General features: G+C 36.2%; 3 protein-coding genes across 3 annotated transcripts; 2 read left to right on the top strand and 1 right to left on the bottom strand.

Moving 5' to 3' along the window:
- Nucleotides 1-44,888: 44,888 nt before the first annotated feature.
- Nucleotides 44,889-45,632, bottom strand: LOC120076129 (uncharacterized). Its single transcript, XM_039029905.1, has 2 exons — nucleotides 45,171-45,632; nucleotides 44,889-45,035 (listed from the first exon to the last, which is right to left on the bottom strand). Exons 1-2 carry the CDS (start codon nucleotides 45,630-45,632, stop codon nucleotides 44,889-44,891), a joined length of 609 nt encoding a protein of 202 aa, XP_038885833.1.
- A 10,562-nt stretch (nucleotides 45,633-56,194) lies between these two features.
- LOC120075335 (protein ZW2-like) lies at nucleotides 56,195-57,456 on the top strand. Its single transcript, XM_039028633.2, has one exon. The coding sequence runs from the start codon at nucleotides 56,570-56,572 to the stop codon at nucleotides 57,281-57,283; it is 714 nt and encodes a 237-aa protein (XP_038884561.1). The 5' UTR covers nucleotides 56,195-56,569; the 3' UTR covers nucleotides 57,284-57,456.
- A 2,306-nt stretch (nucleotides 57,457-59,762) lies between these two features.
- On the top strand, nucleotides 59,763-63,625 carry LOC120075334 (receptor protein-tyrosine kinase CEPR1-like). The gene is made up of 2 exons (XM_039028632.2): nucleotides 59,763-62,828; nucleotides 62,920-63,625. Exons 1-2 carry the CDS (start codon nucleotides 60,380-60,382, stop codon nucleotides 63,297-63,299), a joined length of 2,829 nt encoding a protein of 942 aa, XP_038884560.1. The 5' UTR covers nucleotides 59,763-60,379; the 3' UTR covers nucleotides 63,300-63,625.
- The last annotated feature ends 8,464 nt before the right edge of the window (nucleotides 63,626-72,089 follow it).

Below are 72,089 nucleotides of genomic sequence, written 5' to 3'. Positions count from 1 at the left end.
ATTGATTAATGTTGTTAACAAGTTTAGCCAATTAAGCTCATATTGTTGGATCTTTTGATCTATAGGTTCATGAGGACCGTTCCTAGCTTGTAAAGGGTATTGAGGTAATTATGTCTTGAATAGAGTTGGAAATGTTCAAATTCACATAAAAAAGTTTAATTTTGGATATGATTCAAAATTGATTTATGAGAGAGCTAAATATTTGAAAGTGTTCAAATATTAATTTAATATGAACTGGATCCATATTAAGACTATAGGTTAATATTCATGCGTACTAGATGCACATTAAAACTATAGGTTATGAGAGAAATATAACTGAATATGATTCAAATGTAGGTTAAATTGAATATTTGATATTTAATTTGGTAATTAATTAATTGGAGAATTAATTATTAATTTAATTAAATTAATTCCATATTTTTTGTGAGAGATATTCATTTAAATATGATTTAAATAGATTTATTAATTAAATTGGAGTTAATAAATTAAAAGGAACATGAGAGATGAAGAAGTTTTTTTTAATAGAAAAGTAATGGGTGAAAGAAGAAAAACTTTCGCTAAAATTCTCTCAAGAAAATCACAGTATCCTGGTGTTTTTCTTTTTCCAAATTTGAGATTAGTTCTCACAAACTAATAATCCCAATTTCTCAAAGAATATGGAGGCTTCCAAGTGGTGGTGTTCTTGAATTCCCTCCCATGAAGATTTGTTTTTTTTTTTTTTTCATCTAGTCGTCGACGAGAATAAGTAAAGTTTTTTCTTTCTTTGTAAGATTAAATTCCCAAATAGATAAAACATGATTAATCTAATTTATATAGTAGGTCTAACCCACTTAGTTGAAGTGACATCACCAAACCATAATTTTACCTGTTGATGCAGGCACATTACCCTTTTCTCCATTTTTTCTTATTTGAACACTTAAGTAAAAAATTTAGAAAGCTCATCCAATTAAATAAACTCCCAAGTAGGTTTCCAGGCCGAGGTTTTCCCTACGTTCATCTTAAATACCTCATCCTCAAACAAAACTAGCCTAGACAGAGTTTATTTATTGACGTAGATAAAACTCAAAAAATTTTTTTGACAAAATAAAAAGAACGTACCTGTACATTGAAGCCCATACTCATTCCAATTCAATAAGGGAAACTTAAGCTTTCCTTTTGTTTACTGATAATGTGTAGAAATACAAGTTATTTGTGCCTCTTTCTTAGAACATGTGATAACGAGAAGGAAGAAAGTAAGAAAGTGAGCCAATCATGAGTGAACTTATATGTAAAAATAAAAGTTGCATTAAGGTACTTAAAACACACCTGCTTCCGCATTTCATGGGCAAAGTACGCCAAAGATTGTATTTTATAGGAAAACTCAAGAACATCGCATGCGCTGATCCTTTAAGAAGTATACAGAGGACATATGGCTCAGGGTTTCTGAAGTCGTATCAGCTGAGACTTCGACAAATTTCCTATCCCTTGACCATGATGCAGCGCTGATGTTCTTACCTAACTTGACGAATGATAACAATCAATCAGTGGGGGATCCCAACGCAAAGAATAGCAAGGTTCTATAGATAGAGCCTCAGTGTTAAAAGAAAGGGTAAAGCCAAAAAACCGAGAGTTGCAGAGAATATTCGACTATCACTTTCCATCCTATTTCATCGGCGAAGGAGAAAGATTCCGATAGGGCATCCACCACTTCATCCACTACATCAAAGCTAGCAGACTTTACCATTATCTATTGCTATTGAGAGATTAATATCAACCACGAATCCATTTCATTCTTCTGTTTTAACGTGTTGTAGTACTTGCCAGCTCCTAAATCAGACAAGTCCCCAAAAAGGTAGGCTTGTTCAGTTGGCAATCTAACCACTCTCACCCATACTAATCAAAGGACCACCCTCAAAGGCAAGAGTTTCCAAAACATTCAGGGATGAGGTCATGTCACCTAATGTCATTTAGGTGAGATGTAAATCTCCTGTATCAACGGCGTTATATACAGATACTAATTATCTCGTGGTCCGGTCTTATACAAACTCTTTGTATAGGACACCCCCGCTCACATGTCTCCACATGAATGGTCAGGATCTACCGTCTGTAGTAGTTCACAACATAGTGTCACAAGGATCAGGTATCCCACCTTAATCCTTATACTACAGATCTATTTAGGTTATCACATAAGGCACCACTTGTATATCTCATATACATGCTTAAGTTTACATACGATAACTATGGAGCTTTGTTTATTGGATATGAGTAAATGTCAGATAAAATAACTCTTATTTTATTCATAACAATATGCATAAATTACAAACTACGAGACTCCGGGTGAATTAGGACTCCAATCTCAATAATCTCCTACTTGTCATAATGCCTCGGGAGACTAATGTACAATACAAGATAAATGCATGTACAATATACAATAAACTAGGGAATACTCCAGTATCTTCTCCCATTTTCCCTAGACAAGATGTCGCATGTCCCACAGATCCACTCTCTAGATGACCCTCGAACACTTTAGTCGTGAGAGCCTTTGTAAATAGATCAGCAACATTGCACTCCGATGCGATCTTCGTGACTATCACATCACCGCGATGCACATCTCTCTAATCAAGTGGTATTTTCGCTCTATATGCTTGCCTCGACGATGACTCCGAGGCTCCTTCGAATTTGCCATAGCCCCACTGTTATCACAATAAAGAGTGATTGGCAAATCCATATTTGGAACAACTTCCAAATCTGTAAGGAATTTCCTCAGCCAAACATCCTTCTTAGCTACTTCACAAGTGGCTACGTATTCGGCTTCCATAGTAAAGTCCACGATGCATCCTTGCTTGATGCATCGCCACACTACAGCCCCTCCATTCAGAGTGAACATTAACCCCGATGTCGACTTTCGAGAATCTCTATCGGTCTGAAAGTCAAAGTCCGTGTATCCTGTAAGGATCAGATCCTTATCTACATACACAAGCATGTAGTCCTTCGTTCTCCGAAGATACTTGAGGATCGTCTTGACCGCTGTCTAGTGATCAAATCCTGGATTGAACTGATACCGACTGAAAATATCTACTGCATAGCAAATGTTGAGTCTGGTACATAACATTACATATATTAAGCTTCCAACAGCTGAAGCATAAGGAATCTATCTCATTTCCTCGACTTCTTGAGGTGTCTTAGGACATTGATTCTTAGACAATACAATTTCATGCCTGAAGGGTAACAAACCCCTCTTGGAATCCTGCATCATGTACCTGATCAACATTTGATCGATATACAATGCCTGAAACAGGGCTAACCTCTTGTTCTTTTGATTCCGAATGATTTGGATCCCTAGAACATACTGTGCCTCACCCAAATCTTTCATTTAGAACTGGACAACTAGCCATTTCTTAATGTCAGTCAGATACCCTACATCATTCCCAATGAGTAAGATATCATCCACATACAATACCAGCAAATCTACTGAGTTATTGATGATCTTCTTGTAGACACAAGGCTCATCAACATTTTGATCAAAGCCAAACGACTTGACCACAGTGTCAAATCTAATGTTCCGCGATCTAGACACTTGTTTCAGCCCATAAATGGACCGATTAAACTTGCAAACTTTTTGCTCTTGATCTGGAACTACGAACCTCTCTGGTTGAGCCATATAGATGGACTCCTCAAGATTACCATTAAGAAAGGCATTCTTGACGCCCATTTACCATATCTCATAATCATAAAATGTGGCTATGGACAACAGTATTCTGATAGACTTAAGCATGACAACAGGTGAGAAAGTTTTCTTATTGTCAACTCTCTCAACCTGGGTATAACCCTTTGCCATGAGTCTAACCTTAAAGGTTTGCACCTTTACGTCTACACCTTGCTTTCTCTTATAGATCCACTTACACCCTATAGGTCTTACCTCATCAGGTGAATCCACAAGCTCCTAGATGTTATTGAAGTACACAGACTCAATTTTCCGATTCATGGCTTTAATCCATTCATCCTTGTCAACATCCTCCATTGCTTTTTTAAAAGACAATGGATCGTCGACCCCATCATTATAAATGACGTTCTAGGCTTCAGTCAAACCCATGTAGCGATCTAGTAGGTTCATAACCGTCCCATTACGTCGAGGCAGTCTCAACTCTTGAGCTAGTTAACTAGATGCACTGACCTCAACAACTCTTGTTGATTTGTCAGCTTCTTCGGGCATTCCTCCATCGGGTGAGCATCATCGCAAATGACACAACTTGCGGTCGTTTGAGTGATTGCGCTGACCTGCCTTTTCTTTGCTCCCGTATTATTAATTGCGATGCCTTGTATTAAACTCATCATCGCAATCATTTGATTTTGCAGGGATGTGATGGCCCCATTGTTTGCGTCATTTTCTTTGATTCTTAATCTCTAATCAATTTCCCTCCAATCCTCGTGATTTTTGAAAATGCAATCAAGTATACTCTTAGCCTCCTCATATGTTTTGTCGAGCAAACCACCAGCGGCTGCCGCATTGGCAGCGGTCTGTGAAGAGGGGTTCAATCCTTGGTAGAAAATTTCCATTTGCAAGCAATTTGGTAAGCCATTGTGTGGACAATCTCTTACCAGCCGCTTAAACCTTGCCCAGGCATTGCTGAGCGATTCATCATCTTCTTGTTCAAAATTTGTTATTAATTTCCTTCTCCTAGCGTTCTCAGTTGGTCGGAAATACTTCTTCATAAACTTTTCCACCACCTGTTTCCACGAAGTTATCTCTCCCGGTTCGAGAGAATATGCCCAATTCCTCACCTGATCACACAAAGAAAAGGGAAATAGAGTTAGTCGAACTTCCTTGGTTGAGATATTCGGGAATACAAAAATGTTGCAAATTTCTATGAAGCTCCGGAGGTGGGCGTGCGGGTCTTCGCCACGCCTTCTTCCAAACTTCCTAGTGAATCATCTGCAACATTACTGGCTTCATTTCAAACCTCGATCCATCTAGCGCCGGCCTCATGATTCCTAGAGAGAAATCATAGAGGTTAGGTGATGCATAGTCCCGGATGGGTCTTTGCGGTCATTCGCCAAAAGGATAGGGTTGGCCATTATATTATTCGCGTTAGCGGCCCTTGCGTCCGGTTGCTCCACCATTCTTGGTGTTCCTTCTTGTTGTTGTTGACGGTCTCTTAATCTTCTTCTAAATGTCCTCTCAATCTCCGGGTCGTAATTCGCTAGAGATTGAGAGTTCTGCAAAGAAACCAAAAAAAATTACCATTAGCAAACTATCTTGTCGAAGTCCCCAGAAACGACACCAAAAACATGATGCTCATATTTATGAAGTGGAAATATGGATACTATGCATTGATGGAATTGCACTCAAGTTTCCCCAGCGGAATTCAAGTGTAAATTCCTCTGAGTTTCCTGGTAAGTCCAGGATCAAACACAGGGACTTGTGAAAACAGATTGCGTTGGTAATTTTTTATAAAGACTTTGCGGTAACCGGTTGAATAAATAAGGTGTTAGGTTTGTTGTTTGCATTGATGAAAAAGAAATAAATAAAGGCGACGGATTTGAGAAAATAAAGTTGCGTTGATAGATGCAATGAGTATGCGATAAACTGGTTGAAAAGATCTTTAGCTAGTGTTATTCGGGAATGTGTCAGACTATGCGATCATGTTACAACCATGCACAGCAAGTCATTTTCTAATGTAAATACGACGCTCCTAATTCTAGAATGCATGTGTTGAATGCAAAATGTCCATAGAGCTCATCCCTAAGTCTCTACTCTTGTCCTATGCGATGATGCAAAATGCATGAAAGCAAGGTGACCGCATACAATCATATCCTATCTCTAGGATGCATGTCATGCGTTGATAACAAGTAGTGCTCATTCCTAAGCGCCTATCTCTTGTTTATGCGTTCTAATCTGGCTCTTCCAAGTCTAGATTCTAACCTGACCTTCCCAAGTCTAGATCCTGTCCTTAGATTACCCTCCCAAGTATCTTGGACGAATGAAGCATACATAAACAAGATAATCGCAAAGAATGAGGATTCCCTAGTTGTGCTAGCTAAATGCTTCTCAACCCATTCAACTGATTTAGCTACTCATGCGTGAATAAAAGAGAGTGAACAAATATAGAGAAGAAAATTCCATATTCATAAATGAGTTGAGTACAAAATGACAATGGAAAGTAAAGGTAGAGAGCCTGGTAGCAATTCCTTGCTGATCGAGGCTTTTTACACTGAAATCTTTATTCTGATCTAAAGATATTCCCACTTCCGCAGGTGTTGGGCCTCTCTCAGTCCTTGGAGCTTCCAGCGTTCTCCCAAGCTTACCGGAATGATCTACTGGCACAACTTTCTCCCTCGCGTCCACCTTAAAGTGAAAGAAAACTAAGAACAAAGACGTGCGAACTGATCAACTCGTTAACCCCTTCTCTAAAGAATGCCCTTGGTATTTATAGAACATCCATGGTGAAAAGCGGCTTCTCTCTCCTAGTTGTACAGATGGAAACCTTTAATTCCTGATTGAAGTGCCGAATGATTATCACCGATAAAGCTGAATGTACTTTGTGACCATTATCGGCTGTCAACTTAATTTGGATTCGACTGTCATCAGCTTTCTGTCTCATCGCTTTTAATTGGCCTTTCACCCAGATGTGCCCACCATATTGCACTGACCAAGTTGCGGCGATCCTTCTTGGGCGATCTTTTGCGAGCATGATCAACGCAAAGTCTTGCGGTGAAGTTGTGCTCAACCAATGAATTCTTATGATTGCAATCTTTGCATTGCGTTAATGCATATTCTGCACAAAAATACAAAAATCAACTGTTCCATTGCGTTGAACGCATGTGACTGCAATATCATGAAAACGATGCTTAATGGATGCAAGTTAGCATATTTCATCAACACAATCCAACAATGTTTAAGAACTTAGCACTATGATAACGTGTATTTTTGCCCATTATCAATGAGCTATGCATTGGCCAAGGTTGGGCGATGCACTGTCTGAAAGAGGCTTGTGGCCAAGTGATTGCAAACGTTGGCTTAGAAGTTGAGCCTTGCGTTGATGAACAAGAGGAAAGGGTCAGCTTAAACCACCGACTAGCTAAGTCAATTGTCATGCTTAGGATTGTCGTTATCTCTTTAAGGATGAGGTGGCAGCTTGACAAATAAGGGATAACATGCAACTGCTAGTATAAAAGGGAATTACTTTAAAGAGAAGGTTTTGATCATTTCACTAGTGCAAATGGAGTGATTCCAAAGCCATTCAAACCCTGAGTATGTCTAGTAGTTGAAGTTAGGCTGTCGAAAGGAAATTTTAGAGGAGTCGGGCTGGTGGTTGAAGAAAAGACAGAAAGGTCGAGCTCTCGATTAAGCTCGGGCCAGTCTTGTTGATTTGAGGATTCTGGCCACGAGGAGTTCTGAGCTGAAATTTTAAGGTAAGCTTGCCAAGACATTTTAGAGCAAGTTTGTAGAAGAAAATTTCTTGAGAAAAGGCTTGGAAAATTAATTATTCAAATTGTAAGTTGAATCTAGAACTTTTGAACAAGCAGGCAGCTGTTTGGGTTGAACAAGCAAGCAGCTTGAAGAGCCAGACAGTGATATTGGTGAACACATGCATTGAAGGCTAAGTTGCGTGCAACGGATGAGTTGGTGCAAGGATGCGCTGAGAAGCATTGAACCGTGCAAGCAGGTCTGCGAGGCATTAGGCATCAGGTTGCGCTAGAGCATGCAAACATGTGACTGGACAAGTGCACGACGCATGCATTGATGTCAAAATGGGCATATAAGCTGAACGATTGGTGCAAGGGCTAGCTAGGCGATTGGGACATGCAATGGGTTGTGTGGGCGTGATCTAAAAGCTTGGACGCATAAGAGGCAGGCCGTACGTTGGTGTGTGGCGAAAGGAATGCCTAAGCCATACAATGGACGCATGGTATGCATTGATGGTGTGTGTGACTGTCGCATAGCAAGCTCAGCACCTAGAGGAGAATTCTAAGTGTTCAATGCATAGTGAGCTTGCCGTTGGAAGGTAAGGCTACATACTAAGACAAAGTAAACTAGTTATGGAACGTTAGTCCCAAAAAGAGGACCAATGCTAATGGATAAAATGTGTTGTGATGTCCAAAGGTTTGACATCAAAAGAGGGGTACTTTAGGAGGATTGCCAAAGACAGTGAGTGACTTTAAATGCTTTAAATGATTTGCAAATGCTTTATGAATGATTTAGAAATTCATATTTATTGAAAGCTATTTATGACAACTATTTTCAAATAGTTTTCAAAGTAACGCATCGCTCTTTAATGTTATGTTATGTACTTCAATGATCATGAGTATGTGTTAGTGTTGAATGCCTTAGGGCAACTAAAACTTAGAAGAGATGAGAATGTGTCTTAGAATATATGAATAGCTCAATACTGAAGGACTAAATGTGAAGGTACTGGAGCTAAGTCCTAGATATGAGTTCTACTGATGGGATCCAATCTACGTGCACGTAGGGTAGTAAGACTAGGAAAAAGGTGATGGAAAAAGGTGACACACCTTATCCTAGGGAACTAGAGGTAAGGTGATAGACAAAAGGACACACCTTACCCTGGTATAGTATGAGGAAAACTAGGTGGAAGGTAGTGGACAAAGGCGACATACCTTAAACTAGAATAGTATGAAAAGTTGGACAAAAGGGTTTCTTCTCTCAGCTAAGTAGTAATACAGTTAAGTAAGGTAGAGAGTGAGAAGAAGGTTCACTCTCATATAAGAGGCTAAGTATAAGTATTGGAAGTTAAGCAAGAAGGCCACCTCAACTAAGGAATAGTCCAGGAAAGCATAAATGTGATATGTTATGTTAATGTTTAATGCGAATGTTGTTTATCTAAGTTTATGTTTCCAGTTACAACTTTCAATTTTACTATCACTTTTATGTCTAATGCTTATGTTTTAAAAGTTAGTCACTCACATCTTCTTCCAAGTTAAGACGGTAATCTAGGAGAGGGTGTGACATTAAGCACATTTTTCTTAAAATATCCAAAATAACCCAAAAATCAATTTAGAATCCAAAATTATTTATTTAGGATTAAAATATCAAGGTAATTAGGGTTGAAAAATGCTCACCAACACCAAAAATGGGCATGGAAAGGCCAATGGGGAAAAAAATGGGTGTGGGTGAACTAGGCTGGGCGTGGGATGCGTGTTGGGGGCGCTAGACATAGCAAAATGCGTGTGCGCACTTAGTTGGCTTAATCTTTTGATTATGCTACCTATTCATTTTTCTCTTTACTCAACTTAGCATTCTCGTAAGCCTGATACCAAAGTGTTTCCAGCTCATTCAACTGCAGCATTCTCCTATCCTTTGCTTGTCCTAGATTCAAATTCAACTTCTTAATTGACCAGTGTGCCTTGTGCTATAACTCTAATGGTAAGTGACATTCTTTATCAAATATGATCTGGTACGATGACATTCCTAGTAGAGCCTTGAAAGTTGTTCGGTGAGCCCAAAGGGCTTCATCAAGTCTCAATGACTAGCCTTTTCTAGATGGATACACCATCTTTTCGAGTACTCTTCATTTCTCTATTTGAGAGCTCAACCAAGCCACGAGTCTGGGGGCTTCATCAAGTCTTAATGTTTAACGTGAATGTTGTTTATCTAAGTTTATGTTTCCAGTTACAACATTCAATTTTACTATCACTTTTATGTATAATGCTTATGTTTTGTTAGTCAACTTTTATGCCTCACTCAGTGGGCTTCTAACTCATGTTTTCAAAATATCCCCCCCCCCCTCCCCAGGTAGCGGTCACTCCCCAAAAGAAAACTCTGTTGCTGCTCTTCCACTCAAAGACACAAGTTGAAGGAATTGATGACTCTTCAATTATTAGTACACATGTGTCTGTCGTACGGGGACCAGTGTTGTATGGTGGGCTCACTAAGTTGTAATGTACATAAGTGTATATATAAACAATGTTATGAAACCATGTAATGTAAATGTGTTAAGTTTCGAGTAATCTATGCAGTATGTATGTGAAAATGTATGCATACCAGGGTTCGGAACAGGTTAAACAGGTTAGTTACGCAATAAGTGCCAGCAAAAGGGTTGGTAACTACTGCCATCACATCTTCTTCCAAGTTAAGACGGTAATCTAGGAAAGGGTGTGACATTAAGCACATTTTTCTTAAAATATCCAAAATAACCCAAAAATCAATTTAGAATCCAAAATTATTTATTTAGGATTAAAATATCAAGGTAATTAGGGTTGAAAAATGCTCACCAACACCAAAAATGGGCATGGAAAGGCCAATGGGGAAAAAAATGGGTGTAGGTGAACTAGGCTGGGCGTGGGACGCGTGTTGGGGGCGCTAGACATAGCAAAATGCGTGTGCGCACTTAGTTGGCTTAATCTTTTGATTATGCTACCTATTCATTTTTCTCTTTACTCAACTTAGCATTCTCGTAAGCCTGATACCAAAGTGTTTCCAGCTCATTCAACTGCAGCATTCTCCTATCCTTTGCTTGTCCTAGATTCAAATTCAACTTCTTAATTGACCAGTGTGCCTTGTGCTATAACTCTAATGGTAAGTGACATTCTTTATCAAATATGATCTGGTACGATGACATTCCTAGTGGAGCCTTGAAAGTTGTTCGGTGAGCCCAAAGGGCTTCATCAAGTCTCAATGACTAGCCTTTTCTAGATGGATACACCATCTTTTCGAGTACTCTTCATTTCTCTATTTGAGAGCTCAACCAAACCACGAGTCTGGGGGCTTCATCAAGTCTTAATGTTTAATGTGAATGTTGTTTATCTAAGTTTATGTTTCCAGTTACAACTTTCAATTTTACTATCACTTTTATGTCTAATGCTTATGTTTTAAAAGTTAGTCACTCAGTGGGCTTCTAACTCATGTTTTCAAAATATCCCCCCCCCCCTCCCCAGGTAGCGGTCACTCCCCAAAAGAAAACTCTGTTGCTGCTCTTCCACTCAAAGACACAAGTTGAAGGAATTGATGACTCTTCAATTATTAGTACACATGTGTCTGTCGTACGGGGACCAGTGTTGTATGGTGGGCTCACTAAGTTGTAATGTACATAAATGTATATATAAACAATGTTATGAAACCCTGTAATGTAAATGTGTTAAGTTTCGAGTAATCTATGCAGTATGTATGTGAAAATGTATGCATACCAGGGTTCGGAACAGGTTAAACAGGTTAGTTAGGCAATAAGTGCCAGCAAAAGGGTTGGTAACTACTGCTATCACATCTTCTTCCAAGTTAAGACGGTAATCTAGGAGAGGGTGTGACATTAAGCACATTTTTCTTAAAATATCCAAAATAACCCAAAAATCAATTTAGAATCCAAAATTATTTATTTAGGATTAAAATATCAAGGTAATTAGGGTTGAAAAATGCTCACCAACACCAAAAATGGGCATGGAAAGGCCAATGGGGAAAAAAATGGGTGTGGGTGAACTAGGCTGGGCGTGGGACGCGTGTTGGGGGCGCTAGACATAGCAAAATGCGTGTGCGCACTTAGTTGGCTTAATCTTTTGATTATGCTACCTATTCATTTTTCTCTTTACTCAACTTAGCATTCTCGTAAGCCTGATACCAAAGTGTTTCCAGCTCATTCAACTGCAGCATTCTCCTATCCTTTGCTTGTCCTAGATTCGAATTCAACTTCTTAATTGACCAGTGTGCCTTGTGCTATAACTCTAATGTTAGTGACATGCTTTATCAAATATGATCTGGTACGATGACATTCCTAGTGGAGCCTTGAAAGCTGTTCGGTGAGCCCAAAGGGCTTCATCAAGTCTCAATGACTAGCCTTTTCTAGATGGATACACCATCTTTTCGAGTACTCTTCATTTCTCTATTTGAGAGCTCAACCAAGCCACGAGTCTGGGGGTGATATGTTGTAGCTATCAAATTCTTTGCATTGTATTTCTGCAATAGGCTCACCATAGGTCTGTTGATGAAGTGGGTACGTTCATCGTTAATCATTGCTCTTTACGTTCCATATCTATAGAAAATATTCTTCAAGAGCAACTTTTTTCACAACTTTGGCGTCATTTGAAGCAGCTGCTACAATTTCAATCCAGTTTGATACGTAATCCACTGCCAATAGGATGTAAGAATTCCCAAAATATGGTGGAAATGGCCTTATAAAGTCTATTCACAAAACATAAAAATTTTCCACTTCAAGAATATAATTCATCGGCATCTCATTTTGAGCTGTCAGATTCCCTGTTCTTTGGCATTTGTTACACTGTTGAATGAACTGATGAGCATCCTTAAACAGTATCGGTCAGAAATACCCGCAATGCAACTTTTTGACAGTTGTTTTTGTACCCATAAAAAGACCTCATAAAGGAGCTTTATGACATGCGACTAGAATAGCAGATATTTCTTCTTCTGTAGTGCAGTGTCTCCAGATCTAGTCTAGTCTCACTTTGATCATATAGGGACCATCCCAATAGTACTACTTAAGATCGTCAAAGAATTTTTTCAACCTTTGGCTCATGGCTTTCGGTGGGACAATTTCAACTGCTAGGTAGTTAGCATAGTTCGCATATCATGGAACACTGTCAACCGCTAACAATGGCTCATCAATGAAAGCATCTCGAACTTCACCTGATTCATCTGCCTTTCTCCTCAGTCTTGACAAGTGATCAGCGACTTGATCCTCCATTCTCTTTCTATCCACTATTTCCATGTCAAACTTCTAAAAGAACAGTATCCATCTGATTAATCTTGGCTTTGTGTCCTTTTTTGTGAGTAAATACTTTAACGCTGAATGGTCTGTGTGGGCAATGACTTTGGTCCCTAGCAAATAGGAACTAAAATTTTCAAAACAAAATACCACTGCTAACAGCTCCTTCTCTGTGGTAATGTAATTTTCATTGGCTTTATTCATTGGTTCATTTGCATAATAAACTGGATGAATGACTTTGTCCCTTTTCTGCACTAACATTGCCCTAATTACGTAGTCACTTACATCACACATCAACTCGAACAGTAATGACTAATCAGGTTTTTCCGTGATAGGTGTTGTTGACAATGCTTCTTTCAACTTCTTAAATGCTTCTTCACACTCTTGATCAAACACAAATGGCCCATCAACTTCCAACAATCTACTTAAAGTTCTCAAGATCTACGGGAAGTGTTTTATGAATCTTCTATAAAAGCCAGCATGTCACATGAAGTTTCTCACATCTTTCACTGACATGGGAGCAGGGAGATTAGAGATAAGTTCAACCTTAGCTTTATCCACTTCTAATCCTTGTTTGGATATCTCGTGCCCTAAGACGATTCCTTCTATCACCATAAAGTGACATTTTTTCCAGTTAAGTACCAGATTCGTTTCCTCACAACATTCCAACAATTACTCCAAATTTTTTAGACATATTTGAAATAATTCTCGATGCACAGAGAAATCGTCCAAGAATACTTCAACAGTTCGTTCCACGAGGTCTGAAAATATTGCCATCATGCACCATTGAAATATAACTGGAGCATTATATAGGCCAAATGGCATTTGCCTGAAGGCGAAGGTGCCATAGGGGCATGTGAACGTTGTTTTGCTTTGATCTTCCGGTACTATTGTAATCTGGTTATAACATAAGTATCCATCAAGGAAACAGTAATACTTCTTTCCTGCCAACCAATCCAGCATCTGATCAATGAATGATAACAGGAAGTGATCCTTCTTTGTGGCTTTCTTTAATTTGCAATAATTCATGCAAAAACACCATCCAGTCACTGTTCTTGTTAGAATCGGGTCATTTTTCTCATTGGTTACCACTGTCATGCCCCCTTTCTTGGGCACACATTGAACAGGATTGACCCATGAGCTGTCAGTAATACGATAGATTACTCCGGCATTTAACCATTTGATGATCTCTTTGCACACAACTTCTTTCATATTCAAATTCAATTGTATTTTCTTCTTATCAAAGTTCTTTGCTTCTTCTTCCAGATTGATAGGGTGCATGCACTACTCGCATCGAGAATCGATGCCGTTAATTCGATTCCAAACCGAAATAAAAGAAAAGTTGTAAAATCACCAAACTACTCCTATTACAAATAAAACGTAGCAACAGTGGTAAGTGTGGGATTGAACCACAGAGAAGCGAAGAATTAATTTCTTTTGGGTTAGATTTGATCATGAAAAAACAGTAAAAACTGGGTTTTGGTTTTGTTTTGAAATTGAAAACATGCAAGAAAAGGAAATTGCAAGGGATATACGTACAACAATGGATTCATCTAGTTCTCGAATCAAGTAGTCATTCAATGCAAATTAAATCATTGTTTTCTGTCAAAATATCATGTATTCGAATTATACATGCATAGCTACCCAATCGATGCGAATTAATTAATCTCTACAAAGGCCGATAATTAATTAATCCAAACCAATCGAGCATCCTAATTCATAATTAAGACTGGAAAGACCATGACCTAACTAACTTACATGCTCCTAGATACAATTGGGTACTTAGAGGCCATAAAGAACTAGAAACACATGCATTAAGAATAAGGATTAAACTATGTTGATTAAGTATCAGGAAAGCCATGTTCAAATAATCAATTTATTCTTTAATCTGGATTAAACGTGCGATGCAAAGATTCAAGGTTAGCCTATACACCTAAGCATGCTCATCTAATTAGTGCTACAAGGATACATGCGAGCTTGAATTTAACTAGCTAAGACATGCAATCATGATAGGGGTGTCAATCAAACATACGAAAGCAAATCTAAATCATGCAAGATTCAAAGAGAAACACAATTCTAATCTAAACCACAAATTGAACAAAAAAAACTCATCGAAATACAAGAACGCTTGATTCAAGAACAAAACGAAAGATTACCTCATCGATTCATAGATAAACCGATGGGATACAATCCATAACACGTCCATAATCCAAAAATAAAATAAAAACTAACCTAAAGATACTAAATTCTGAAGGGAAAAGAAGAAGAATGAAGGTTAACTTTAGCCTCCATCAATTCGGCCTCTAAATTTCAGCATGTTTTGACCTAAAACCAAAGAGGAGTATTTATAGAAATCATCGCAGCGTTGCAACGCTACAAACAGTGTTGCAACGTGAAGGAATGATATATCATGCAATAGAAGACTACAGAATCAATAAGCACTTAAACTACATTTAGTTTGAGTTTTAAGCATGTTGTTCATTTGATATTCATAAGAAGGTTTGAAATACATATTACTTTTGAAGATTTCCTTCACGAATTCAGCTGAAATCCACCAAGATAGAGCTTGAAACTTCAAGAGGATTACCACCGAGATCTTCTCTACTATACTCATATTGGAACGTGTGGTGGAAACACTTAAATCAAGTTGAATTGATGAAGAACAAGTGAGGGGTATGTAGGGTTTTCAAGTTATCACTTCAGAAAGTATAGCTCATAATGCTTAATCGTTCTTCATACATGGAGCTTCTATATATAGGTAGAATTCATGTAAATATACAGGGTTGCACGGTGAGCAGCTCTAGCTTGAAGATCACCAAAATGAAATTGGAATTTGATGATATTCCATCAAACATGTTAGTGGATTTTTCCCAAAAATAGAAAAACCCATTAACCTAAAATGATTTCAAAAATCATTTTATTTAAATTAATTTAAATAAAACTAATTTTAATTTTTTTTTAATTAAACTTTTTAATTAAAAAATATTAATTTAATATCTAAATATTAAATTAATAAAATATCATTATCACCAATAAATCAATTTTATATTTAAATCATAATTTAAATATTAATTGATTTTTCAATTTCATTTTGTTTCATTTAAATTAAAGGTTCATAATTGTATCAATACAATCAATCGAAAACCCCTTTGAATTTGAACATTTCAAATTCATAACCCTAATTTCATACATCAATACTTAATTTGTTATTCCAATTTAATGAGCTCGTAGAGGGACCTAATGGACCTACAGATCATGAGCTTCAACGATCTGTAATTAATTCATTAAAACTCTATAATCGAATTAATTACTATTCATTAACTATCAAGACACACTACTATAGCTCGATAGTTACACTCTCCTCACTGTAGATATATTTCTGTCCATATAAACCATAATCAGTAAATTGATCCTTTACAAGTTGTTCGTAAGTATAGTTAGGTCAAAGTTACCGTTTTACCCCTGTAAATACATCATGTTCCTTAAGTTTCCACTGACCCTCCAATGAACAATTTGATTCATAATACTACTTGTGATTCACGTTCTTCTCTACCATGAAAAGGCGGGGTCCCGATTGTTCAAGTCCTGGAATCAACACTTAAGAAACAACCTATTTGCTAACCTTAAAATGGGTAGGAGTAAATTCCATCTTGCAGGGATATGTCCCCAACTATCCATCCGGTCTTATCCCCAAAATGGAAGGTTTATTGAGTAATGCCGTTGGACTACTCTCACTCATGAAGATCAAAGGATAATCCCGAATAAACAGGAGTTCATAGCTAGCTCAGGATTAAGATCGAGTTATCCTATGTTACATAAGTATGAAATAATCAGTTTTAACAGTAAACGGTCGTTAGAAAGAAAAAATGACTATTTCGTGGCCCAGTCTATATGCAAACTCATTGCATAGGATGCCTCCACTCACATGTCTCTACATGAATGATCTGTGGATCACATCATTTGTATTACCTATACAAAATGAGCCGCATCCAATAGTGTTACTAGGATGAGATACCCAATTTCATCCATATACTTATAGGCCATTTAGGCTATATACTATTAACTTGATCTTGTTTATGTCACCACAAAGAGTTAAAGTATTCATATTATAGTCATGGATATGCTTATTGGATTTTCATAATAGAATGCAAAATCAACAACTTTATTGAATAAGACACTCAATAATATTTTATTGATAAATAGAATGTTTAATACAAAATTTACGAACTGCGAGTTCTAGGACATTCCCAACAATCTCCCACTTGGACTAAAACTCCAGTGAGAACAAATATATACAATGCAATGTTGAGAAACATAAAGGAAAAATACAATAAACTAGGACATCTCTAATACCATAGATATTCTCCCACTTGCCCTAGATTACGTTGCTCGGAGTCCTAGTCCAACCAGGTGGCCCTCAAACACTTTAGCCGAGAGGGCCTTCGTAAATAGATCAGTAAGGTTGTCTTCAGAGGCTATCTTCATGACGATCACGTCTTCTTCGTGTACTATCTCTCTGATGAGATGGTACTTTCTCTCATTATATTTTCCACATTTGTGACTCTTTGGTTCTTTGGTGTTAGCAACAGCACCATTACTGTCACAATACAGTGTGATAGGTAGGTACATATCTGGAACTACTTCCAAGTCAGCCAAGAATTTGCATAGCCATACTACTTCACATGCGACTACGTATTCTGCTTCCATTGTGGAGTCAATGATATAACTTTGCTTAATACTTCTTTAAATTGTAGCTCCTCCATTGAGAGTGAAAACTGATCCTGAAGTAGATTTCCTTGAATCTACGTCAGTCTGGAAATCAGAATCAATGTATCCGGTAAGGATCAAATCCTTAGGTCCATACATAAGCATATAGTCCCTCGTTCTCCTTAGATACTTGAGGATGTTTTTTACAGCAGTCCAATGATTATATCCTGGATTGGACTGGAACCTACTGACGATTCCAACTGCAAAGTATATTTCAGGGCGTGTACATGACATTGCTAACATCAAACTCCCAACTGCAGATGCGTATGGAATTCTTGTCATTTCCTCAACATCTTAAGGTGTCTTAGGACACTGTTCCTTTGACAAATGAATTCCATGTCTAAAAGGTAACATACCTCTTTTGGAATTATGCATATTATATCTTGATAACATCTTTTCAATATAAGATGCATGAGATAGTGCTAGGGTTCTATACTTTCAATTCCGAAATATCTGTATTCCCATAACATATTGAACAGCACCCAAATCTTTCATTTGGAATTGTGTTGTTAACAATCTCTTTATGTCAGCAAGGAAGCTTGTCTCATTCCCAATAAGCAAGATATCATCAACATAAAGAACTAAGAATGCTACAGTCTTGTTGAGTATCATCTTGTATACAGAAGCTTCGTCAACATTCTGTTCAAAGCCATAAGATTTGATCACAGTATCAAAACTTATATTCCAGGATCTTGAACCTTGTTTTAAACCATAAATGGATTGTTTAAGCTTACAGACTTTCTACTCTATCCTTGTTTGATGAACCTTCTGGTTGAGACACAAATACTTTCATCAAGATGGTCGTTCAGAAAAGTTGTCTTGACATCCATTTGTCATATTTCATAGTCATAATATATGACAATGGATAGAAGTGTTCTAATCGATTATATCATGGCAACAGGAGAAAATGTTTCTTCATAATCAACCCCTTCTCTTTGGATAAAACCTTTTGCCATGAGTTTAGCTTTATAGGTTTGCACCTTGCCAGTTTGGTCTCATTTTCTTTTGTAGATCTATTTGCAACCTATAGGTTTAACCCCATATGGTTGATCTACAAGTTCCCAGACAGAGTTGAAGTACATAGACTCCATTTCAACGTCCATGGCTTTTATCTACTATTCCCTGTCAACATCATCCATTGCCTTTTTAAAGGTTAATGGATCCTCTAAGTCATCATCATGTATGATGTTTTGAGTTTCTGTTAAACCCATATAGCGTTCAGGTTCTTGAATAACCCTCCCACTACGTCGAGGTATACTCAACTCTTGAGATGGACTTGATGGGACAACAACAGTTATTGATGAACCAGTTTGATCAACAACTATTGTTGATGTTTCAATAGCATCTTTGGTCATTTCTTGCAATATTAGTTTATTGTGAGGTAGAAGATTTTTAATATGACCTTCTTCCAAGAATGAAGTATTTGTCGACACAAATACTTTGTCTTCTTGGGGATCATAGACATTCTTTTGTTTCTTTAGGGTATCCTACAAAGAGGCATAACTGAACGAACTCTTATACAATAATACCTATGAGCGGAGCGGATCTTTCCGATTTCATTGTGATAAAATTTTCACGCATACATTCTAACATACAAATATGCATTGTAAACACTACTTGTTGGAGTTGAAGACTTTCTTCAATAAACTCGGTCCAACGTGAGCGAATTCCTCTCACTCTTTCTCATCCAGCAAGCAATCGCCTAGCACCACCACGATCGTTTACATGATCAGCAGCGCACGAACAACAAGCAACCGGGGACGACACCACCACTAGAAGCCCTCAGTATTCTCAGAGTGATAATCCAAAGGGTGGACTTTGATGGAATTGGTAGAGGCCAGAAGGAAAAGTGATCGTGTACTACGAACAAGCAAGTGGGAGATAAAGGAAGACTATCGTATAGTCGGGTGTGCTTGATCGTTTAGAACAGGGTACACGATCTTGTAGGTATAGCTAAGTGATTGTCTATCAAAAGGTAAGAAATCGTTTAGTTACGCTCGACGCGCTAAGCAATCGTCTAGCAAAGGTAAGTGATCATTTAAAAAATCGCGGGCGATCGTTTAGGTACGTGGGTGTGCAATCATTTAGGAAGGTGGGCACTATCGTATAAGCTCTCAACACTAAGCGATCGAAGAATTTCACACCGCGAGAAAATTAGCCGTCTTTTTTGCAAAATGAAAACTATTTTCATTTTATTCTTCAGTTGCTAGAACTGAATTCAACTTCCCACTTTCACATGAATCCAAAGAAAACTTCGGCCAATTATCTCCTAACCCCTTATTAATTAAATAATGAATATAATCATATTATATTCTTAACCTATACTTTGATATCATATATCAAATATAGTGTTTTCTTCTATACTTGATATAAATCATATTTATATCCAATTTTCTCCAAAATAATGTATCCCATATATTTAGTCAATCATATCATATATATAATTAACGAGTTATATAATTGAACTCCCTCTTGTTAATTTGAACATTTCAAACTGACCCAAAAACTGATTCTCAACTTTTATCCAAGCTACCAAGGGGACCTTATGGACCTATGGCTCGAAGCTCCAACGGTATGTGAATAGCTGACTAAACTCTTTAGCCACGAGATCCACCATCCGTTAAATGCCAGGCATTCCACTAAAAACCGACAGCTGAACTCTTCTTACCACAAATATATTTCTATGTCCATTGGATATAACCAGTCATGAGTACGATAACCCTTCAGAGATGCTCGTAATTATAGTTGGGCCAATTTATCATTTTGCCCCTATATTTACATCTCACTCCTTAAGTACCACTGATCCCTCTAATGAACAATACAACATAGTCCAACTATGTATGAACACCTCTCGGGCTATGAGAAGGTGTGTGGTGCCATATCATTCAAGCCCTGAAATCAGCCCTTATGGGAGCTATCTATCTACTTGTCCCTGCTTCAGAGAAGGAGTGAATTTCATCTTGTGTAGCTGAGTTCCCAACTCCCAAATCAGTAAATCACCAAAGTGGTAGGTTTGAGTCGGCGGCTTGGCCACTCGCACCCATGCAAATCAAAGGACCGCCCTCAATGGCAGGAGTTTCCCACTCACTCAGAATTTAGTTCATGTTACCTATGGTCATCCTAGTGAAGTGAAGTCTCTGTCATGAACAGTGTTATATAATGAGACGTTAACACTTCATGATCAGATCTTATACAAACTCTTTGTGTAGGACGCCCCCGCTCACATGTCCACTACACGAATGATCAGGATCAGACCATCTATACCAAGTTCTAACACTTGTAACTATTTCACAAAGTGGGTTGCATCCATAGCGTTACCATGATAAGGTTTTTCTCATATATCCATATACTACAGACCATTTTGGTTATCATTTAAGACATGATCCACTTGTATGTCACCACATACATGCTTAAGTTACATAAAGATAACCAGGGATTTTAGTTTATTGGTTTGTGGTAAAGCAAATAAAATATTCAGATGAGCAAAATCAAGAAGTGAAGTAAATATCATATATTATACGTCACAGGAGTTCATACAAACTGTTTACAAATTATAGGACATGAGACTTTAGGGCATCAACCCCAACAATCTCCCACTTATTCTAAAGCGAAGTGAGGTGTACAAAAACAAGTACAAAACAATAAACTAGGGCATATAAAAGCCCAGTACAAGAAAATCTCCAACTTGCCCTAGTCCAGCCGTGGGCGATCCTGTAGACCCATGCTCTAAAGGCGACCCTCAAACACTATAGTTGTGAGAGCCTTCGTAAACGGGTAAGCAACATTGTGCTCTGAAGTGACCTTTGTGACAATCACGTCCCATCGATGCACTATCTCACAGATCAAGTGATACTTCCGCTCTATGTGTTTGCCACACATGTGACTCCTAGGCTCCTTGGAGTTTGCCACTACCCCACTATTATCACAATAAAGGGTGATTCGCCTAAACATATCTGGAACAACTTCTAGTTCTGTTAAGAACTTCCTGAGCCAGACGACCTTCTTAGTAGCTTCGTAAGCTGCTATGTACTCTACCTCCATAGTGGAGTTGACGATGCACCCCTGTTTAGTGCTTCGCCACATTGCATCTCCTCCGCTAAGAGTAAAGACTGACCCTGACGTGGACTTGCGAGAGTTCTTATCAGTCTGAAAGTCAGAATCCATATATCTAGTAAGGATCAAATCCGTAGATCCATACACGAGCATATAGTCCCTCGTTCTTCGAAGATACTTGAAAATATTCTTCACTACTGTCCAGTGACCCTGGCCTGGGTTAGACTGATACTTACTGACTATGCCCACAGCATAGCAGATGTCTGGTCTAGTACAGAGCATCGTATACATTAAACTGCCAACAGCAGACGCATATACGACCCGTCTCATCTCCTCAACCTCTTGAGGCATCTTAGGACACATGTCCTTAGACAAAGTGACTCTATGCCTGAATAGTAGTAGGCCCCTCTTGGAGTCCTGCATCGAGCACTTGAGCAATATCTTGTCAATGTATGATGCCTGAGACAGTGCTAACACTTTGTTTTTACGATCCCAAAAGATTTGTATACCCTGAACAAACTGAGCCTCTCCCAAATATTTCATTTGGAATTGGGTCGCTAGCCAATTCTTAACTGCAGTCAGTAGACCTACATCATTCCCAATGAATAGGATATCCTCTACATACAACACAAAGAAAACTACTGAAGCGTTGACGATCTTCTTGTAGACACAAGGTTCATCAATGTTCTGATCAATGCCATATGATTTGATTGCAGTATCAAATGGTATGTTCCAAGATCTAGACGCTTATTTCAGCCCATCAATGGATCGATTCAGCTTGCAAATATTTTGCTCTTGACCTTGAGCTATAATCCCTCGGGTTACACCATGTAAATGATCTCCTCAAGTTTGCCATTCAGAAAGGTCGTTTTGACGTCCATTTATCAGATCTCACAATTATAATAAGCTGCAATGGACAGGAGGATGCGGATCGACTTTAACATGGAAACAGGCAAGAAAGTCTCCTCATAGTCGACTCCCTCTACCTGGGTATAACCCTTTGCCAGAAGTCGAGCCTTGAAGGTTTAGACCTTCCCATCAGCACCCCGTTTGCACTTGTAGATCCATTTACAACCTATAGTTCTTAACCCATTAGGCTAATCTACAAGCTCCCATACTGAGTTGAAGTACATAGACTCCATCTCGAGATCAATGGCTTTGACCATTCATCCCGGTCAACATCCTCCATTTCCTTCTGATAAGACAACGAATCCTCAACGTCGCCATCTGCTACTATAGCAAGGATTTTCATGAAACTCAGATAGCGGATAGGCGGGTTTGCAACCCTCCTACTTCATTGAGGTTCCCTCAACTCTTGAGGCGGAACCAATCTACTAGATGAACTACCATCAACAATACTTGCTGATGAAGCAGGTCCTTCAACAACTCTTGTTGAAGTTTCAGTATTTCCATTGGAAAGCTCACGCTGAAGGATCTCATACCGAGAGTTCCATAAGCAGGTTAAGATCGCTCCGATTTCACAGTGACCGAAACACAAAAGATATACATTCAACACAAACAGGGAAAGGGTTCATACAGTTGAAGACTCTCTTCGAACGTCTGAACCCTAAGTAGGAAAACCCTCCAACGGATCTACCAACATCTGGCTATATGTCGACTGCAACAGCACGATCAGTACGAACACGAACACTGCAGCGGGGACGACACCACCACAAGTGAAACCAAGGTATCCTCAGAGTGAAAACTCAAAAAGTGGGATTTGGTGAGTTTGGTAGAGGACGGAGGATAATGCGTCGTGTAGATGATAAGCAAGTGGGACATTAAACTATGCTATTGTATAGTGGAAGTGCTTATCGTGTAGCTCTACACGATCGTGTATGAAAGGCTAAATGGTCATTTAGAAAAATGTATACGATCGTTTAGAGAAATCGTGAGGCAGACGATCGTTTAGACGGCAGAGCTTTTATCTATAGGCTCTCGCAATCGCTTTCACGAATTCTTTTGGGCGGACGATAAATCTAAATGCACGATTGTGAAAAATGAAAATGATTTTCATTTTTAACCCATCGGTTACCATAACCAATGCAGCCCACTTTCCACGTCCGAACGTGGACAAATTAGTTAATTATCATATAATTAATTAATTAGTTAACTAATTAATATAATCATATTATATTTATATCCTATATTTGATATCATATATCTACTATAGTATTTTCTCCTCTACTTGATATAAATCATATTTATATATAATTTCCTCCAAATTAATGTATCTTATATATTTAGCCACATATATAATTAATCAATCCAATTATATCATATATAATTGAACTTCCTCTTGTCAATTTTTATATTTTAAATTAACCCAAACACTGGTTCTCGACTTTATCCAAGCTACCCAGGTGACCTAATGGACCTGTGGCTCGAAGCTCCAACGGTATGTGAATAGCTAACTAAACTCTTTAGCCACGAGATTCACCATCTGTTAACTGGCAGTGATTCCACTAAAGACCAACAGCTGAACTCTTCGTATCACAGATATATTTCTATGTCCATCATGAGTACGATGACCCTTCACAGATGCTCGTAAGTACAGCTGGGCCAATTTACCGTTTTACCTCTGTAGTTACATCTCACTCCTTAAGTACCACTGATTCCTCTAACGAACAATACAACATAGTCCAACTATGTGTGAACACCTCTCGGGCCAAGAGAAGCTGTGTGTGGCGCCACATTGTTCAAGCCCCGGAATCAGCCCTTAAAGAAGCCATCTATCTACTTACCCCTGACTCGGGGAAGGAGTGAATTCCATCTTTGTAGCTGAGTTCCCAACTGCCAAATTAGAGGAATACCCAAAATATTAGGTTTGAATCGGTGACCTGGCCACTTGCACCCATACAAATCAAAGGACTGCCCTCAATGGCAGGATTTCCCAACTCACTCAGGATTGAGGTCATGTTACCTATGGTCATTCTAGTAAAGTGAAGTCTTTGTCATGAACAGTGTTATATAACGAGATGTTAACACTTCGTGGTCAAGTCTTATACAAACTCTTTGTATAGGATGCCCTCGCTAGCATGTCCCCAACACGAATGATCAGGATCAGACTATCTGTGACAAGTCACAACACTTGTGACCATTCCATAAAGCGGGCCGCATCCGTAGTGTTACCAGGATAAGGTTTCCCTCCTATATCCATATACTACAGACCATTTTGGTTATCACTCAAGACATGATCCACTTGTATGTCACCACATACATGATTGAGTCACATACAGATAACCAAGGATTTTATGTTTATTGGTTTATGGTAAAGCAAATAAAACAAATAATCGAGCAAAATACTAGATGTGAAGTAAATATCATATATTAACAACACAAGAGTTCGTACATACTATTTACAAAATATAGGATACGACTTTAGGGCATCAACCCCAACACATGCAACACGACTTTACTACGTAGACTATGCTCCCTGATATGATCCTCCTCCAGGAAAGTAGCATTTGTGGAAAAACAAAACACCCTATTTTCCAATGGATCATAAAAATAACCCCCTACAAAGAGACATAACCTCGATCGTGGTTCCAACTTCTTGGGATTCGCCTCAAGCACATGTGCAGGCAACCCCAAATGCAGAAGTGACGTAAACTAGCTGTACGATCGTTCCATAACTCCAGAGGTGTTCTCGCAACACTCTTGGAAGAAACACAGTTGAGTATGTATAATGCAGTCTCCACTGCGAAACCCCAAAACGAGTCTGATAAAGAAGCGTAACTCATCATCGAACGAACCATGTCCAACAAAGTTTTATTTTTCCTCTCCGCTACACCATTCTGCAGAGGTGTACCCAGCGCTGAGAGTTGGGAAACAATTTTGTGTTCTATCAAATAGTCCTGGAATGTCGAGTCCAAAAACTCTCCACCCCGATCCAATCAAAGTGTTTTAATCCATCTATCCAATGCGTTTTCAACTTCAGCCTTGAAATCTTTGAACTTTTCAAAGGATTCAAACTTCTGTTGCATCAGATAAATATACCCACACTTAGAGTAATCATCAGTAAAACTAATAAAATACTCATAGCCACCTCGGGCTTGCACATTCATAGAACCACAAAGGTTAGAATGTATTAACTCAAGAGGCTCTTTGGCTCGATAACCTTTTCAAGTAAAAGGTCTTCTATTCAACTTACCTTCAAGGCAAGATTCGCACACCGGTAAAGAATTTTCTTCTAACTCACTTAAAAAGCCATTCTTCACCAATCTCTCAATCCTATTGAGATTGATGCGCCCTAATCGAAGGTTCCGAATTTGGGCATTTTCTTTTGGAGAAATTCATTGACGTTTAGATTGAGTTACGACAGTTTTTAACAACTCTGTGTTATGGAGGGAACTTAAGGCTAACGGTTTTAGAATATACAAGTTACTTTCCAGATAAGCTGTAGACATTTGAACACCATATTTAAGATTAAACACTTTATCCACATTAAAAGAAAGCGTATATTTACATTGTAACAGACACTTTACAAAAATAAGGTTCCTCTTAAGTTTAGGAACAATATATACATCTTTTAAAACTAGAAACCTATTTCGTAAAGATGACTGGATCCCTCCCACTGCCACAGCTAAGACGACGTGCTCGGTACCTATTTGCATCGTCATCTCACCAGCCTCCAGCTATCACTAGGATCTAAACCCCTGACAAGAAGAACAAACGTGATTAGTGGCGCCTGAATCAATTATCCAGGCAGAATTATCATTCTCCACTAAACATGTTTCTAGTACAAGTAAATCATATTTATCTTTAACTTCATTGGCCTTAGCCTTGGTGGCCTTCCTTTCCTTCAGCCAGCGAGCACAGTTCCTCTTCCAGTGTCCATCTAGTTGCAATGGAAACATTTTCCCTTTTCAACCAGCGGTAGACGCCTTCTTGGGGCGACAGGTGGCGGGTTAGCAGGTGCTTTCCCTTTTCCTTTACCATCCTTCTTCTTTTACCCCTTTACAGAGTTAGAAGTAGAAGGTGCAAACTTCGTTCCTGAGGTCGAACCTCGATGGAACGTCCTAGAGGATGAAGCAACATTTGCCTCAGCCTTTTTCCTCTCCTTACTTTCCAGTAAAGATTGGTATATCTACAACATGTTGAGGAGAGTTGTAAAGATGTATTTCACTTTGTTAAGAATCACATTGCTAACAAAGTGCAGGAAGCTCTCCGGCAAAAAATGCAGGATTATGCTAACTTGACTGCCCTTATTGATAGTAGACCTATTCAACTCCGCCACATTGAAGTGGACCATCATGTTAAGCACATGTTCACGAACAGAGGTGCCTTCTTCCATTTTGGAGTTGCATATGTATTTAAGAGCCCCGTGCTTGAGCTATTCAGACGGTTGTCCAAACATCCCCTGCAAGGACTCCATGATCTTACGCGCTAAAACCATGGGCTCATGCTTCTTGGCCAACACGTCAATAAAACTTGCCAAGATATAGCCTCGGGCCTTCTCATTTTCCTGTGTCCATCGCTCATATGCCTCTCGAACACTTCGAGTGATGTTGGGAGCTAAAATAGGACAGACCTCCATAAAAGCAAACATGATATCCTTGATGATTAGAATAGTCGTGATCATATGTTTCCATGTTGAAAATTTGTCGTCAGTAAGTTTCTCGGCGCTAAGCAAAGCTAAAGTGGCTGTAGCCATTTTAGAAAACTTATTGCTAAAAAACAAACAAACTTTTATAAGATTTTTCTAAACCACATTTTAACCAATTAATTTTAGCAAAACAATTTCCAAGTACCCTAAGTGTTAAGAGAATTCTATTTTGCAATGATGTCCTAGCGAGGCAGGATAAATGTCACCGGTGGGGTGATTAGATGCCTCTTCACTAGGATGAGACAGTCTCAACCATCAGGCATAACCAACTCTTGGAACTAAACCTAACAGCCACCATTTATTTGGTCCAGAACTGTTAACGCTTAACAATTCTGCATAAGTGTGACCCCTCGTTTTCGGCGCCAGAGTCCCGCTCTAATAAGCCCATCCTAGGGAAGAAGCAGATTAGAACAAGAGACTAAGTAATCTTATCCTCTTATAAGAGATTAAATAAAGAAACTCGCAAAACTGCCATCTTATAGGGGGACACTCCTAGGGTGCCTCGAGGCGATACACAGAAACTTTATTCAATCCAACGAGGGAGACCGTGGGATATGTTGTCGCACTTCCCGCTCCCACGTACTATGAATATTCTCTCCATCCATCTTGATATTGAGCTACCCAAGGGGAACACTCTCAGGGTGCCACGAGGCCGAAGGTAGATCTCATGGTATGGACTATATAGGAGAAACGTGAAAGATTTAAATGAAGCATCATATGCCCCAAATACCTCCCATTGAATGTTCTACCTAGGGGTTCATTAACCTAGACAATCCACTACTGATTTTAGTCTAAGTCATCTTTTTAGGTCCGCTCATAAACAACTTTTGTCTATGAAATAAACAAGTTCAAATAGTCACATTTAAACACTTTAATGATCTATCCTTAACTTGCATGCATGCATCAAATCTATCTAATTCACCTTTCCAGGTAGGTTCCCAGGTATGGGTGTTACGTTTCTATCAACTTAAATACCCCAGCCTAGTCAGAACTCGCCTTAAACAAAAGGTCCCTTATAGATAGATTTGCTACACTTTAACCTTTTATTAGTCAATTTAATCCTATTACTTATTAAAAGATTAAAGCCTAAGGGTTGTTAATCATATTAGAACTACGGTCTTAGGTCTATGTCATCCAAGTTTTAAACATTTTAAAACCATGAATTAAACCTAAGTGAGTATGCATGTCCTTCTTATTGCTTTTAGTTCTAATTTCTCTTTAACCTTTAAAAGGAAACAACTAAAACACATTGCACATAACAAGTTATTTTAACGCTTATAAAGTAACCTATGTGTCATGCTTCATGCAATGACTGGACATTACTATACATAACTTTTATATACCTGTAATAACCAAGCAAACATGCTTTCCATATACCCTTATACTATAACAACTATAATTTAAAGATGATGCATGTCAATGATTTTTATGCATGCATAAATAAAACTCTTATATTATATGATGTATGAGCATGCTCTTACATAATTTAAATCATGCTTCTCTAAATTATAACATTTATAATAAAGAGATGATGCATGACCAATGCATAACCTAATGTCGGATTTTCTATATGTGCATATCATATGACATATAAATAAACATACATCTCATGTATAAACCAAAGAATAATGGACCAGGATGAACCTTTACAAAATCAGAATGAAAAAAATTCTATCTATTACATTTTTCTCATGGGCAAACTGGTTCACAGGCGAACCGGGTCTTGAACTGTCGGGCGAAGCTCCATCGTTTAGTAAACGCCTCCAAGTAAATGATCGCTTAGTGCACACTAGACGATAGCACGAAAAGCTAAACGATCGCTTAGACAACAATGAGGTTGCGAAGCCTAATCGTCTAGGTGATCGCTTAACACGCAAAGAGGTAAATGATCTACCGTGCAATTACTCCACAATTGTATAGTCAGTAACTAAGCGATGAGGCTTGCTGAGCTATACGATCGTCTAGTGCCCATGTGCGTTAAATGACACCCGAGCATCCGATACTCAGCGATCGCCTACCCCATCATCTACACGACCTGGCCAACTCTTGATCGTCTTCTTCCTCGAAGAATAGCAACCCTTGCTCTAAACTTCTTCATGGAGGACTCAAAACTCAAACTAACTTTGAATTACAAACTCGATAACAATTAATAATGCCCAAAAACGCAGGGGCCTTTACAATTAATTGAAAATGTAAAAGAATTAATCAAACTGAGGTTTCATCCTAAAAAACTCCATTAATCCACACATCCAGATTTACTATTAAACAGAGAGTAGATATGCTGCACCCACCGAGAATGTATATGTTATTCTTTGCATCAATGAAATTGAAATAACAAAAATCTGTCTTTAATACCAATTGAAGGAACTCTTAAGAGTACCTATGAGCGGAAGTGGATCTTTCTGATTTCATTGTGACAGAATTTCCACACATACATTCTAACATACAGATATGCATTGTAAAAACTAATTACTGACATGCTTTAAATGATAAATACAAAAGATCGAGAAAACGTACCAATTGAAGACTTTCTTCAATAAACTCGATCCAACGTGAGTGAACTCCTCTCACTCTTTCTCGTCCAACAAGCAATCGCCAAGCACCACCACAGTCATCTACACGATCAGTAGCGCACGAACAATAAGAAATCGGGGATGACACCACCACTCGAAGCCCTCCGTATTCTCGGAGTGAGAATCCAAAAGGTGGACTTTGATGGAATTGGTAGAGGGGAGGAGGAAAAGTGATCGTGTACTACGAACATGTAAGTGGGAGATAAGGGAAGACTATCGTATAGTCAGGTGTGCTTGATCGTTTAAAGAGGGATACACGATTGTGTAGGTATAGCTAAGCAATCGTCTACCAAAAGGCAAGCGATCGTTTAGTAATGCTCGGCACGCTAAGTGTCACGGTCATGCTTGTCCAGGGCCTGTTGCCCATGGTCGCATGCCCGATCCAACCCCCTTCTAGCATACTTCAATATCTTGTATTGTATTAGCTTAGTTAGCTTGCTTTCTTTACATTTTCATTGTAAGTGACCACTCGCCCTTTTGCATATGCAAGGGTGCCAGTTGGCTTTTTGTTCAGAATGCATTATATGGGGATAAGACTAACCATCACTTCCTCATACCCGGAGTAGTACTCTATAAAGCTGTTGTTGTTGCTTATTGCTTTCTAGTCTACTACAATCTTTCTTTCTTTATTCACACTCACAAAAACTTCTTACGAAAACCTTTTCTCCAAACCCGTTTTCTAAAACCTTTTTTCCTAAAACGGGGGTGGAGGTTGCGAGAGGCACTCGGTGTGCCACTGGCAGTCCGTATTCGAGTTGGCTGACTTGTTCGTGAGCAGGAACAAGTGCTGCACAATTGCTAAGAGAAGCTTCCGGAAGAGCGATTGTGACAGTTGGTATCAGAGCCAAGTCAGCTCACAGAGGGAAGATCGGTGATCATGTCGGCGATGAAAAACCTGAACAAGTCCCATGTGGATAGGTTGGTAGAGATGGAAGAGCAAATGCTCTAACTAAGAGAGGTCCCGGATAGTGTCCGTTTCCTAGAGACTCGGCTACAAAAAGTTGCTGAGAAAGCCGATGGAATTGATGCGGTAGTGGGCCGCCTAGACGGATTACCTGTCAAAGAATTGATGATGAGGGTAGACACCCTCGAGACTAAAACAGCACGGTCTGGCAGCTTTGAACGTGGCGATAGCTCATCGGGCTCTGTTGCCCACATAGAGGAGCGCGTCGAAGAGCTGGATGGCTCCCAAAAAGCAATACTTCAGATGGTAACCGATTTTTCTGAAGACTTTCAGTCTGCCCTTGACGTCGTCAGAGCCGAGATAGTGGATGTGAATGCTAGGGTGAATCTCACCATCCGAGCAGTAGGGAACCAAACCCCATCTGGGGGAGCAATGGCAGTAAGCCGAATAAAAATCCCAGAACCGAAACCCTTCTGTGGGTGCGAGAAGCAAAAGCCCTAAAAAATTTTATCTTCGACCTTGAGCAATACTTCAAGGCGACGAAACCAGTGACTGAAGAGTCGAAAGTCACACTAGCAACGATGCATCTGGCTGAAGATGCAAAACTGTGGTGGAGATCACGATTTATAGACATACAGGAAGAATGATGCACTATTAATACATGGGACAGATTGAAACAAGAACTTCGCTCGCAGTTCTTCCCTGAAAATGTCAAGATCTTGGCTCAACAAAAACTCCGAGAGCTGAAGCAAACGGGTAACATCAGGGACTACATAAAACAGTTTGCAGGACTCATGTTGGACATATGAGATATGTCTGAAAAAGACAAGGTCTTTTGCTTTGTTGAAGGTCTGAAACCGTGGGCAAAATCAAAACTATATGAACAGAGAGTACAGGATCTCCCCTCTGCCTATGTGGCAGCTGAATGGCTATACGACCTTAGCACTGACTCGCAAGATGTGAGGAAGCAGTCAACTTCCTCAAATGGGGGAAACAGAAACAGCCGTTCCAGTCCTCCCAGACTTGGGGGAGGAGAAAAGAACACGGGGGGGACCGTAAATCATCCCAACCGAGATCAGGAAACAACTGGCGGGGGCCGCCGCAACAGCATAACAATTACAATCGCCCTTTGTCTTGTTTCATATGTAGAGGGCCACACAGGGCGGGCAAATGTCCAAATCGAACCGCGTTCAATGCTTTCCAAGCCACATTAGCCTCTACCTACGAAGACAAGGCTGAACTAGAGGAGACGATAATTGAGCCAGCTACAAAAATTGAGAATCCCAGGATTGGGGCATCGAAATTCTTATCTGCGCTTCAGAAGAAAATGGGAAAGGCGACAGAGCCAGTAGAGAAAGGACTCATGTATGTGGACGCTTGGGTCAACCAAAGATCAGCCAAGAACACTATGGTCGACTCTAGGGCCACCCATAACTTCATGGCTGAAACAGAAGCCTGCCGCCTGAACTTGACCTGGGAAAGAGATGCAGGGAAGATGAAAGCTGTGAATTCTGCAGCCCTACCGATTACGGGGATAGTGAAGAGAACTCCGGTGAAGTTAGGAGACTGGAAGGGCCTCGTTGACTTCGTGATTGTCAAGATGGATGATTTCGACGTGGTATTGAGGATGGAGTTCCTACTTGAACATAAAGTCATACCAATGCCCCTCACCAAATGTCTAGTCATTACCGGATCTACACCCACCGTAGTTCAAGCCAGTATCAAGCAGCCAAATGGGGTGAGAATGATCTCAGCCCTCCAATTGAAGAGAGGCCTGGCCCACGGCGAACCCACGTTCATGGCCATCCCGATAGAATCAGTTGAATCCACTGAACAGAAGATCCCTCAAGACGTTCGATTTGTCTTGGAAGAGTATCAGGATGTCATGCCTAAAAGCTTGCCCAAGTCTTTACCCCCACGAAGGGGGATTGACCATGAGATTGAGTTGTTACCAGGGGCAAAGCCGCCGGCCAAGAATGCATATCGGATGGCCCCGCCAGAATTGGCCGAACTCCGAAAACAGTTAGACGAATTATTAGATGCAGGATTTATCAGACCGGCGAAGGCCCCTTACGGAGCCCCAGTACTGTTCCAGAAGAAGAAGGATGAGAGCCTCCGGTTGTGCATCGACTACCGGGCCTTGAACAAGCTCACAGTCCGCAACAAATATCCCCTTCCTATCATTACTGACTTATTTGATCGGCTTAACGGCGCTAGGTATTTCTCGAAGCTGGACCTACGATCGGGATATTATCAGGTCCGAATTGCTGAAGAAGACGAACCTAAGACGACCTGTGTCACGAGATATAGAGCCTTCGAATTTCTTGTGATGCCCTTTGGCCTCACCAATGCCCCAGCAACTTTTTGTACCTTAATGAACCAAGTGTTTCACGAATACCTCGACAAATTCGTCGTAGTGTATCTCGATGACATTTTGGTCTATAGTGTCTCGCTGGAGGACCATCGACATCACCTCCAACTAGTCTTTGAAAAGCTGAGGAACAATCAGTTGTATGTAAAGAGAGAGAAGTGCTTCTTTGCCCAAGAGCGCATAAATTTCCTCGACCACGTGATCGAGTGTGATCGGATTGGTATGAAAGAGGGTAAAGTGGCCGCGATCAGAGACTAGAGGGTGCCATCATCCGTGACCGAACTACGATCCTTCCTCGGACTAGCCAACTACTATAGGCGGTTCGTAGAAGGATTCTCGAGAAGAACAGGGCCATTAACCGAACTATTGAAGAAAGATAGCCAATGGAGCTGGACTCCTGAATGTCAAGCTGCCTTTGAGGGCTTAAAGAAAGTGATGATTGAGGGGTCGGTCCTCGGAATTGCCGATGTGACCAAGCCATTTGAAGTAGAGACTGATGCTTCTGACTTCGCGTTGGGCGGTGTACTCCTCCAAGACGGACACCCCATCGCGTATGAGAGTAGAAAACTAAATGATGCCGAATGGAGGTATGCCGCTTCCGAGAAAGAGATGTTAGCAGTAGTTCACTGCTTGAGGGCCTGGAGACAGTATCTCTTGGGGGCCAAGTTCGTGGTCAAGACCGACAACAACTCCATTTGCCACTTCTACAACCAACCGAAGTTGTCGTCGAAACAGGCACGGTGGTAGGAGTGTCTAGCGGAGTTCGACTTCCAATTCGAACATAGACCAGGGAAAAGTAACCAAGCAGCCGATGCTCTTAGCCGAAAGAGCGAACATACGGCCCTGTGCATGTTCGCCCGCCTACCAGTAAGTACGTTGAGTGCAACAGTACGAGAAACTGTCAAAACTCACTTGACAAACGACACGGCGACGTAGGCCATCATACAGTTGGCCAAAGAGGGGAAGACACGCCAGTTTTGGGTGGAAGACGATTTACTATACACCAAGGGCAATCGCCTCTACATCCCCAGATCTGGGGAATTACAAAGGTCGCTGATGGAGGAGTGTCAAGACACACCGTGGGCAGGACATAATGGTTGGAAGAGGACTTATGCCCTTTTGAAACAAGGCTACTATTGGCCAAGCCTTCGAGACGATGTCATGCAATTTACCAAGACTTGCCTTGTCTGCCAACAAGACAAGGTTGAAAGGGCAAAATTAGCGGATCTGCTGGAACCCCTACCTGTGCCCTCTAGACCATGGGAGAGCGTGTCTCTCGACTTCATCACCCATTTGACCAAGGTGAGAGAGGTCGAATCGATTCTTGTTATCATCGATCGGTTCTCAAAATATGCCACTTTCATCCCGACGCCGAAATGTGCACAGCCGTGATGACTGCCCAGCTGTTTTTCAATCACATCGTGAAATTATGAGGCGTCCCCGCGAGCATTGTTAGCAATCGGGACGGAAGATTCACTGGGACATTCTGGACAGAATTGTTCAAAATATTGGGGTCAACACTGAATATCTCCGCTAGCTATCATCCCCAAACTGACGATCAGACGGAACGCTTCAACAGTATGCTCGAGGAATATCTGCGTCACTTTATCGACGCTAGGCAGAAGAACTGGTTCCAATTGTTAGATGTGGCTCAGTTCAGCTTCAATAGCCAGCAGAGTTCCGCGATCGGAAAAACGCCCTTCGAAGTGGTGTGCGGTAGACAGCCACTCATGCCACACTTGGTGGACCACCCTTATGCAGGCAAAAGTCCTCAGGCACATAACTTCACTAAAGAGTGGAGCAAAACCTCTGAGATAGCTCACACCTACCTAGAAAGAGCTTCAAAAAGGATGAAGAAGTGGGCTGATAAGAAGTGGAGGGCCCTCGAGTTTCAAGCCAGGGACAAGGTCCTGATCAAGCTACGACCGGAACAGTTTCGTTTTCGAGGCAAGAGAGACCAACGACTAGTAAGGAAATATGAAGGTCCAGTGGAGGTAATTGAGAAGGTCAAGAGAACCTCATATAAGGTTCAGTTACCCTCATGGATGAAGATTCATCCTGTCATCCATGTGATTATCCTGAAGCCCTATCATCCTGATCCCGAGGATGAACAATGAAATATGCTAAGGCGCCCACCGGTCACGATGAAGAGTTCCGCTGAGAAAGAAGTTGCACAAATCCTGAATAAATGTACACGCCGTATTGGAAGACCCAGACGAAAAATGACAGAGTTCTTAGTGAAATGGAAGGATCTCCCCGATGAAGAGATCAGTTGGGAGCGGGCCGAAGATTTGAGGAATGCAGCTTCAGCCATCGCAGATTTTGAACAAGGTCAGTTGACGGGGACGTCAACCAATTAAGTGGGGGAGAATGTCACAGTCATGCTTGTCCAGGGCCTATTGCCCATGCCCGCATGCCCGATCCAACCCCCTTCTAGCATACTTTCATATCTTGTATTGTAATAGCTTAGTTAGCTTGCTTTCTTTACATTTTCATTGTAAGTGACCACTCGCCCTTTTGCATATGTAAGGGTGCCAGTTGGCTTTTTGTTCAGAATGCAGTATATGGGGATAAGACTAACCATCACTTCCTCATACGCGGAGTAGTACTCTATAAAGCTGTTGTTGCTTATTGCTTTCTAGTCTACTACAATCTTTCTTTCTTTATTCACACTCACAAAAACTTCTTACAAAAACCTCTCCAAACTCGTTTTCTAAAACCGTTTTTCCTAAAACGGGGGTGGAGGTTGCGAGAGGCACTCGGTGTGCCACCGGCAGTCCATATTCGAGTTGGCTGACTTATTCGTGAGCAGAAACAAGTGCCGCATAATCGCTAAGAGAAGCTTCCGAAAGAGCGATTGTGACACTAAGCCGTCATCTAACAAAGGTAAGCGGTCGTTTAAGAAATCGTGGGCGATCGTATAGGCTCTCAACACTAAGCGATCGAAGAATTTCACACCGTGAGAGAATTATCCATCTTTTTTGCAAATTGAAAACTATTTTTATTTTATTCTTCAGTTACTAAAACTGAATTCAACTTCCCACTTTCGCACGAATTCGGAGAAAACTTCGGCCAATTATCTCATAACCCCTTATTAATTAATTAATGAATATAATCATACTATATTCTTAAGCTATAATTTGATATCATATATCAACTATAGTGTTTTCTCCTCTACTTGATATAAATCATATTTATATCCAATTTCCTCCAAAATAATGTATCCCATACATTTAGTCAATCATATCATATATATAATTAACCAATTCAATTATACCATATATAATCGAACTCCCTCTTGTCAATTAAACATTTCAAACTTACCTAAAAACTGATTTTTCAACTTTTATCCAAGCTACCAAGGGGACTTATGGACCTATGGCTCGAAGCTCCAACAGTACGTGAATAGCTGATTAAACTCTTTAGCCACGAGATCCACCATCCGTTAACTGTCAACCATTCCACTAAAGACCGATAGCTGAACTCTTCTTACCATAGATATATTTCTGTGTCCATTGGATATAACCAATCATCAATATAATAAACCTTCAGAGATGCTCGTAAGTACACCTGGACCAATTTACTGTTTTGCCCCTATAGTTATATCTCACTCCTTAAATACCTATGATCCCTCTAATGAACAATACAACATAGTTCAACAATGTGTGAACACCTCTCAAGCCATGAGAAGGTGTGTGGCGCCACATCATTTAAGCCCTAGAATCAGCCCTTAAGGAAGCTATCTATCTACTTGCCCCTGCTTCAGGGAATGAGTGAATTCCATCTTGTGTAGCTGAGTTCCCAGCACCTAAATAAGACGAATCCTCAAAGTGGTAGGTTTGAGTCAGCATCCTGGCCACTCGCACCCATGTAAATCAAAGGATCGCCCTCAATGGCAGGAGTTCCCAATTCACTCAGGATTGAGGTCATGTTACCTATGGTCATCCTAATGAAGTGAAGTCTCTGTCATGAACGGTGTAATATAACGAGACGTTAACACTTCGTGGTTAGGTCTTATACAAACTCTTTGTATAGGATGCCCCCGCTCGCATGTCCCCTACACAAATGATCAGGATCAGACCATCTGTGACAAGTTATAACACTTGTAACTATTCCACAAAGTGGGCCACATCCGTAGTGTTATCAGGATAAGGTTTCCCTCCTATATCCATGAAGGATATCGAATTCGAGATTTCCATGAGCAGCGGAAATAAGATAATTCCAAATCACAATCATGAATAAACAATACATTTACAGTCGAACAGAAAAAATAATTATGCAATTGATACAGAAATTACAGCATCAAAACTCAAATGAACAAAGGGAAAGCTCTACAAACATTTGAAGATGCATCTCCACGCTCCTTTGCGCACGACCGCTCGAACAACAGCAACCTTGAATTCTTGATCTACACGACCGCAACACAGCACGAACACTTTGCGCTTGTCCTCAACGATCGCCTCGGCCACGAACTCCTCAGCAATAGCACGAATGCCTCCACAGCACCTCGACAATGTCGAGTTGAGTATGATACCATAACCAAGGCTACCTTGGTATTCTCGGTATGAGAATTCAGAGGGTGTGCTCTTTTTGAACTTGGTATGAGGTAGATGAAGGAGGAAACACCGATTGTGTACACGACTGGGCAAGTGGGAGATGGCGGAGACCTATCGTATAGGTCGATGCCCAATCTTTTAGCTAAAGCTATGTGATTATCTAGCAAAAGCTATGCGATCGTTTAGTTCATCGTTTAGCTCTGTCTGTCGCCTACAGACACTACACAATCGTTTACTTAGGGCAAGCGATCGTCTAGTAAAAGCTATGCGATCGTTTGGTAAATATTATACGATTATTTAACTCGCCACTGCACAATCGTTTAGCTCGGCCAAGCTGTCGTTTAGTAAATCTGTATTTACTTGACAACTCCGTGAGATCCTTTTTCGCCGAGAGAGAAATCTCCAAAAATTTTATGAAAAACTTTTCAACTATTTGTAAATCTTACTAAAATTAGGAAAACCATTTTTCTTTTATCCCACGATTACCATGAAGATCAAATAACCACCCACTCAATTGGTTATTAAAGAAAAAGAATTAATTATCTAATAGTTAATATTATTATAAATATAAATGATAACCAACTTATCATACTATATTTATAACCTATAGTTTTAATATTTCATCTCATGAGACATATAAACTATAGTTCTTTTTCTATTCCATGGTACTTAATGTAAATCTCATTTACATCAATCCTCTAGTAGATGTATCTCATACATCATACCGATTATATCATATATAATCAAAATACCTCTAGTCAATTTGAACATTTCAAATCAACACCAAGAACTGATCCTCAACTGAAACCATTGAGCTACCAAGGGGACCTTATGGACCTGTAGCTCGAAGCTCCAACAGTACGTGAATAACTGACTAAACTCTTTAGTCACGGGATCCACCATCCGTTAACTGCCAGACACTCCACTAAAGACCGACAACTGAACTCTTCTTACCATAGATATATTATGTGTCCATCTTAACCAATCAGCAGTGCAACAACCCTTCACAGATCGCTCGTAAGTACAGCTAGGCCAATAACCGTTATGCCCCTGTAGTTACTTTTGTCTCTTCAAGTACCACTGATCCCTCTAATGAACATAAGTCATAATCCTACTATGATTGAGTCTTCTTTTCCAAATAGAAGCTGTGGCCACTAAGTTCAAGCCCCAGAATCAGCCCTTAAGGGAGCAATCTCTCTACTTATCCCTACTTCGGGAAAGGAGTGAATTCCATCTTGTGGATTGAGTTCCCAGCTCTCAGATCAGACAAGTCCCTAAAAAGGTAGGCATGTTGAGTTGACAATCTGGCCACTCTCACCCATACTAATCAAAGGGCCGCCCTTAAAGGCAGAAGTTTCCAAAACACTTAGGACTGAGGTCGTGTCACCTATGGTCGTTTAGGTGAGATGTAAATCTCTAGTATCAACGGCATTTTATACAGAATCTAATCATCTCGTGGTCCAAGTCTTATAATAACTTTTTGTATAGGACTCCCCAACTCGCACGTCTCTACATAAATGGTTAGGATCTACCATCTGTAGTATTTTACAACACTTACAAACCTCTACAAAGCGGAAGTTCCAATGGTCAGGGCAACTTGACCCAAGCAGTTGAGAACCATCTCCTGCATGGAAGACTCCTTGCGGTGACAACACTCCTATTTTTCCAGGGACGTCTTCTACTCTATCTTTACTTTGTTTTCTTAGTTTAGGTTATTTTTTTAGTTTTATTGTTATTTTGGATATATGGCTGCTTCCTTGATTGTGGTACGTTTGCTCTTGCAGGTGCAACAATAAGTCTCCTCGGTGCGCAGTTCAATAGAAGAATTCCTTTCATCCTTCAATGCATGGCTTCAATCGCATGAATTCCAACGCATGATCGCATGTGTTGTTCTTCCTAAGGTCTTTCCTGTTATCTTGTATGCCTTATCCTTTTGAAATTCTCTTTTTCCCGATTGCGTTGCTTTGTGATGTTTCTATGATGGTACATATAGTTCACCGCATCTCCAATCTAATCATCGCAAGGCGCTCTTTACTTTTATTAGCCTCTTCAAATTTTGAAAGTCAGTTTTATTTTATGCAAACCTTCGCTCAAACATTTATTATCGCATTCTTGTAATTTTGCTTTTAGCTTTGCGGTGAGAACGCTACGTACCTCTAAGTTTGGGGGTGCAGCGGTCTCGGAGAATTGCATTCATTGTATTGCGATCATTTGAAAAAAAAAATGAAGTGAGTTTTTTAGAATAATAACTCGTCAACGCAATGGGGAAACCTATGTTGATAAGAGTTAAGCTGTGAAAGGCACTTGCTTAAAGTTGGATTTCCGCATAACACACGTGGGGGCAAGCTAAAACGAAGGCAAGTCGCCAGGATCAGCGCATAAGCGCAACTCCTTTGTTCGACGCAAGCCAAATCAAACAAGACAAGAGTTGAGTTGAATATGGAACGCAACCGAAGTTGGATGCCCACATGACACACGTAGGGGTAAGCCAAAACGAAGGGCGTAACCAGGTTCAATGCCGCATTTGAATAAGTCATCACAAAATTTTGAAGTATTTTGAACGAGCGCATTCTCAAAAGCTAAACACAAAGTTGTGGTGAATGAATAAAAAAATTTTGAGCAAAGGCTTTCTGGATTTAAACTTAGAAAAGATATTTTTGAAGAAGCAGCCAAAGTGTAGGAAAGCTTCGCGGCGATGGTCAGAGGTATGAAGAAATTATATTCTGAAAAGATAGTCATCGCAAAGGAAAGCATGAAGGTAAGTTAGAATTTCTTGAGTATAATGCATGCTTGAGAACAAGCATGATTTTAAGTTTGGGGGTGTGATGACATGCAGAAATGCATGTCATCTTAGGCCTTTTACTTAGAATTATGAAGGTTGTTAAGTAGAATTTGCGGCAATTGTGCTAGGAATTCATGAGAAAATGAGTTTGTGTCTATCAGCATGATGAATCTCGCCTAACCCGTTATCATCCATTTAATGTTCTATTTTTGTAGCTAATACAGGAAGTGGATGCAAATGCGAAAACCGGACCACCGCATAGACGACCCATGCGGAGAAACTCTCCATCACCAAGTCGAACGCGTCGATCAATGCATGGATGTTGCGGTAATCAGCCGTATGCATCCATCGTATGGGAGTTGCGCTCGTCAAACGATTGCGGTCATCATGTAGAGTTGCGGTATTAAGCGAATGCGGTTATTAAATGATTGCGGCTACGCGATAACGCATACTAATGGGATCAACGCAAGGTTGGTGGAATGAACAAATCAACACATCTACCTTGAGAAAATTAAAAGTTGATGTTGACATTTCACCTACCACGCCGTTAACGGAAAAGGTTCAAAAAAGGACTAATGTGTCGAATGTCAGAATCAGAACAGTCCATTAATATTGTCGGCGATCCAAGCTCTATAAATAGAAGCCAATGAGCATAAATTCAAGTTATCCAAGGTTTTCGCCTGAGGTTCGCCTAGGGTAGATCCTTGTGATCCAGACAAAATGCATGAGAAGATGCTTGAGAGTTCTTCACCTCCTTCATCCATTCCGAGTGACGACCAAAGCCTTCAACCAGAGCTAAATCTCGAGAGAGTCAGCTCCACTGCCCATCCACGGCACCACCAGCAGCCTTAAAGCACATCCGCTGGAAGCAAAGACTTGCTTCCAACCGGTCATTTCATTTTCCTTTCTTTTCTTATATTGTATTGTATGACATTTTGTGATTGAGGAATTAATACAATTTTTTTTCAATGCATGTCTCTGTTTCCTTCGACTCCATCTCCATCTTTTTTGCTTAGCACCTTTACTTTCATTGCAACACTTAGTGAGATTGCTTGGGTATTGCATACTTAGTCATATGGAGTAGGGATATGAAGCATGTAGCAACCTACCGAGAGGTGTGCATAGCATGAGTGTATGAGTAACCTTATTTTCTTAGTGTGAAGCTGCGGCAACGCCTGTCTATGTGCTAACGCATTGCTTGTCTATGAGTAAAGTCAGCAACCAACTACCCGAGAGGGTAAGTGGTTGGTCGCATTAAGCAATATATGCATTGTTCACTAAAGATAGGAATAATCTTACGTCAACCAAGTTCATGCGATTGTCTTGTTTTATGTTGTGCCCAACAGCCCTTTAGAGCTACTCAAGAGAGAGTCTAAAGAAAGAACCTAATGACTCGAGAGAGCTAGGTTAGAATCTAGACTCGAGATAGCGAGATTAGATCGGCATAAGCAAGAGATAGGGACTTAGAGATAAGCTCTATTTGTCAACCTGCATCCCATGCATCCTAGAGATGGGAATGATATTATATGGTCGCCTTATTTGTGTGTGTGTCATTTTTCCATTGCATAAATAAGAATAGAGGCTTATGTGTAGGTTCTATAGACTTATCGCATATATCGCATGCGTTCTAGCATTAGAAGCCGTAGCATTCGCACCGAGAGGTGGTTTACTATTGTATGTGTGTTGCATGATCGTATGGCTTGCGTTGACTAAGGTTGCCCTTGCGGTCACTCTTAAGGGTTGTACCGAAAACATCTCCGCATTTTATCTATCTTTCCCATCCATTTGTTTCATGTCAAGAGTTGTCGTGTCTCTACCTCTCATGCATATTCTCAATGCGTTGTCTGTTAGTTAGGAGTAGGGGTAAGATTAACTTAGCAACCCCTCCATCATTCTTTTATTTAACCGCCGCATGCACATCACCACATTCATTTTGCTAAAAGTCCCTGAGTTCAACCTCAGATCAACCAAGAAACTTGTGTTCGCATTATACTTGGCGTGAACGCAAGAAAACTTGTGACAGGATGCATGGTCATCGCATACATTCGTTAACGCATTATCATTCCAACGCATGACCATCGATGCATGACTATCAACGCATATCTTAAGAACATGCATCACATATTGCGTCCACGAGATTTTAGTTGTTGAATAAGTTGACTTCTAATTCCTGTCATCAAGTTTTTAGCGTTGTTGTCGAGGATTTGGCAGTTAATTGTTTGTTAAGTTTTGTGTCTCTGCGAGCAAACTTTTTATCTTGGGAGTAATGCAGCTTGTGCGACCAGGTTGCAAACAATATTGAAGTGTAGGCGATGTGCTGAAAGCCAATATTGACCCCAAGGTAGAAGGGCAATCAGTCGCAAAAGAGCTGAAGGTAATTCTAAGCACATGACGGCCGCATGCACCCAACAATTGCCGGAAGTTCCAATGGTCAGGGCAACTTAACCCAAGCAGTTGAGAACCATCTCCTGCATGGAAGACTCCTTGCAGTGACAACACTTCTATTTTTCCAGGGACGTCTTCTACTCTATCTTTACTTTGCTTTCTCAGTTTAGGTTATTTTTATTTTTATTGTTATTTTGGATATATGGTTGCTTCCTTGGTTGTGGTACGTTTGCTCTTGCAGGTGCAACAATAAGTCTCCTCGGTGCGCAGTTCAACGGAAGAATTTCTTTCATCCTTCAACGCATGGCTTCAATCGCGTGAATTCCAACGCATAATCGCATGCGTTGTTCCACCTGTGGTCTTTTCCTGTTATCTTGTATGCCTTATACTTTTGAAATTCTTTTTTTTCCAATTGCGTTGCTTTGCGATGTTTCTATGATGGTATGTATAGTTCATCGCATCTTCTATCTAATCATCACAAGGCGCTCTTTATTTTTATTAGCCTCTTCAAATTTTGAAAGTCTTAAGTTTTATTTTGCGCAAACCTTCGCTCAAAAATTTATTATCACATTCTTGTAATTTTTTTTTTAGCTTTGCGGTGAGAACGCTGCCAAACTCTAAGTTTGGGGGTGGCAGCGGTCTCGGAGAATTGCGTTCATTGCATTGCGATCATTTGAAAAAAAAATTGAAGCGAGTTTTTGAAAATGATAACTCCACTGTCAACGCAATGGGGAAACCCATGTTGATAAAATTATAAATATCATATATTATACATCACAAGCGTTCGTACAAGCTGTTTACAAACTACAAGACACAAGACTTTAGGGCATCAACCCCAATAATAACTTCGATTGTGCTTCCAGTTTCTTAGGGTTTTGTACCAACACATGTGCTAGACAACCCCAAATACGAAAATGACATAAACTAGTTTTGCATCCTTTCCATAATTCATACGGTGTTTCTGAAACAATTTTTGAAGGAACAACGTTTAGAATAAATACTGCAGTTTGCACTGCATACCCCCAAAAAGATTGAGGTAACTGAGCATAACTCATCATTGACCGGACCATGTCTAAAAAAATTCGATTTCTCCTTTCTGCAACACCATTTTGTTGTGGTGTTCCAGATGTTGTGAGCTGGGATTGAATTCCATGATCTACTAGATAGTTCTAGAATTGTAAATCCATATACTCACCACCTCAATCACATCGAAGTGTTTTAATTCTTTTACTTAACAGATTTTCTGTCTCGGTCTTAAATTATTTGAACTTTTTAAGAGTTTCAGACTTATGACTGATTAAGTAAATGTAGCCATATTCCGAGTAATCATCAATATAACTGACAAAATATTGATCGCCTCCTCGTGCTTTTACACTCATCGAACCACACAGGCCTGAATGTATAAGTTCAAGAGGCTCTTTGACACGAAGACCTTTGTCAGAAAAATATCTTTTTGTCATTTTTCCCTCAAAACATGATTCACATAGAGGAAAAGAATTATCTTCTAACTGACTTAGATGACTGTTTTTTACTAATCTCTCAAACCTGTTGAGATTAATGTGGTCAAGTCTAAGATGCCAAAGATAGGCGTTAGGAGAAATTTTTCATTTCTTATTTTGAGTCTCAGCCATTTTAAACATCTCTATATTTAGAATGGTCTTTGCTTCAGTTGGTTTTAATATGTACAAGTTATTTTCGAGTCTTGCAGAACAAATAAGAACACCTCTTGAAAAAACAAATACTTCATTAGATTCAAAAGATATTCTGTACATATTTTTTAGCAGACAGGAAATGGAGATTAAATTTTTTTTCATCTTAGATACATAATACACATTCCTAAGTAAGATAAAAGACTCTCCAAAAAATAGGTTGACATCTCCCCCTGCATGAGCTTAAATGACTTCACTCGTTCCCACCTTGAAAGTCATTTCCTGTTCAAAAAGTTCTCTCCAAGAACTAGTTTTTTGTATAAAAATGCAAACATGATTAGTGGCGCCTGAATCTAATATCCAGGTTAAGTGAGTATTATCCACTAGACATATTTCAACTACTAGTAAATCTGATTACCTTGTTTCACCTTTTCTGCTTTCTTTTCAGCCAAATACTTTGAGCAGTTACGCTTCCAGTGCCCATCCTCTCCGCAATGGAAACACTTTCCTTTGGGAGTTTTGTTTTTGTTTTTGTTTTCGTTTTTGTTTTTGTTTTTGTTTTCGTTTTCGTTTTTCTTAGCAGTTTTTTTCTAATTCCCTTTACCCTTCTTCTTCATTTGTACAGATTTATCTTTTGAAGAACAAGGAGCAGACTTCTTGTTATCAGTGAGTCTTGTTCCAGACATCGACCCCTTAAAAATCTTCTTAGATTTAGAAATAACATTTACTTCTTTTTCCTAAAATTTCATCATAAACTAATATGTTTGTAACTCGTTCAACAACGTGGTCAAATTAAAAGTGATTTTGTTCATAACAACATTTGTTCTGAAAGGCAGAGAACTCTCCAGAAGAGATTCCAATATCAAACTTACTTGACTTATCTCATCTATCATCGCCCCATGAGCCTCAGCAACATTAAAATGGACCATCATATAGAGAACGTGTTCTCTAATGTTGGAACCATCTTTCATGCGAGTACTATACACATACTTAATGGCTTCATGTCGTACAGAGGATGATGGCTGCCCAAACATCTTTTGAAGCGACGCCATTATCTCACGGGTGGTGGGCATTACCTCATGTTTCTTATTAAGTACATCGGATATACTTGCTAAGATGTAGGCCCGAGCTTTTTCATTAGCCCTAACCCACCGATCATAGATGTCCTGAACATTTTGATTCACTGTTGTACTGGGAACCGGAGGACATTCCTCCATCAATACAAACCTCAAACCATCCATAACTAATATCATATTGATGTTGGATTTCCAATTTGAATATCCTTCACCGTTAAACTTATCGGAAGCTATCAGTTGTATAATTGAATTCGACATTGTTGAAAAATTTAAACAAATTCTATTAAACTTTATGCATCTAAATCCAAATTTTAGAGAAATTAATAAAGTACTCAATAAATCTTCATTTATTTCCAACGATACTTTAGTGATTTAGAACAGTTGCTACTGCGGGACAGTCACAATTCCTTCACTAAAGCAAGACAATTCTTGACCAAATACTATATCAGAATAACTCTTTACTCCTATAATTCTTTTGGTTATCGTTTTCAGTCAAGATCTTTACTAACAATTAGTAATCCTTATAAGTGTGACCCGCCAATTTCAGATCTTATAGAACGGTATGAATATCCTCTGAAATGGAAGACAATACCCAAGACGAAACTATAAGACCTATTCTTTTACTGAAGCTTGGGTTGTTCTGAATCCTATGTTACAACCCTCCGAGGGGATCGCCGTGGTTAACGACTAGCTAGTGTCGTCTGCAGGTGCAACATAGGAATCTCACGGTTCAAACTAATGAAGGAGACCATAGAACAATGTTGACACATTTTCTTCACTCACTTATTATGAACTACTTCCTCCATTCACCTTGTTATTGACCCATGCAAATACTTTCCAAATGAAGTAGTCGCGGTAAAAACGACGCGAAGCCAAGCATGGATCTCATGGTGTGAACTCTTGAGGACGTGAGAGCTAATAACTATATATCGAATATATTGTTAATCTCCCACTAAAGTGTTTTAAATGTTTGGGTATCTATTTACTTAGATTAAAAACGTCTAACTTTTAAACAACCTAAGTCTATATCATTTTTATCCAAGTATAACATTTATATTTAGATATAACCCTACGATGTCTAAGTGTTTAAACCAGTTTTAAACCTCATACCGCTCACGCAAGCTCATAAAATCAGTTAACAATGCTCAATCTTTCGGTCATAATCCCCAGGTAGGAGGTGTTACGTAAACCGTCAACTTAAGTACCCCTGGCCTTAGACAGGTTTATGAACCAATTTGAGTTTGTAACAAAATTTTATAAGGTAACAATCTATTTTAACAGTTTAAAACTAGTTGTTAACCTAAGTGAGCATGTTATGTATCTTCGTTATGGATTTTAAAATCTAATTACATTTTATAACAACTTACAAAAGTTAGACATGCTAAACATCCACAACATTCATCAAAGGCATTTAATATAATATTTATATTAAAAGAAACCCTATACATGTATACTTTATATTATAACAATTTATAACATGCTTTCAATACATGTAACATGCTTCCTATGGTGGGATTTTAAATCCACATGACATACTATATGCATATACAAGATTTATTTAATTATAACATACATCACATGCATAAACAATTAAACACATACTTATACAGTTTTTAGTTTTGGAATTTTTTTAAGTAAACAAAAGCCTATACATTACAAAAAAATAGTTGACAGCTCCAAACCGCTTCTTAACTGCTTTAAACAGTTCCAAACCGGACCCAAAAATGCTTGAACCAGATGTGAACCACCTGGACCGGGCCAATCAAAACAATTTTGAAAATGAACTGTGTCAAGTATGAAGAAAACCGGCTAAACTAGACAATCTTCTTAAACCAGTTCAAGAATATCGCTTGGAATGAAATCTGGCTCAAACTTGATCTCTCGTTGCTGGTTGAAATCTCGTTCAAAACTTGATCTCTCCCTGACTCATTGAAATCTCGCTCCTAGCTTGAAATCTCATTCGAACTTGATTCAAAATCTCATTTGAACTTGAAATCTCGCTAGGACTTCTATCAAAATCTCGCTTGAACTTGAAATCTCGCTCAAACTTGATTCAAAATATTGTTTGGACTTGAAATCTTGCTCAAAATTCCAACAGAATCTCGCTTGAGCTAGAAAACTCGCTCAAAATTTGATTCAAAATCTCGCTCGAACTTAGTCCAATCTCGCTAGAAATTCAAACAGTAGCTTAAAAACTGGAAATTTGCAGCTCGACTTTCTTCACTTCTTTCTTCAATTACATTCTAATTTCAACTTCTAATGACTCTATATGAATTACAGACTCTTAAACACACATTAAGGTCCGTCAAACAAGAGCCAATTACAAGAGAAACAACATAATTGAAAAGATTAAATACCAAAACACTGGAAAAACCATATCAGCATACTATTTCATGCAGTTCATGAAAAACACCCACCAAACTCAAATTAACAATAGTTAAGCGCTTAAATCATTCTCTGGTACCAATTGAAGGAATGATATATCATGCAACGAAAGACTACAGAATCAATAAGTAATTAAACTACATTTAATTTGAGTTGTTCATATGATATTCATAAGAGCGTTTGAAACACATATTACCTTTGAAGATTTTCTCCACGAATTCAGCTAAAATCCACAAAGATAGAGATTGAAACTTCAAGAGGACTATCACCATACTCAAGTTGGAACGTGTGGGGGAAACACTTAAATCAAGTTGAATTGATGAAGAACAAATGAGGGGCATGTAGGGTTTTCAGGTTATCACTTCAGAAAGTATAACTCAGAATGCTTAATTGTTCTTCATGCATGGAGCTTCAATATATAGGTAAAATTCATGCAAATGTACAAGGTTGCATGGTGGGCAGCTCTAGCTTGAAGATCATCAAAATGAAATTGGAATTTGATGATATTCCATCAAACATGTTAGTGGGTTTTTCCCAAAAATGGAAAAACCCATTAACCTAAAATGATTTCAAAATTCATTTTATTTAAATTAGTTTAAAATAATTAATTTAAATAAAACTAATTTTAATTTATTTTTAATTAAGCTTTTTAATTAATAAAATATCAATATCACCAATAAATCAATTTTATATTTACATCATAATTTAAATATTAATTGATTTTCCAATTTCGTTTAGTTTCAATTAAATTAAACGTTTATAATTGTATCATATACAATCAATTGAAAATCCCTTTGAATTTGAACATTTCAAATTCATAACCCTAATTTCATATATCAATACTTAATTTATTATTCCAATTTAATGAGCTAGTAGAGGGACCTAATAGACCTACAAATCATGAGCTCAGACGATCTATAATTAATTCGTTAAAACTCTTTAATCGAATTAATTATTATTCGTTAACTATCAAAATACACCACTATGGCTCGATAGTTGCACTCTCTTCACTATAGATATATTTCTATCCATATAAACCATAATCAGTAAATTGATCCTTCACAGGTTATTCATAATTACAACTGAGTCAAAGTTACCGTTTTATCCCTATAAATATATCATGTTCCTTAAGTTCCCACTGACCCTCCAATGAACAATTTGATTCATAATACTACTTGTGAATCACATCCTTCTCTACCATGAGAAGGTAGGGTCCCGATTGTTCAAGTCCTGGAATCAGCACTTAAGAGAACAATCTATCTGCTAACCTTAAAATGGGTAGGAGTGAATTCCACCTTGAAGGGCTATGTCCCTAGCTATCCATCCGATCTTATCCCCAAAATGGAAGGATTATTGAGCAGTGTTGTTGGACTACTCTCACCTATGCAGATCAAAGGATAATCCCGAATAAATAGAAGTTCATAGCTATCTCAGGATTAAGATCGAGTTATCCTAGGTTACATAAGTATGAAATAGTCAGTGTTAATAGTGTACGGTCGTTAGAAAGAAAAAAGTGACTATTTCGTGGTCCAATCTATATACAAACTCATTGCATAGAATGCTCCCACTCACATGTCTCTACATAAATGATCTGTGGATCACATCATTTGTATTATCTATACAAAATGGGTCACATCCAATAGTGTTACCAGGATGAGATACCCAATTTCATCCAAATACTTATAGACCATTTAGGCTATATACTATTAACTTGATCCTTTTTATGTCACCACATAAAGTTAGTATTCATACTATAGTCATGGATATGTTTATTGGATTTCATAATAGAATGCAAAATCAAAAACTTTATTGAATAAGACACTCAATAATATTTTCTTGATAAATAGAATGTTTAACACAAAATTTACGAACTGCAAATTCTAGGACATTTCCAACACAATGCTCGACAAGAAAGGCCACGAGCGTCAAGGAAACATTGCAACGGTGGCGTTGTTGAATAATCGGGGCGTCGTGACGCTCGGGACAGTGTTGCAATGCTGAGCATACTGTTAGAAACTCGCTACTCGATGCTCGATGACTCAATACTCGACGCTCGTTTACTCAGCAGCATTTTACTTGATAATACTCGATAGCTCTTTTACATGATGGTACTCGATGATACTCGATGGCTAATTATACTCGATGGAACTTGATGACATCTTGGTAATTTCAACTCCTTTGAAGCCCAAATGTTCAAATCAACTCCAAAATGCTTCAAATTAACTTCGTTCTTTATTAAATGACTCTTGATTGCTCGGTACCTACAAAATAGGAAAATAAACACGTAAAATTCAATAACGAGCCCGAATTAAGTTAGCAATAATAGCTCTTTTTTAGAGCTATCAACAGAGCTAATTCCCATAATGTTAGTGATGGTCCAACCAATCGCTTGCTTATGCCTTCCTAGGATTTTCAGCAACAAGTTCTCGTTTTGTTCAGTCAATTCAGCAACAATGATTATCGACAATATGTTATATTGATCTAGATACAGATATTTTAAATGCATCGGCAATGGCTTCAATTCGTGCTCTGGAGGTTCAATTATCAATGGCTTAAGTGGCATTGACATTTCTTGCTCTGTCGCTAAGTTTGCTTCTTCTATTATCATAGCAACTTGTTCTATTGTTTCTTCCGGTTCTTCTGGTCCTTCTTCTCAATCTTTGTCAAGTAAAAAATTCTACATATTTGAAAATAAAGCATCAATAGCTTTAACAAAAGAACACACCAAGAAGTTTTAATTCATTTAACAAGTTAAATATAATCTTTTGATCATTGAACCGCATGGTCAACTATCCTTTCTGTACAACAATTAAAATTCTTCTTGTCACTAAAAATGGTCATCGTAGAATTATTGATACTTCTCTATTTGCTTCACAATCCAAAATTAAAGGAACACAAGCTTATCAACCTTTACTAAAACATCTTCAATCTTCCCTATTGGCTTAGTAGTGGATTTGTCGACTAACTGTAGAGTTACAGTCGTCGGCTTTACTTCTCCAATCCCTAATTGCACGAACACTAAATACAACATCAAATTAATGCTTGCTTCAGAATACACAATGCTCTGCATAGACTTTGTCCTCCAATAGAACACGGGATGGTGAAACTTCCCAGGTTTTTTAGCTTTAGGGGAATCTTGCTACTAACCAAAGCATTGCAGCACTCAGTTAGTGCAACCATTTCATACTCTGGCAACTTGTGCTTCTTGGGCAGGATGTTTTTTAAAAATTCATGTAGTTGGGCATTTCTTTTAGTGCCTCAACTAGTGGAATTAGAGATGTTCAAAAAACCTGATGACCCGAAAAAACGAACCAACCCAACATAACCCAACCCAATCCATTCAGTTTGGATTGGGTTATGAACTCTTTTGGGTTGGGTTGAGTTCAAATAAATGAAAATTTTATGGGTTGGATTGGTTCATGGGTCACCTAAAATAACCTAAACCAACCCAAACTTATTATTAACTTTAAATTTTATTTTTTTTGTGCTTATGTACAATTAGATATACTATATTTATTTTAGTTTTCTTTAATTTTATAAGTTTTTTGGATAATTTATTCTTCAATAACTCTTAAAAATAGTGTTTTTTTTTTTTTTTGCACTTTGAAAAAAGATTATACATTATATAAATTAAAATTGAGTTGTTAATCTTAACTTATATATGAACATAGTTAAATCGAATTTTTACGTATTAACATTTTACTTCCTTTTCTAAAAGAAAAATTTAAATAAATGACCTGAGTAACCCAAATGAATCCAACCCAAATGTTTCATGATTGGGTTGGGTTGGGTTCATTTTTTAATGAGGGTTATTTAGATTGAAGAAATTTACAACCCGAACAATTGGATTGGGTCTAAAAAGTAATTCAACCCAACCCATGAGCACCCCTAAGTGGAATGTTGTGTTGGGTATAGAGTATGCCCTAGGATACATGTCTCACCGTCTTTAGTGTAAGTGAGAGATTATTGGATGTATGTCCTAAAACCTCGTAGTTATATGTTATTTGAATCACTTTTTGGTTATTTTATGGCTACTAATACACAAGTTTTGGAAATGGCGGGGTGATTGATACTACTACAAGTATGGACTTATAAAAAATTTAACATCATAGCACCACAAGTCTAGTTATAGGTAGGGGCGAGCATAAAGGCAACGAAAAATAATCCCACTAATTGAAATCGGCCGAATTGAGGTTAATCTGTTGGGGCTAGGACTCGGTCAGTTGGTTTTTGGTTTTAATATAAAAATTTTTGGAAAACCGACTTACCGACCGATATATATAAATATTCTTTTCTAAACAATAAGTATAAAAGTAAGCCCAGTACCATCAACCCAAGCCCAAAGCCATGGTATTGATTTATTATTTCTTTTTTATTTTAGCCTAAATTTCAAGCCCACTACATGATTGATTTAAATTTTCATTAAAAAAAATGATTTAAATTTAAAAAAAGTTGTAAATTATGTTAACCAAACAATAACACTTCGTCAATTCATCATTCATTTTCATTTACTTTGGCTTTGCTTGTAACAAAAGAAAAAATCCGACAAACTGACCAATTGTTGGTCGGAATTCATGCATTTTTTTGTCAATTTTCTGTGCCGATTTTCTCCCAAAATCTCACTAATCGACCAATATACACACCTAGTTACAGGCTCCAGATCATCGTTCACTCAATATCAGATATTATTTTATTTATATATTTATTTCATTATCATTTTATGTAATAAAATAAATCAATTTTATTTTTTTATGTAATAAAATAAACCAATTGTATTTTAAAAAAAAAAAAAAATCATGAAAACTACGTTGTATCAGGAATATGAAGGATGATGGAACAGATACTGAGAATGCTTATACTAATTAGTCACATGTCAATGCACACTGCCACGTGGACTTTAATCCACACCGTGGACCTGCCAAATTGGACTGCCGTTCAAAACTAACTAATCCATGATGCTCCTTCCCATGTCTGTCCCTAAAACACTCCGTTGCATAAACAATTACCGTTCATTACCTTAAAACAATACACAATTTTTCCCCATCCCTATCTATACCTTGTGTTGATATTCTTGACTTTGAGTATAGCTCATCTCTATTTATCTTTTATTTCACTCCAAAAGTTTTCTATCATTGATTATTTATTTTATTTTTTCTAAAATCAAGCCAAATTTATAAAAATAAAAATCAATATCATATTCTAGTTTTAGAATTTGATTAATAATTTAAATGTTTAGTTAGGAAAAACGTTAAAAAAAGTTGTAAGGAAAACAAGTATAATTTGTAAAACAAAATGGTTTTCTGGTAAGACTTATATATATATATATATTTTAAAAGGATATTATATATTCTACGAATCTAACTCAATTGATATAAACATGTTTTATCAATGTTAAAGTTTGGGATTTCATCTTCCACCCTATAATAAATAAATACCATCAACCTTGAATTTTCTTCTATTTCTATTTCATTTTGCACTTTTCAATTATATTTCTTCTTAGCACATTGATTTATATTATTTAAATTAGAATGAGTGCAAATCACATTATAATGGATGAAATCGTACTCTAAATAAATAATTCAATATGAAAAAATACGGAAAAATTAATTTCACTGGTATAATAATTATTAAGTTTACACTAACTACTTAATTGATTTCCAACAAGTTATATGCATCTCAAATGAAATTTTTGTTTGAATCGGGATATATTGTATCACGGATATGAATATTATATATACGAGATTTTAAAATAATAAATGTCTGTAAAATAACTAATTTGTGGTAATTATATATATGTGTTAGTTTGTGGAAGGTTTTGTTCTTAAGATTTAATTATTATGTTTATGAATTAATCAAAAATTTTAAAAAGTGTCTAGAAAATTTGTGAGTATATATTTTTTTTCTTATACCCAAATATAATCGAAATTATATAATTAATATATGAATTTTGCATACAAATCAAAATATTAAAATTCAATCATCTTTAGAAATAAAAGTTTCTACTATTTTTTCTAACAAATCTTCTCATTCCTTTGTTATAAATACATTTTGCATTCAATGAGCATTAAAGTTATGTTAGACCATTTAAAAGTAACATATAAATCTTACTTTACATTTTTTATTCTCTATACTATCGGAAAGAGATTATGGGAGAGAAATATTTGATTTCCTCTTTTGCCTCTTTTAGTTATTAGTCATTGAGATATTTTATGTAATTTCACATTTAAATCATTAAAAAAATCTCATTTTATCTCTAATATCTACTTCACATTAAATAAAGAAAAAAGAAATATAAAAATCACATTTTATTCTCTAATTTCTAATTCACGAATAATATTTTTTTTTTAGAAAAATCACATTTTATTTTTAATAATCTATGCTTTAAATATATTTTATCCTTTAATATGTATGTTAAATAATAGTAAAAATAAAATTAAAACAAACCACATTTTATCCTTTAATCTCTTATTAACGGTTTTTTTTAAAAAAATCACACTTTATATCTGATAATCTCTACTTCACATTAAATAAAGGAAAAACATTTTTAAACAAAATAAAATGAAATTATGATTTGAGAGTGGAGAAAAGACCTTGCTTTTGAAGTACAAGAAAATTTTCAAAATTCAAACAATTTATAGGTCGACAAAGTGACAAAGAAGATAGTGATTATTTTAATGCTTTTGTAGTTTTTTTCACGTTTTAATTTTTGTAAATGCACATAAGTGAGTTTAACGATTTATAATAATTTTTACTTTTTTTACATACTTTTTTTTTTCTTTGTTTAAATTTGTTGAAAGTGCACACCAATTCATATAAATTTGAAATAAAGTTTAAAGTCAAGAAGAAAATTTAAAATAAAGTTTAAACTCAAGAAGAAGAATCATTGTAAAGCAAAAGAGATTAAGATTTTAGGTTTTTGTTTACATAGAAAAAATTATATTTTTGTTGAAATTAAAATTTAAAAAAAAAAACTGAAATTAGGAGAATAGACAAATTTTGTTTTTCAACCAAGAAAGAAGCATTATGAAATTTTATACAGAAATAGAAATCAATAATATTATTTTAATTAAAGTCTGAAATTAAAAAATATAATCAAATGATGAAGTCAATTAGAAAAACTTAATATATGTAAGATTATAATGTAAAAAATAATAATACTTGATTAAATTTTAAAATGAAACGGATAATTAAATCATCCAATCCACGGTAAACAAAAAAAATTGGTTTAATTTAAAATTTAGAATGAGGAGGCTAACAAATCATCAAACACTTTTTTTGAAATAAGAAAATATCATCCCGATATATTTTTTTTTTGGCCTAAACCAATGTTTGAAAAAATTATTAAAAAAAACTAATTAAGAGATTATTATCACAAAATTTTAAAAATAAAAACAATTATTTTGGTTTAATATAAAATTGAGGATAATTAAAATATTCAATAAAAAAATTTCAAAAAAAATTATCACGAAATTTTAAAAAAAAAAATCTTGGTTTAAGTCAAAGTTTGTTATTAAGAAGATAATCAAATCATCAGTTAAATTTTAAGAAAAAAAGCTAAGAAATAATTATCACAAAATTTAAGAAAAATTATTACAAAATTAGGACGATAATCAAATAATCGAAATCCAAACCTCAAATATGAAAATACATTTTTTTAACCAAGTGATCACAAAGAAAAATAATAATAATATTTTTGTTCATATTAATGCTCGAAATCAAGAAGATAATCAAATAATCTTATTAAAATAAAACAATTTTTTTTTTTTTGCTGAGATGATAAAAATCACAAAATTTATATATTTGTTTATACATGTTTATTTTATTTATTCTTGTAATACATTTTATATTCAATTAAAATAACTATTTTCCTCACCCAACTTCCAAAAACTTATAAATATTTTTTCACATAAATTAAAATTGTATTATTAAATTAAAAACCACCCATGAAATAGGATGGTAGTTACAATTACATACTCAAAATTATAATGGTAAAAATTGACTCTCAAACTTAAAGTTACCATAATTTTAGAAATTGAACTTTCAAATTTATAGAATTGTTACAATTTCTACAATTATGTAAGTTTGAAGATTCAATTTTAACATTTATAAAAGTTTCAACTCAATTTTTACCTTTAGAGAGTATATTTGTGATTATTATCATATTTTAAGAGTGACTTTTGTAATTTTACCTAAAAATTTAAATTTCAAATAAATTTTGTTATTTATCGAATTTGAAATAGATTGAAATTCAAAAGTATGGAGAAAAAAAAAAAGAAGAACAATATAAGAAAATTGAAAATTAAATTAATTATTATAGAAAAATGAATATAACTCTCATGATAACCAAAGTAGATCTGGACCCAATTCACGTGAATTTGTATTATCAATCTTTGGAACAACATTTGTTAAAAGAAAAAAACTCGATCACGCAGCTTAAATAAGTAGTATAAAAGCGGAGAGGTACATGAATATTTAGAACAGAATCACAAGAATTTGTTTCCGGCGAGTTAAGTAGAGAAACGTGTCTCTCATTTCTTCTACGGCTACCGACATTGCTGTACCGACACGGCGACTCTGTTTTCTTTTCGCTCTCTTTAACTATTTTCCTCCTATAATCCTCTGCCACCGCCGCACCTCTGCACTCTTACCAACGAAGTAATCGATTCTCTTCCTTTCAAGGAAACTAAGGTTAGCGGCAACAACACCAATCCCCCGACTTTCTATAAATAACCTCCTCTCCTACTTCCCCTCACCACCCCCTCTGAGGATTGGCCGTCTCAGAGTGGCGTAACGTCGCCGTGAGTTAAATCATGTCCAACCCATCTAGGCCAATAGCCCACTCTGTTTCCGTGATTGAAAATTTTGGGGATTTTTACGAGGCCTGGCTGGCAACCCAACGGGGATTTCTCGAGCAGCTTCTCCACGTTGTGCAAATCAGCGATAACAAGGAGGAGCGCCAATTGGGTCTAATCAACCAAGTTTTAGCCCATTACCAGCTTTACCACGAGGAAATTTCCAAGGCCGCCGGCGAGGATGTCTTCAGGGTGTTTTCAGCGCCTTGGCTTACTTCTTACGAGAGGACTCTGCTTTGGATTTCTGGGTTTAAGCCCTCGATTGTGTTCCGATTGGTAGATGGAGCGGTGAAGGATTTGACGCCTGCGCAAGCAGCGTCATTGGAGGAGCTGAAGGCCGACGTCAAGCGGAAGGAGAGGGATTTGACTGAGGCAATGGCTAGCCTACAAGAGACGGTGGCGGCGCCGCCAATTGTGGGGCTGGCACGACGAGCAGGGAGATTGGTGGATGGAGAGATTTGCGAAATGGAGAATGCAATTGAGGAGCTCAAAATTGGGATGTTGGGAGTTTTCGATGGTGCCGATTTGCTTCGAGGGTCGACAATGAAAGGGGTTATGGAGATTCTGAGGACTGATCAAACGCTAAGGCTTGTAGCAGCGGCGACAGAGTTTCAATTACGAATCAGACGATGGGGCATCCAGAGAGATTCACAGAGAACAAGAACAATATAAATCACCACAAAAATGGAACTTTAGTTTTAAGTTGAATCTGATATTTGAAATATTTGGTACTTGTGATTTTAAAGAGTTCTTGAATTGTATGTGTGACTCTGTGTATGTGGTGAGTTTTGAGCCACTAGGCCAAATCTCGTTATGTCCAGAAATAAAAATAGGTTTAAATCTTATTTTTATCTTTGAATTCTAATCTTATTCTATTTTGATCTCTAAACTTTCAAAAACAACCTCTAACAAAAAAGATTGAATACCAAACTTCTTCTCTCCATGGTTTCAGGGTCTTCTCCTTCCTTGGGAGTTACTTCAGAAGTGCATTGACGACGACGACAACTAAAAAAAATGAAACATTGCAATCAGTTAAAGCAGAAGTTGAAGTCTGAGACAAAGATGACGATAAAATTGATATTAGTTCAGGCAAAATGAAAATCAAAGTCTCCATCGGAACTGTAATCAAAGGCTCGTCAAAATCTATGGAGAATCCAAAAACCTAAACAGATAAAATGTGAAGTAAAAAAGTTAATGATATCATATTAAAACAGGATTTCCATTGAATTGAAGGAATACTTAACATTGATATGTACACATGTATAGATGGCATAATTGAAGGAATACTTAACATTGATATGTACACATGTATAGATTGCAACATGCCAAAGCTTGTTACAAAAATCATAATAGAAAAATAGTATAATTACTAAACCAATTTATTTTTTACGCATTCTTGACCACCATTGTATTCTGGATAACAATTAGATTTTCAAAACTCATTTATATATTTAGCAAATTCACAAGGAATAACGTAAGGTTTCTATAAAACTTTTGTAAACCCTAGATTTTTTAGGATGACTAACTTATTTGGCAACCTAGTCATAGAAAATGTAAACCACAAACAACTTTCTGTTAAATAGTTAACCAAATTAAGTACTTTTTAAAACTTCGGAACTAAAATAGACGTTTTTTTGAAGTTCAAAGACTAAAATAGAATTAGATTCAAAGTTTAAAGACCAAAATATGATTTAAACCATAAAATAAGTGAGCTTATGCGTTTATCCGGGAAACAAAATTTCAATTCGAGTTTTTTTTTTCCTTTTTGTAAAATGTGAAACAGAAGAGTCACTAGAAGAAAATTGCTTATATAGGAAGAGTCAGAAGATTAGGAAGAAAAAAAATGAAGAATGAGAAGAGGAAAAGTAGAAAAAAGTGAAAATTTACCGTACAAAGCATTATAAAATTATTCCTTTTAATTGCATAGGCTCACCCCACTCTTTTTTTTTTTTTTTTTTTGGAGAAAGTGCATAAGCTCACTCTTTAGAACTTTTTTTTTTGGGGGGTCTAAATTACATATGCTTTTTTTGTAATTATATGAATGTTAATTTTTATTTAAATATTAAATAGCTCTTATTGATATTTTTTTTTATTTTGAAAATTAAACACTCTATTATAGTTTATTTATCATTTTATTAAGGTGCGCCTTGCTTAACTCGGGCGATGTTTTTTTGTCGTCTCTCAGCCTCGAGGTAATTAGGAGAAGTGCACCTTGCATTTTAAAACATTGGTTTCAACAATATATAAAACTAATGATTTAAACTTCAAATCTTTCGATCCAAATTATAATATCCTAACTAGAAGAGTCATCCTATTAGAAGTTTAATCCAAAGGCACTTTAGAAATCATTTTAAACAATTTTGGAATGTTTCTAAAGAATAATAGTCTATATGCAAAGGAATATCAACTGAAGTAACTGTGTTATAATACTGAATAAAATGGGGTTGTTCCTTCATTGACATTTGTTTCATCTAAGTAATTTTTCTGTCATATATAAAACCATGGAACAGCAACAGAAATTTGGATGGTTTTGACTCAAATGAAAATGGGCTGCTATAGTTGAAAATTGTGGATCCATGACCCACAAAAGCCTAGAAAGAAAAATATGGGCTGTTAATAATGATTAACAAACTATTTTTTTAAAAAGAATACTACAATCAGTTGATGATTTGAAAGCAAGTAAAATATTAAACTCAAATATCCCACTGAAAGTTACAACCAATGAGCTTATGATTTTAGAAGGTAGAAGAACTGAAAGATAAAAGTTACTGAAACCTGTGTTCCACAAAGCTACCATTAGTGACCTTTGACGGATAAAAAATGATAGTGGGAATTTACACCTTTAAAAAAAAATAATAATAATAAGTAACATCCTAACTCAACAAACAAAATAATCATAAAATTATAGGATGTTAAATCTTAAGTAATCAATCACTATGGATTGAACTCATTCCTTCTGAACTCTTTTTATTATACTAATGGTCCTTAGTGATCACTACTAGGTCGATCCAATTTCGGTATTTTATCCAACCAAATATTGAAATGCTATAAAAGATATGGATAGATTTGGGGGAATGAAAATGTAAATGGAAGTGGGGAAAGGCATGATTTGAAGGTCCAATATAGGGTAGTGGAGAGGGCAAAGGATGATGAACTTATGCAAAGTGATTAATTAGACCATTAATGCTGTTAGAAATGGATTTTGAGGTAAAACAACAAAACAAAGTATGATTTTAGACAACATACCCGTCTTTGTACTTGAACTCATTTCAAGCTACCTCAGCTTCTACTTTCAGTTCAGCAACCGCCTTTGAAATAAAAACCAGGGGTGAATCTCAAGTAGTTTGTTCAAATCTTTCTCTTCTTTTTTCTTTTTTTCCCCCCTTTCTTTTTCTCTTTTTAAGTCTAAAGTTTTTCATTTCAAGATGTTATATTCTCCGCAACAACATATAGTGGAGTATAAACAAAAAGTTTCTTTATACAAAGCTATGTATCTCTACCCCTGACCTCTCTTTCTCTCTCTTTCTACTTTTTTCCACCCTTTCTTTCTTTCTTTCTTTCTTTCTTTCTCCCATTCTCTCAGTACACTTGCAAGAACCTTTTCTTTTTTATTTAAATTTTCTTGTCACCATTCTTTTTCATTATCAAGGCTTTGTTACTGTACGGCTGCTGCACCATTTTGAATCCCCATTTATATTCTCCTATCTTGCCTTGCCTCCTTCACTTCTCATCATCATAATCATCTCAAGTCTCTACCTTGTATCAATCATGGCTTTTCTCTCAACTTTCTTTCTTCTTTTGTTCTTCACTACTTTCTTCATCTCTTCTTCTCAAACTCTTACTACTGCTACTACCAACCAATCTCAGTTCTTCTATCTCATGCAAAAGACTGCCTCAGGAGAGTTCCTGTCTGATTGGGAACTTTCAGGAGGCAAATCCTTCTGCAACTTCACTGGAATCCGGTGCAATGACCGAGGTCATGTCGTCGAGATTGATATCACTGGCCAGCCTCTCTCTGGTAGCTTTCCGGAAGATGTATGTTCTTACCTGCCAGAGCTGAGAGTTCTTCGTCTTGCTGGTACTGGTTTTTACGGACGTTTTCCTTCAGGAATCACCAACTGCTCTCTCATTGAAGAACTTAACATGAGCTCTTTGTATCTCAATGGAACTATCCCAGATTTATCGCAAATGAAACAACTGCGTGTACTCGACCTATCTTACAATTCCTTTACTGGTGATTTTCCCATGTCGGTTTTCGACCTTGTTAATCTTGAGGTGCTGAATTTCAATGAGAACTACAACCTCAACTTATGGAAGTTGCCTGAGAAGATCTCTAGCCTGACGAAGCTGAAATCTATGGTATTGACAACCTGTATGTTAGATGGTGAAATCCCGCGATCGATAGGGAACATGACATCTCTTGTTGATCTTGAACTAAGTGGGAACTTTCTCAAGGGTGAGATTCCAAGAGAAATCTCCTTGCTGAAGAATTTGCAAGGACTTGAACTTTATTACAATGAACTCACAGGAAACATACCAGAGGAGATTGGAAATTTAACAGAGCTTGTCGACATGGACATATCAGTGAACCTTTTGACAGGAGAGCTTCCAGAATCCATTTGTAAACTCCCAAAGCTTAAAGTTCTACAGATTTACAACAATAGCCTCACAGGAGAGATCCCAAGTGTATTAGCCAACTCAACAACACTCACTATGCTATCACTTTATGACAATTTTCTTACTGGACAGATTCCACAAAAGTTGGGGAAGCTCTCACCAATGGTTGTCCTTGACTTGTCGGAAAATCACCTGTCGGGGCCATTGCCATTGGATATATGCAGAGGAGGGAAATTACTATACTTTCTGGTACTGCAAAATAGGCTTTCTGGAGAAATACCAGCAAGTTTTGCTGAATGCATATCACTTTTAAGGTTTAGGATTAGTTTCAATCAGTTGATGGGAACAATTCCTGAAGGAGTTTTGGGTCTCCCCCATGTTTCAATTATCGATGTTGCTCATAATGATCTCACTGGTTCCATTTCAAATTCTATCTCACGGGCAAGAAACTTGTCAGAGTTGTTCTTACAAGGAAACAGGATTTCTGGAGTTATACCACCAGAGATTTCAGGAGCAGCCAATCTAGTGAAGCTTGACCTCAGCAACAATCTTCTCTCCGGTCCAGTGCCATCGGAGATTGGCAATCTGACGAAACTAAATCAGGTGATGTTACAAGGAAACCAATTGGATTCTTCAATCCCCACTTCATTCACTTCTTTAAAATCTCTCAACGTTCTCGATCTATCGAACAATCATTTATCCGGGAAAATCCCAGAAAGTTTGAGTGAATTGTTCCCAAGCTCTTTGAATTTTTCGAACAATCAACTTTCGGGTCCAATTCCTCCGTCTTTGATCAAACAAGGATTAGCAGACAGCTTTTCCGGCAACCCAAATCTATGTGTTCCACCGGCGTATTTCATTTCACCTGATCAGAAATTCCCCATTTGTTCACATTTCTCCTTTAAAAAACGTCTAAATTTCATCTGGGGAATCGTCATTCCATTGCTAATCTTCTTCACCGGCGCCGTCTTGTTTCTAAAACGTCGAATCACAACCAGAAAAACATCAAGGACCCAAAACGAAGAAACCCTGTCTTCTTCATTCTTCCATTTGCAGAGCTTCGATCAAAGCAGGATTCTCGAAGCCATAGTGGAAAAGAACATTGTGGGCCACGGTGGATCAGGAACAGTGTACAAAATCGAGCTCGGAAATGGAGAAATCGTCGCCGTTAAGAGGCTATGGAATCGAAGAGCGAAACATCTCTTCGACAAAGAATTGAAAACAGAGGTCGAAACCCTAGGAACAATAAGACACAAGAACATCGTGAAACTCTACAGCTACTTTTCAGGTCTAAATTGCAGCCTTCTGGTTTACGAATACATGCCAAACGGCAATCTGTGGGACGCCCTTCATAAAGGGTGGATTCATCTTGATTGGCCCACGCGCCACCGCATCGCGGTGGGGATCGCCCAAGGCCTCGCTTATCTCCATCACGACCTCTCGCCGCCGGTAATCCACAGAGATATCAAAACCACAAACATTCTATTAGACGCAAATTACCAACCCAAAGTAGCAGATTTCGGCATCGCCAAAGTTCTACAAGGAACTAAAGATTCAACCAACTCTGTAATCGCAGGGACATACGGCTATTTAGCCCCCGGTAAGTTTCATAAATCGATTCCAATCCAAATTTCAGAAAACCCCATTATCGATTTCATTGTTATTTCTCACAATATGTTATAAACTCACAGAATATGCATATTCATCAAAGGCAACAACCAAGTGCGATGTGTATAGCTTTGGAGTAGTGTTAATGGAGTTGATTACAGGGAAGAAGCCGATTGAAACAGAGTACGGAGAAAACAAGAACATTGTGTTCTGGGTTTCGAACAAAGTGGACACAAAAGAAGGTGTTCTAGAGATTCTTGACAAGAAATTAAAAGGGTTGTTCAGGGATGACATAATTAAGGCTCTGAGAATCGCCATTCGCTGTACTTACAAGAATCCAGTGCTTCGACCCGCCATGGGAGAGGTGGTTCAGCTTCTGCAAGAGGTGGATCCTTGCAAATTTGACCGTCCCTTCGAAGATGTTGAAAAAGGAGAAGATACGTACATGATGTCACTAAAATAAAGTACCCTTTTTTGAGTCCAAAATCTAAGGGGTCACCCTTTTTTAACTATTTTTTCCCTTTATATATGTATGTATGAATGAATGAATTATATTATATGATAAGATAAGTGCTTCCTCCAATACTAGAGGGAAGATGGAGAGTCAAAGAGACTTCAAAAAGTTGCTCTCTTTCACTCTTTTGATAATGTTTTTTTCCCTTCTCTTTTACACCCCTTTTTTTTTAGTTCCTTTTGATAATCTTGTTATCCTCTACTTATGTTATGTTCTGATATTATGTGTAATAGATGAAAGATATAAGTTATAATTTTGTTTCGTTTTGGTCTTCATCTTTCTTTGTTCGCTTTTTATTTTTTGTGAAAATGTTAGAATGTTGAACTTTTTGTTAAATTATAATGCAAGATATGTAATTGTCTAAAAGATCGAGAGGAACTTATTTATGAGTTGTATTTGTAGATTTAATATACATATTTAAGTAATTTGTAAGTAGAAAAACAACATGGTGAGATGTGAAGATTTTCAAATGAGTGTATGACTAAATATAGATATTTAAACTTATGTGATGCTCAAGGTTCAAAAATGCTTAAAGATTCTTCAAGCTTGTAAGTTATTTGAACATTGTTGATGAAGACATCAAGTTTGTAATCAACGACTGAGATATTCGTCCAAAGATGGATTTATCTTGTGCCGATATTTGTTTGCATATTTCTACTTTTTATGGTATTTTTTTCTAAAAAATAAAAGTGAGAAAGAAGGGACCAAAGAGAATATGTATTAAGTAATAACTTCTTTTTCAAAATTTGATATTACAAACGAAAATTTTCAATTTCAACAGTTAAATTATTAGAAACTTAATTAGAAAAGACAATTATTCTTATAATTCCTATTCATTTATTTTGTTTTTTGTTTTTTATTTTTTATGTTTTTGAAAATAGATGATCCTATAACTTGTTGCACATTTACATAATTATACTTTTCTTAAACTTTTATTATAACTAATATATTGGTATATAAACTGATAAGAAGTGTATTAAAAAATAAAAAAGAAAATAATTGATAAAATGTAGAGTTGGTAAGGTAGTAAACCATGAGAGATACTCACCCTAAAAAAAAGTATTTTGCACAATTTCTAATTATTTATATAATAAAATATTTTTTAAAAACGATCTAAAAATCATTTGACAGTTATATTTGAATTTTTTTTAGTAACATTCAAGATAGGGAGATTTGAACTAGAGATCTCGTGGTTTCTAGTATATTCAAATGTCAATTGAGTATGGATTTGATAATGGTTCAAATCTTATATACCTTGTTTAAATAATTGTATACTCAAATAGCCAATACAAGGAAAACAACTTAGTTCTTTCAAACAAACAAAAAAAAATCTTATTTAAGTTTTTTTTATAAATGGCGAAACATATCATGTATTCTTTACAATAATTTAAACAATTCAAATTCATGAAACCATACCAAAGATGAAATTGAATGATTTAACACAAAGTTAACAATAAAGTCATCCCTAACCAACACAAATGGACCCATAATAAACAATTATTCAATAATATCCCCCCTTTTCAATTTTATCCAGAAAAAAAAAAAAAAAAACCCTTATAAGAAGGAGTCCTAGAATTGAAAGATAAGATCTTGAGAGTCATTAGTGGAAGATGGTGATTGGCAAGAAGATCCCTTTTTGTTTCAAGATTTTCAAAGTGGGGTCCCTTAAAACTAAATTAATTCACAAATATTCAAATAATTGAGCCATGATTGTCTTCTGGATGATTCAATTCCTCCTTTGAAGCTGTTCTCCAAATGGAAAAAAGATTTATAAAGTGGGTTTTTTTTTTTCCTTTTTTTTTTGACTGCTTAAAAGCATCTTTTTATCTCCCATATTCACATGTACTTTGAATTCTATTGATCTCAAAGAAAGGAAGAAACAAAAGGCAATAGCTTTTCTTTGTGCTTCTTTTGGGTCTTTTTCTTTTTCTTTTTCTTTTTCTTTCTTTTTTTACAATATAACAATTCTTATGTAATTCCTTCTGTTTCTTTGGGTGTATATCTTCCATTCTTTGTCTCAAATTTATGTATATTTCATATCAATGGTGCAAATTGAACTTTGAAACCAATGGTGTGAGTTGTTTCAAATGTTTGATTTGTTTAATTTACACTCAAACGAAAAGGAATTATTCTCCCAGTATCTTGATATTGTTTAATAGTACCCTTTATGAATAGTATTTTAAAATGAAATTACTTTTATTGGTATTTAAAACAAAAAGTATGAGTCAAGTTGTTTCTTGAAAATCCTTTATTTATAGTTTTGATGTATGATTAAAATAATATGACTTTTTTTTTTTTTTTTTGAAAAAGTGTAAAACATGTTTTTAAGCAAGGAATGATCTATATTACTTGTATACTCAAAAGGTTAAGTGTGATCATTTTCGTAAAAGAAGAAAAAAAAAGTATAGAAAATATTCTTAAATTTTGCTATTTATTTCAAGGATACTTCTATATTTGCAAAAGTTTTAGGATTGATTTAAAACTTTCAAAAAGTTTCAAAATTATCGTAGAAAGTCTTTAGATTTTTTATGATAATTGACACTTGAATGGTAGTAACCTGGAACAAAAAATTGGATCACTACACTATTTTAGGCTATCTTCACATCGTTTCAAGTTTGACTTATGTCTAAACTTTTAAATAATCTCTATTCCAATGATAATTTTGACGTACTTTTGAAATTTCAAGAATAATATTGTAAGTTTTCAAAGTATAGAATGTATTCGTAAAATAAAGAATAAAGATTCGAGATATTATTTTATGATTTGGAGAGGAAAAGAAAGAAAAAAGTGTGTATTTTCAAAGATATTTTGACTAAGTCAAACACTCCAAATAATAAAGCATAATGTATTGACCTTCAAGAAGAGTCACTTTATTTTTTTTTCACAAAACTACCATATACATTTCTAATATAGATATGTTTGACAATAACTATGCTTCCTTAACAAATTTATCAAACTTTGTCTTAAAACCATTAACCAAATAAATGAATGATAAAATGATGTCAAAATTACATCATCAAAATTTCAAGAATGCTAGCATTATAAAAGCATCTTAACATATGAAAAAGAAAAGAAAAGAAAAGCATCTTAATATATAATAATTTTAAATAGTTCTCTTTAATCATTTATAAGTGCAAACACAACTCCTAAACCAAAAAGTGCTTCAATTATTGAGAAAAGTAAACCCTAGCTTACTTGCCTATACAGCCTAGTGATTAGATTTGAGAGGCTCAAATAATTTGCATCAAATCATTAATTTTAGAGTTAATTTTCAAAATGTTTTATATTGAGCATTACTTTATAGTTTATAGGAACTAAGTTTGTGATGTTTAATTTCAAAAAAAAAAAAAAAAAGAAAGAAAGAAAATTATGATTTATTTTTTAAAAAATTATGATTTAGAAACTATATTAAAGACATGTAATATATTGAAAATTATTATTTATAGATATAATATTCAAAAGAAGAAAAATCGAGTTGCCAATAAGAATAAATGAAAAAGAACTCATTCAACTAATAATTAGTCCCATAATTAAGAAAAGTTAGGAACTTTAACTTACCTATATAGTACAAGTGATTAGATTTGAGAGATTAAAATAAATTGTATCAAATCATTAAGTTTAGAGTGAAGTTTTTGTTGAACTTTTATAATATAATAGAGGTTACTTTATTAAAAACAAGGATTCCCTTTCATCATTTAACAAAAATGAAATATATTTTATTTTATGAGAATTCAAATATGAAAAACCTAAGCTATGTGTAAGCTAATGTGTTTGAGTGTCTAAAACACAAAACTATTTATAAAAGTAGTGATTGGACACATTGTAATATTTCTTTTCAATTAATATATCAATAAAAACAGTGTAAAAGATTGAATCAATGAAGGATGTGTTCTTATTTACTTTAAACCATTTATTCATATATTTAAAATTTTGAATAAATAAATCATCCGATAATTCTAAAAGATAGAAACCTAATTTATTTATATACTAGATTTGATTTGCGAGAGTCAAAACAAATAATCAGATCACACGAATTTTGAGTGAAAATTTCATTTATCTTTTAAAGTAAACATTATTTTATAAGAATAAAGTTTATCTTGTTTCAAAAAGTTCAACCAAAATATTCAATTTAATGAGAATCCAATGACGAATGAACTTTTCGATAATATTCATGACCAAAATTTTCTTCTCAAAATTAAAGAAAATTGATTCTTAACTGACGAAGTCATGAATATCTACTTAGAATCACTTATTCGATCATGAATGTTTAAAAGGAAGAACAAAAAAGTAAGTGACTAATGAAAACACTATGAAACAAAACTTAGAAGCACTATAAAGATTCAGAAATTTTATACTGTCACATCCTAAATGTGTCGGTAAAACCTCTTCCGACGACCATTTATGTTTTTATGCAGATATATCTTTAATGATTATTTTATTTTAAAAAAAATGAAACTAGAACATAAAAAGTTAGAAAGAAGGTAGCAACACAGTGCAAGTAGATGATGGCTTTTGGGCTAAAAGAAAAAAGTGCATAAACTCATGTATTTTTCTGTATAAGGCCTTGTTGGAAGAATGAGATTCATGGAGGCATCTGTTGCAATTGCCAAGGTGGAGAATCCATTAAATTTTCAAAAGTTGAAACCCTTGACTCAAAAGAAACAGTATTAGAATTTTTAAGTGGGAAAATAATAATAATAACAACAACAATAATAATGAAATCCTCTAAGGTTCCAAATCTTTAATTATTGCATCTTTGTCTCTTATAGCTACTACACTTTGCAATCTTTTTAGGGATCATAATATCTATTCCTAAATATTCAACTAACATAATATGGTTTTATATATATTAAAAGGTATAGCACTTCAATCTTAAACAATTGAGAATTTTTGTCAATTTGAACATATTTAACTGATTAAGACATGTACCTTCGATTAATAAATACATTTAGTCAAAATATGATATATATAAAGTTGAGTAATAACTTAGGACTAACTTTTTTTCTAAAAGGTAGAGTCTAGAATATGAGATTGGAAAAAATATATCCTTCAATGAGAATATTTGCAATTTGGCTAAATATTGTTCCTCAAATGGGAATCTTTTACTAACTATTTGAGTGGCACTATTACCTAAAATGGAGAGTGAAAGAAATACTATTTGTTGAAGAAAAAATTGACCAATGAATAAATGTGAACAAAAAATATATAGTTACAATCATATTGAATAAAATTATCTATCCAAATCTATTCAGACCAAATATTTAAGATATCACATTTAATTTCATCACACATCTCTTTCTTATAAAGCAAAAGCGCATTAACATTATGTAGTAAAAATGAAGAGAGGTTATAACCAAATGAAGAGAAACAAAGTTGAAAATATTAAAAAATAAAGTCTAGATACATTATACATTTTATTTTCATTTTTTAATGTAAAAATAAGTGTGTTATGACACAACTAAGGGAACACTATTGGGACAGGTATATATATAAATAGATAGGGACAATAATTATGTATTCCATTAAAGAAAAATAAGCACTAAAAGACCAATGATCATATAGAAGCAATAAATTCTAAGAGATTTGTGGACTAAACATTGACATCACCAAATAATTCACATAATGGTATTTGGTGATATTATACTTGGAATGCATTATTAAGAAAATAATTTAAATATCTTTTTTTGTGTGTTTGTGTGTGTGCATTTAAACATGTAATTTATTTATTTAATTTTATTTTTGAAGTTAGTTTGGCCCCTTCCTCTTGGTTTTGTTGCATGTGAAATGCTTTTGGAAATAATGGATTTTGGAATGGGTTGTGGGGTTTAATTGAGGAAAATAAACCAAACATGTGATGTGCACAATAAAGCAATAGCAATTATACATACAAAGTGCTGAGACAAGTGTTGTCAACTATTTGTGGACTTGTGGGGGATATTTTCCCATATTTTCAACCTTATTTAACTTTACTTTACTTTTCTTTTTAATTATTATTCACCTCACCTCTACCTAATTCCCTAAATTTTTATTCTTTATATTCTACTTTTCTTTAATTTTTACTGCTACGATGTGAGTATGTGTTGATCGACATAATTTAGTGGATCATTTTTTTACTACCATATTTAAAAAGATCGATGGTTTTTACCTCTTATCCAGAATGTCTGTTTAATTCATTTTAATATGTCCTTTCTTTTTTCATTTTATTTGTGAAGTTTATGAAAACTTTGTTGAAATCTGTCAAGGGTATTCCAAAATTTTAAACATTTAGGCACCACTCTTTTTCCTACAAACATTGAGAATATTCTCGCTTGGGCCTACGCACAAAACTTATTGGGCCGATTGTTGTGGGCCGAAGACGAGGATCGAAGTGGGCCTTCGTTCTTTTTTGTTATTGGGCTCCAATATTATTTTCAATGTCTTTTGTTAGTTGACCGATATAATTTTCGATAGTTAACCTATAATTATGGAATGACAGTTAAAATACTTGGTAAAGTATACTAAATAAATTACTTGAATAGTAACAAATTAATTATATGATGTTAGTTATTTTCATTCATGAATGAAAGAGTCCAAACTTTTGTGAATCGAAACATAGTTTAGTTTATAAACTATTAATTACATGTGTGTTTGGAATTATCTTTACAAAAAATATTTTGAAAATAAAATTGGAAATAAATTTGAAAACATTAATATTGATAAATGTGTTTATTTTAGCTTATTGAGTTATTAATAAATAGGAAGTAGTTACAAAAAATTGGATTAATTTAAAAACTCTTTTTTAAGAAATTTTATGAGATGGATTAATCAATTTGCCTCAATTGGAAATATAATGACTTAATCACTTGAACTATGCTTAAGAAAACTAATTCATAATCTATTTTAATAGTTGTGTCATGTCAATATTATTCGTATTTAGTAATTCTTATCAAATCTATTTCCACACATGCATTTGTTTGTTTTTATCTCGTTGTGATCTTGTTTGTTTTTTAAATTGTTGCTTGTTTTTTACAATTTCTTTTATCATGGTTTTTATTTTTATACTAAATACTTTAATTTTTGAACCAAATTTTAAAAACCTTTTTTCAAAATTTGGTTTAGCTTTTTAGAATACTATAAAAAAAAAAACATAACAAAACAAACAAATAAATGAATAAAATGATGTTTGTAAGCTTAATTTTTTTTTTAAATAATAATAATAATAATAATAATCAAAGAGAGACTTTGTTATCCATTTTCTACTCATCTTTTCAAAAACCAAACCAAAATTAAAAGATCTAATTTAAAAAAACAGTCTTGCAAAATTTTTTTTTGTTTGTAAAATTTGACTTATGATTCAAATTTATATGACAGGTGAAAAACTTAGCTAAAAAACTGAAAGGTAATAAAAATAAATTTTAAAAAAATATAAAACTAAAAACTAAAATGGTTATCAAACAAGGTATTGATTTTTTATTTTTGAAATGTGTGATAGTTTTCTTACCGTTTCTTTACCATGATTTTGGTCTTTCTTAATTAAATACTTAAAATCTTAATCAAATTCAAAAAATGAAAATAAATTTTAAAAATTATTTTCCCTCTAATTTTGAAATTTTGACTTGATTTTTTAAAAAGCACTCCTAAAAAGTAGATACCAAATAACTCAAAAGGTAAATAGAGTATTAATAAATATAATTTTTTTTCAAAACCTAAAAAAAAAAAAAAAGAACCATGTATTATCTCTTTTTTTTTGTTCCTTTTAAGATCATAATCAACAAAGAAAAGAAACTTAAAATCTTCCTCACCTTATCATCTATAAGAAAATTTGACATCTCTAACACATTTCAACACAATTTTTATGATTGAATGCATAATCATCGGATATTGACGATTAGAATATGAATCAACTACTTAAAATACATTTTATCAATAAAAAAATTAGAAATTTAAATACCCTACTCGATTTTTTTTAAAAAAATCCAATATTGATGATCTATTACTATTTTTCAAGATCAATCACACATTCTTTTTAAAATTTGCTTGAAAAGGATTAACTAAAAAGCCAAATTAAAAGAAAAAAGGATTGAAAAGCACAATATAAATAAAAATTTCAACTCAAGGGCTGACCAAATTTGACTAACAAAAAATAACCCTCCCAATAAAATATAGGTACGTGTTTACATCAAAATAAATAAATAAATAAAAGATACGTATTTCTAAAGTAGCACAAAGTTTCAAGCTCATTTCCTCTTTATTGTCCTTATCAATTAACTATTTATTACTATCATTTAAAAAAATAACTATTTATTTTTTATATAAATATGTTATTTTCTCGTGGAGGCCATGCGAGTTGGCGAGTTGGCTTCCTACACAAGTCGAAGAGACACGCCGAAAAGGCCTCGAAATCAAAAGTCAAAAGTCCATTTTCCCCCATTTTTAGTTATGTTGAGGGGAAAAAAAAAAGAATTACAAACTTGTCATTTTAATGATTTTAATAGTGGATTAAAATATCATTTTTTATTTTTATATTTTGAAATCTATTTTAGTTTATGTTTTTTCATTTGTCTAATTTAATTTATATACTTTTCATTCCAAATTCAAGAATACGACCGATACGATTTTTATCGTAAACTTAGTCTTTTAATAATAACTTTTAAGACAAATATCAATTTATATTCTTAAACTTTGGGGATTGTATTGATTTAAACTCTAAACTAACAATTCTATCTATTTAAACCTTAAACTTTGGAAGTTATATTAATT

This window comes from Benincasa hispida, chromosome 4, assembly GCF_027475165.1.
Source record: "Benincasa hispida cultivar pf3 chromosome 4, pf3_genome.v1.1, whole genome shotgun sequence".
NCBI lineage: Eukaryota > Viridiplantae > Streptophyta > Magnoliopsida > Cucurbitales > Cucurbitaceae > Benincasa > Benincasa hispida.
The sequence above is the reverse complement of the archived record's forward strand: the minus strand, read 5'-3'. Positions and strand labels throughout refer to the sequence as shown.

Coding starts and splice junctions, on each gene's coding strand:
- LOC120076129 (XM_039029905.1), bottom strand. CDS start 45,632: ATGTCGAATTCAATTATACAACTGATAGCTTCCGATAAGTTTAACGGT. Junction 45,036..45,170: donor TGATAGATGAGATAAGTCAA/GTAAGTTTGATA, acceptor ATGAAATTTTAG/GAAAAAGAAGTAAATGTTAT.
- LOC120075335 (XM_039028633.2), top strand. CDS start 56,570: ATGTCCAACCCATCTAGGCCAATAGCCCACTCTGTTTCCGTGATTGAA.
- LOC120075334 (XM_039028632.2), top strand. CDS start 60,380: ATGGCTTTTCTCTCAACTTTCTTTCTTCTTTTGTTCTTCACTACTTTC. Junction 62,829..62,919: donor ATACGGCTATTTAGCCCCCG/GTAAGTTTCATA, acceptor ATAAACTCACAG/AATATGCATATTCATCAAAG.